Source organism: Panicum hallii, chromosome 6 (assembly GCF_002211085.1).
Source record: "Panicum hallii strain FIL2 chromosome 6, PHallii_v3.1, whole genome shotgun sequence".
Lineage (NCBI taxonomy): Eukaryota > Viridiplantae > Streptophyta > Magnoliopsida > Poales > Poaceae > Panicum > Panicum hallii.
Window position 1 is genome coordinate 4,643,624 of NC_038047.1, and position 60,948 is coordinate 4,704,571.

At 45.6% G+C, this 60,948-nt stretch overlaps 9 protein-coding genes and 4 pseudogenes across 11 annotated transcripts; all 13 read right to left on the reverse strand.

Moving 5' to 3' along the window:
- Positions 1–5,145: 5,145 nt before the first annotated feature.
- Positions 5,146–5,583, reverse strand: LOC112896903 (nuclear transcription factor Y subunit C-4-like). Its single transcript, XM_025965027.1, has one exon. It carries the CDS (start codon positions 5,581–5,583, stop codon positions 5,146–5,148), a length of 438 nt encoding a protein of 145 aa, XP_025820812.1.
- A 3,075-nt stretch (positions 5,584–8,658) lies between these two features.
- On the reverse strand, positions 8,659–10,255 carry LOC112896904 (annotated as a pseudogene).
- Positions 10,256–12,845: 2,590 nt separating this feature from the next.
- On the reverse strand, positions 12,846–14,064 carry LOC112896905 (annotated as a pseudogene).
- Positions 14,065–14,438: 374 nt separating this feature from the next.
- Positions 14,439–16,825, reverse strand: LOC112897501 (putative F-box/LRR-repeat protein 23). The gene is made up of 3 exons (XM_025965808.1): positions 16,720–16,825; positions 15,721–16,073; positions 14,439–15,242 (listed from the first exon to the last, which is right to left on the reverse strand). Exons 2-3 carry the CDS (start codon positions 16,056–16,058, stop codon positions 14,711–14,713), a joined length of 870 nt encoding a protein of 289 aa, XP_025821593.1. The 5' UTR covers positions 16,059–16,073; positions 16,720–16,825; the 3' UTR covers positions 14,439–14,710.
- A 4,517-nt stretch (positions 16,826–21,342) lies between these two features.
- LOC112896907 (putative F-box/LRR-repeat protein 23) lies at positions 21,343–23,168 on the reverse strand. Its single transcript, XM_025965028.1, has 2 exons — positions 22,817–23,168; positions 21,343–21,847 (listed from the first exon to the last, which is right to left on the reverse strand). Exons 1-2 carry the CDS (start codon positions 23,155–23,157, stop codon positions 21,343–21,345), a joined length of 846 nt encoding a protein of 281 aa, XP_025820813.1. The 5' UTR covers positions 23,158–23,168.
- A 4,214-nt stretch (positions 23,169–27,382) lies between these two features.
- LOC112897045 (putative F-box/LRR-repeat protein 23) lies at positions 27,383–29,111 on the reverse strand. Of its 2 annotated transcripts, none has more exons than XM_025965231.1 (2): positions 28,614–29,111; positions 27,383–28,092 (listed from the first exon to the last, which is right to left on the reverse strand). In XM_025965231.1, the coding sequence occupies exons 1-2, from the start codon at positions 28,949–28,951 to the stop codon at positions 27,642–27,644; spliced, it is 789 nt and encodes a 262-aa protein (XP_025821016.1). In that variant the 5' UTR covers positions 28,952–29,111; the 3' UTR covers positions 27,383–27,641. The 2 variants fall into 2 exon arrangements, with proteins under 2 accessions (XP_025821016.1, XP_025821015.1); XM_025965230.1 differs by having other exon boundaries at positions 28,599–29,103.
- Positions 29,112–31,090: 1,979 nt separating this feature from the next.
- Positions 31,091–33,633, reverse strand: LOC112896910 (annotated as a pseudogene).
- A 1,403-nt stretch (positions 33,634–35,036) lies between these two features.
- Positions 35,037–37,444, reverse strand: LOC112897919 (annotated as a pseudogene).
- Positions 37,445–40,144: 2,700 nt separating this feature from the next.
- On the reverse strand, positions 40,145–40,698 carry LOC112896911 (F-box protein SKIP19). The gene is made up of 2 exons (XM_025965033.1): positions 40,660–40,698; positions 40,145–40,543 (listed from the first exon to the last, which is right to left on the reverse strand). Exons 1-2 carry the CDS (start codon positions 40,696–40,698, stop codon positions 40,145–40,147), a joined length of 438 nt encoding a protein of 145 aa, XP_025820818.1.
- Positions 40,699–42,018: 1,320 nt separating this feature from the next.
- On the reverse strand, positions 42,019–43,827 carry LOC112897690 (probable purine permease 11). 2 transcript variants are annotated; one of them, XM_025966051.1, is made up of 2 exons: positions 43,630–43,827; positions 42,019–43,398 (listed from the first exon to the last, which is right to left on the reverse strand). In XM_025966051.1, the coding sequence occupies exons 1-2, from the start codon at positions 43,664–43,666 to the stop codon at positions 42,233–42,235; spliced, it is 1,203 nt and encodes a 400-aa protein (XP_025821836.1). In that variant the 5' UTR covers positions 43,667–43,827; the 3' UTR covers positions 42,019–42,232. The 2 variants fall into 2 exon arrangements, with proteins under 2 accessions (XP_025821836.1, XP_025821837.1); XM_025966052.1 differs by having other exon boundaries at positions 42,019–43,409.
- A 2,545-nt stretch (positions 43,828–46,372) lies between these two features.
- Positions 46,373–47,618, reverse strand: LOC112897716 (putative F-box/LRR-repeat protein 23). Its single transcript, XM_025966106.1, has 2 exons — positions 47,094–47,618; positions 46,373–47,002 (listed from the first exon to the last, which is right to left on the reverse strand). The coding sequence occupies exons 1-2, from the start codon at positions 47,489–47,491 to the stop codon at positions 46,480–46,482; spliced, it is 921 nt and encodes a 306-aa protein (XP_025821891.1). The 5' UTR covers positions 47,492–47,618; the 3' UTR covers positions 46,373–46,479.
- A 6,051-nt stretch (positions 47,619–53,669) lies between these two features.
- On the reverse strand, positions 53,670–54,971 carry LOC112897823 (putative F-box/LRR-repeat protein 23). The gene is made up of 2 exons (XM_025966213.1): positions 54,483–54,971; positions 53,670–54,391 (listed from the first exon to the last, which is right to left on the reverse strand). Exons 1-2 carry the CDS (start codon positions 54,884–54,886, stop codon positions 53,869–53,871), a joined length of 927 nt encoding a protein of 308 aa, XP_025821998.1. The 5' UTR covers positions 54,887–54,971; the 3' UTR covers positions 53,670–53,868.
- A 4,050-nt stretch (positions 54,972–59,021) lies between these two features.
- LOC112896912 (putative F-box/LRR-repeat protein 23) lies at positions 59,022–59,984 on the reverse strand. Its single transcript, XM_025965034.1, has 2 exons — positions 59,611–59,984; positions 59,022–59,196 (listed from the first exon to the last, which is right to left on the reverse strand). Exons 1-2 carry the CDS (start codon positions 59,982–59,984, stop codon positions 59,022–59,024), a joined length of 549 nt encoding a protein of 182 aa, XP_025820819.1.
- Positions 59,985–60,948: the final 964 nt, after the last annotated feature.

The following is a 60,948-nucleotide window of genomic DNA, read 5'->3' on the forward strand; positions in this document are numbered from 1 at the left end:
ACCGTCATATTTTGGAGATTCCTTGATCTGAGCCAAACAACCCGCCCGCTCTTGCGCTGTTGGCCCTGGGAACCATTGCGTCTTTCTCCTGATCTCGCCCCCCTTCTAGATCAAGCCAAATAATTTTTTGTGCCCTCTAATTTGACATCATTCGGCATCAACTCTATCTTTTGGACTGGTTAAGTGTGAATCACAATTTTCTTACTTGAACTTGGAGCCTCATCCTTTTTTGCTTTGAGCAATTCCACCAATTTTCGAAGCACTTGTTCAATTTCTTGATTTTTATCTTTTGAGGTTTCAATTTTTTCCTTCCATTGCCTTGGTTCTTCTATTTTCATTGATGAAGCCTCTGCTCGAGGAAGTTCCTCTTATGTGCCTACAACATTGGCCCTCTAGCCACCTCTACCTCCACGGCCTCTGCCCCTTGGAGCACCTCTACTACCACCTCTTCCTCTTCCACGGTTGGCCTTGAGTGGTTTAGGACATTCACGAATCAAGTGTCTTGTATCACCACAATTGAAACACTCTCTATCGTCTCTGAATTTTGTTGCTGCAAAAATAGGACGACTTGGAGGTGGAGCATTTGCTTTCATCACATTCAGCCTAGACTCCTCTCGTGTTATGGCTGCTATAGCATCCTCGAGGCTAGGAAGATTGGATTGATGGAATATAGTGGAGCGTCTTGCCTCAAACTCTGAATTTAATCCTCTCAAAAATTGAATGACTCTTTTTTCTTCTATCCACTTCTTCACCGAAGCCACACAATCAGAGTGTGGTAACTCAATAGGTTTAAGGTAATCAGCATCAACTCACAAACCTTTTAACTTAGCAACATAGTCTGTCACAGATCGCTCCCCCTGTTTGAGATCATGGAGGCGGTTTTCTATTTCAACCATCAACATCACATTGCCAATCCCAGAGTACATTTTCTCCAAAGATTTCCATATCTCAGCTGCACTTATAATTATATCAACAATACTAGCAATTGTTGGAGTCATAGAACTCAGCAGCCATGCAGCTACCAAGAAGTTAGTAGCATCCCATGTGCTCCATTCGGGACTGGACTTATCTTCTAGCTCAGATGATTCCCCATTTACAAAACTTTCAAGTCTTTTCACTTTCAACAGCCGGAGTGCCCCTACTCAAATAAGATGTTCTTGTGTGTTTAGCATACTCACAAGCATCACAAAATAGTTTGTTCTTATCCACCCCACACATTACATCAGGAAAGACTTTGCTTATTTTATCAAAAGAAAGATGCCCCAGTCTGCAATGTAATAACATCACAGTAGCCTCTTTCTCTCCTATTCTTACTGCCAACATAGTACATAATGCTTCATTTGTCCCTTCACGATCCATATACCACAATCCACTATGCCTGGTTGCAGTCCCAATACTCCTCCCTGTTTGTCTTTCCTGAATTAAACAATTCTCCCGGTCAAGTATAACTCAAAAGTCCAATTGATCAACTAAAGCACTCAATGAAATTAGATTGATCGGAAAAGCCAACACATGCAAAACTGACAACAATTTAATAGATGGAGTGCATTGTACTGTTCTGACACCTTTAATGGATTGTGATGTACCATCAACAGTTTGTATAGTTTCTTTACGTGTGGGGGTTGGGGGGGGGGGGGATATAGCACATAAGAATCAAACTCACATGATGCACCGGTGACATGCTTTGATGCTCCTGAATCTAAAATCCAATTTAACTGTGATACACATGTAGGCATTGATGCATGGGCATAATTACCTTCATCTTTGTAGGCGAAGTCTCCAACAAAATTGCCCGGCAGCTGCAGAGCCAACAGAAGTGGTTCCAATAGCTCCAATACATGAGAATAACCAAGAGATAATTGATGTATCTTCATCATCAGAAGTTGAAATTGAAGATTCATCATCACATGACTTTCCTATTGCATTACGAAAAGGTACGCGAAATAATGCAGGAATGCCTCCATTAAGGTATGGATTTGAACATGACATTAGTAACTATGTTTCATATGCCTTTTTATCACCAGCATATAGAGCATTTGTAGCCTCATTACAGTCGGTGCAAGTTCCCAAAGATTGGAGAGAAGCAAAAAATGATCCCAAGTGGCATGAGGCTATGTTAGAGGAGTTATGTGCCCTTGAAAAGAGCAAAATGTGGGATCTTGTCAGATTGCCTGCAAGTAAAAAGGTGGTTAGTTGCAAATGGGCCTTCATTGTGAAGCAAACTCCTGAGGGCAAGGTGGAAAGATATAAATCTCGATTAGTTGCACGTGGTTATAGCCATACTTATGGTATCGATTATGATGAGACATTTGCGCCAGTAGCAAAGATGAGAACGGGAAGAACAATAATATCTTGTGCAACAAATTTTGGGTGGCCACTACATCAGTGTCAAAAATGCTTTCTTGCATGGGGATTTGCAAGAGGAGGTTTATATGGAGATTCCACCTGGTTGGTCCAAATCTGAACCGATTGGGAAGGTATGTAAATTGGAAAAAATCTTTATATGGCCTTAAACAGTCCCCTAGAGCATGGTTCAATAGATTTAGATGAGCATTATGTGATATGGGGTACAAACAGTGCAATGGAGATCATACCTTGTTGTACAGACAATCAGGGCGTAAAATTGCGGCATTGGTTGTGTATGTGGATGATATTATTACCATAGGTGATGATGAGAAAGAGATTAAAAGTTTGAGGGAGAACCTAAGTAAGTAGTTTGAGGTTAAGAACCTTGGTCAACTCAGGTACTTTCTTGGCATTGAGATTGCTCGATCTCAAAAGGGTATAGTTCTCTCACAAAGAAAATATGTCTTAGACTTGCTCAATGAGACTGGCATGCTTGGGTGTCGACCTATATCAACACCTATGGATCCAAACCACAAGTTATGTGCTGAATCAGGTGATCCAGTGAACAAGAAGAGCTATCAGAGGCTGGTTGGTAGACTCATCTATTTGTGTCATACGAGGCCTGATATTTCATCTGCTGTGAGTGTTGTGAGCAGGTATATGCATGATTCGAGAAGTGGACCCTTGGAGGCTGTTAAACGTATTTTGAGATATTTGAAAGGGCTTATGTTCAAAAGCCATGGTCAACTTAACATCGAGGGTTATTGTGATGCTGATTGGGCAAGCAGTCTTGATGATAGGAGATCAACTTCAGGCTATTGTGTGTTTGTTGGAGGAAACTTAGTGTCATGGCGAAGCAAGAAACAACATATTGTATCTCAGTCTACTGCTGAAGCTGAATTTCAGAGCCATGTCACAAGTGTTGTGTGAGATCTTATGGGTAAGAGACCTTTTGTCTGAATTGAAGGTGTTGAGAAAAGGTCCTTCAATGCTACACCGTGATAACAAATCTGCTATTAACATTGCTAATAACAATCCAGTGCAGCATGATAGGACCAAACATGTTGAGATTGATCGATTCTTTATTAAGGAGAAGATAGATGCTGGTGTTATAATGTTGGGTCATGTAACTTCTAAAGAACAGGTCGCAAATTGCCTAACTAAAGGCTTAGGATTAAAAGAATATGAGTTAGCATGTAACAAGATGGGAATGATAGATATCTATCATTCACCTTGAGGGTTAGCGTTGGGTTCTGTAGTTTTATAGTTAGGCCTATGGGCTTACAGCCCATTTGTCAATGTTGATATGTGTGTGCGCTGTATATATATACAAGCAGTTAGACAGAGAGAGTATCTCTCTCCAGAAATTTCCCCATGCATCGAGTCCCTCAGAAAAACATTTTCTGACTGTTGTGATGAAAGATGCACAAACAGAGAACACTGTCTAGTAAATGTGACAGATGCTTACTTGAAAACAACCTGTTGGTAACTGGCTAACTGCACAGAAGTAATCATGTGAAGGAGAGTACATCAGAACTCGAAACCGCTCGATGGAAAGCAAGAGTTGCATTTTTTTTGGATGGAGAAGGAATGTGACATGTAGTCATACTTGTTTCCTTTTCTTTTATATTTTTTGATACATTCAAATAATTGCCTTTTGCTGTCCCATTTAATTGTTCTAGTTATGTGACATGGATTCATTCTCATTTTATTTCATATATGCACTTACAAATTTTTAAACTTCAGTGCAGCAATATGTGAAGCCTAATTCAACAATCATCTTAATGAATTTATTTTTATCTATATATGCACACCATTGTTTAAAGGCATACACACAATTTCTAAACTTTTTTAAGAAAATGCTAGCATAACTTTTCAGAATCGACACGTATTTGAAACGAACATGAACTAAAATGTTCAATATACATATTATCTTATTCAATTATCTCCAACGCATACTAATTCCTGAAAAACGATTTTCAAATCAGGCATGGATTTATGAGCTTTGCAATTATATAAGCACACTACTTCCTCCATCAAAGTAAATTGTATTATCCATATGTTTTGGAGTATTCTTTCTCAAAGAAAAAAATACTTTCACAGTACCACAGTTTTAATGTTTTATTACTTTTAAAACCATATTAAAATACCAAATTGTACATCAAAACTAAATCATGGAGGCAATGCCAATATCCAAACTAACACTTTTTCGTTACCAGAGTATAGTGCAAGCAGCTACAGACTACAGTTCCATACATGTCTCCACTAGCAGATCTGCAGATGCACTGATGTACAGGCAGTAACCTATTCAATTATAATGAAGTACACCAGTAGGACCAGTGCAAACCACAAGGCCAAAAGACCATACAGAACTATTAGGCCGTTAATAAGCTACACAGGCTTGCCAGTAGTACACCAAAAGTCCTCCTGCAGGGTTTATATGTAAGCCCATATTATAGGTTCAAACTCCAGAACACTATGACTGTGACCTAAACCACGGAGCCACACTCCACAGCAGTTCAAGAAGGACACTGTTCTCTCACAGAGAATAGTATTCATGGATGTAAGTATAGTATCTCGGGTCATCACAGGTCACATTGCGCAAGTCAGGGCCAGGGGACTCATCAGGGGACCAGAGGGGAGAGTAATCATCTCAGCAGTAGTCACGGTAGGGATCGTCATCCTCCTCCTGCACGGCTGTAGTCGTTGGCAAAACCTCCATCACCCTTCAGTTTGTCTGATGGACCGATGTCTACCAAGAAATCAAACACTTCTGTCCCAGCTAAAGCAGCGGTGACATCATTCTTCTGCAGTGTCCTCAGCGTGAAGCCACGCCCGCAGTGTTAGTTCCTGGATGAACATCTCACAAGCCTTGGCAAACAACACCGGTGCCTCACCCGTGATCATTGGGACATCGGAATCGGCTTTCATGATCTTCTTGATCCTTGCCAGGGGGAGGCTGTGGGTCTTGAGACCAGTTGTCTGCTTGATCTCGTGCAGCTGGCCGGACCAGAAAGCCTGGGGCTGTTGCTGCTGGTGACCATTATGGGGTTGCTGGGTTTGCTGGGATGCAACCTGGTTCTTATCTGAGGATTGGAGCTGGATGACTGGATTGTCTGGAGCATCCTGAGATGGTGAAGGGTTACTGGCTGATGGCGCTACGGAGGCCAATGCTGCGGGGGTACCACCCCTTGTCACACCTTCGTTCACTATAGTCTCTGACGGTTGCTCCTCCATGTCCATGATACACTTGAGAATGCAGATACTGCAGGTCCTGTCATTCACAGAAAAATACATGTTTAATAACTCATCAGGACTATGATTCTGTACACGTTACTTGGAATGAGTAGAAGTTAACATTGGAAGCAACTAAACCCGATTTCATTCCCAGTATTCGGCTAAAATAAATTTCCTGAAACTAAAAAGAAATCCAGCAAGAAAACATAGTGACATTATCTATTGTCAAAGAAGAAAGACACCTCAGGTTTTTCACTTTCTCCATACAAAATAACTCAAGAAAAATTGTTAACTTGCAGAAGTATAGAACAACTGCCATCCACATTTCTTCATTAGGCTAAATGGTTTTGCTGCAAAGTTGTTAAATGACACTACCGTAGGACAACAACGACATCCTCAGTGCCACTCTAGGCATACGAGCCTAAATGGTTTACAACAAATTGGACCAAGTTGTAGGCGTAAATCATACTTAAAGGGGGGACATTCTAGAAATGTTGTGTTAGGCTACCTGGCATAAGATGCAAATGCATGATAATATTTTTTTTTACCTATAACATCCTCTCAATTTTGAAGATAAAATAAAGCCAGGAATACATGACCAGACCTTGAGCTCAGTAACACACATAGCCAATAAATTATGCAAACTTAAGTCACAAATGTGATGATTATATGGAAAATGTAGTCTTACATCACATAACTAACATACATATTTTTCTTAACTTTATTACATTACAGATTTTAAATATTATCATACCAGAAATACTGCTCATTTTTATAACATGTATCGGTAAATTGCAGAAGAGCCTGTAAAATTCGGTTATGCTTCCAGCTATTAACTCCCGCCTTTGTAGAAACCTACTTTGACAATTTGACCATCCTTTGAAATGTACATGAAAAGTCATGTCACATCATTTACCACTTGATTCATATCTGTATATTAGATGGTAACAGACATGTTGCTCTACTAATGTATGATGTGCAGGTCTATTTTAAGATGCTCAGTTCCCAGTCACCCAACATGCTGATGTGGCAATCCATATGCTACCACCTGATTGGGATCTCATGTTGGCATCCCATAACTCTGGACAGCTCCATGTCCAAATGAATTAATAAATGGACGCAAGAAGCCATCCATAGCTTGATAACCTACTAATTGGGTGGAAATTGTATTTTCATGGAAAATTGATATATCTCCACCACTCATACATGTTCACTAACTTCACATCTCCAAACAATTCCCTTCAATTTTCCACCTCTTAATGCAAGACATAGACTTGGGACTGAAAATAAGTTTTTTTTTCTATGATGAAGCCCTCCTGGATTCCCCAATCAATATAAAGCAACAGAGGAGGTTTAAGTCGTCAGGTTCGTTCACATTGTGTGCAAAAGTTCATAAAATGTACTAGCCGAAACATTTTTTTTTCACTTTTCTTTGGCCTAAAAAATCAGATATATATTTTTTTACTTTTCTTTGGCCTAAAAAATCAGATATACATTTTTTTCACTTTTCTTTGGCCTAAAAAATCAGATATACGTTTCTTTTTCACTTTTCTTCTGGTCTTACCCCTGCAAACCTCTGCCTTCGTGTGTCCTCATTTTATTTGACTAATTGATTAGAATTCTAAAACACCACGAGATAACAAAGAAAATATACTAGAAACGCCCCTAAAAGGCGTATACCAAGAACACAGCCGCCCACGCGCTTAGTTACTGCTCAATCTGTCGCCGTCAGGAACTGCCAAGAAAAACCCCAATCTCACCTTCAAAAAGAAGAAAAGAAAAGCCCCAATCCTAGAGGGCAAAGAACCCCAGCCGGCAAGCCCAATGTGGCAATCAAACAAAAGGGGCCGCAAAGATCCGCCAAAAAGCAGAAAGGAAACAAACAAAAGGGCCAGCCAAGAAACCACCCAACAGCCGCCGCCAAGAAACGGAGAAGCGCCGCTACCCAGCAATCAAGAACCCGGAGTGAAGAGAAAACTAGTTCATAAAATCTACGAGTACGGACGAAGGACGACGGTTGTCGCCTGTGGTCGTTCGGCGGTTACCTCGGAGGCCGTGACGACACCCGACGAGCACGAGCAGCAACCGCCGAACCAGGGTCTCTGGGAAGGGACCAGGCGGAGAAGACGAACCGGGCGGCACGGACGCCTTGTCCGCTGGGAGGTAGGGCCGTAGGGGTAACTCGAAGGTTATTGTAGTTTGTAGCACAACTGGTCGGTGGGCCCGGAGGTAAATCACGTCACGCCAGGCAATATTTGGATCAGCTAAAGATTATGAAAACAATACAACAACAAATGTAGTTTATCCAATCAAGGTAGATTATTGTGTAGAGTATACAATCCAATCATTGAAGACCCATTTCGATACCTTTTTTAATTGCTAATTGAACCATCTAAATAAGCTTATGATTACAACTACTCCATCCAAACTCAGTACAAAAATAATACAAATAAAAGCAAACTTAATTACGGAATGCCCAGCTTAAAAATATAGCCTTACATCACGATACTACATAAGTATATTTCTTGGCTCGATATTTATTGCATATTTTAAAATTTATCGCACCAGAATTATCATTCAGATATAACATGGTATCAGTGAAATTACACAGGAGGTTCAAAAGGTCAAACGTATTGTTATGAGTTTTAACTTTTTAAACGCTAAAACTCTACAAAGGCCGGCCAGAATTCTGTTTGAGTTTTCAAATGGAGAATCATTGAATACCAGCAACAAGTCATGTCGGAATCCAAAGAAAAAAACCAAGTCATGTCAATAAGCTCTTCCAAAAACTATATGTATTGATTTTTGAAGGCCATGCTGATCAAAGAAAAATGTAGCAACCATTGCTTATATTCCTCCATGAATAGCCAGAAAGGCCAAAATGACCAAAACAGAACGTTAATAGGCCATAAAGTGGCACAAGCTAGTCACCTGTGCGCATACAAAGTACTCCTGCTTAAATAAGTTACAAATGAATCAGTTCAAAGCTACTTAAAGAACTTAAAGAACACACCATGAGTCCATGACACAATTTAAAGCACACAGCATGATGGTCCAAACATGGCACTGAGATGATCACAGAGAATAGTACTCATGGATATCAGTATAGAACCTAGTGTCATCACAGGTCACTTTGCTCAAATCAGGGCGGGGGGACTCATCAGGGGACGATGGGGGTGAGCAGTAGTCCTGCCAGTAGTCGTCTCCGTATGAACCATCGTCCATCTCCCCCTCAGCGCACAGATCCATATCCTCCTCTTCTGAAAGACTGCGCACAATGTTGCTGTAGTCTTCACCCTCGTGCTCTCCGATGACATGAAGATCAGGGCAGCGAACCTTATTCGGCTGTCCGGGTAACCAGACGTGTTTGAGCTCGGCGCATCGAGCTCGGAGTTCATTGCCGACACGGAGATTGGAGCACTCGGAGATGTCGAGGCACTCGAGGTGGGGGACAGCCCTCGAGGATGGCGTAGAGCCCTTTGTTTGTCAGGCTGTTGCCTGCCAACTGAAGAAGCCGGAGCTCGTGCAAGCTCTCTGCAATGGCAAAGGCATCCTCAGGATTCCTCATCTTCATCTTCGTCTTCGTCACTGTAACCTAATTGCTGGCGATGTTCCACCTCAATCTCACGCCTGATCTGATCAGAATCGTACCACTCCTCGACATGGATCCTTAGACGCTTCAGCTCGGGGCGCACATTGCCAACATCTCTGTAAAACTCTGCTGGCCGTTTATGATATGAGCACTCCATCTCCTCCAGAAGCGAACATTTATCTGCCACCTTAACCAATGGCATATCCGAAATAAGTCGAATGCTCTTCAAAGAATTGGCCCTGCATGGATAAGCATAAAAAGGGATAAGGGAATTAAATGGGCAATACCAAGTACCAGCAGAGTTAACCCAACGCCAAAACTTTATATCAGATCATGATTGTGCGAATTTAACGAAATGTGGCCTGCTGTTAATCATGTTATACAAATAATCAAATTGGTCAAGCAAAAGTCCAATGCAATAGGTGGGAATCAACATGCAATTGATGTTAGCAGGTCAGAGACAAATGCTCAACCGATGGATGAATTGGACAAACATAACAGAAGTCATGCAAGAAACCACATTATAATTATGGTGGAAGTGCGGTTGGGTGACTTATGGGAGATTCATATTCATCATCTATACTTAATAGGCATGTCAATGATCGAAACTGGTACAATTACTAAGTGGAGTTAAATACTGGAAGTACCACATCACTAAAAATCTGATAATCTGGCAAACTTTAAATTCTCAAAGCCCCCAAACTAGTTCCAATGCAAGAACTGAAATCTAGCATGGCAAGAACAATACCTGCTGGCAACTTAATCCAAGGGGTCACTAGTAACAAACTGCTCAGCCCAGAATGATTCCATCCGTCCATCAGAGCGATCTATAGCCACTTTTGCCATGGCACACATGGTACCTACGTTCTTTAAGAAGACAAATTTGTGGCGTGTCATGTCCACGAAACGCCAAAGTTCTGGTGTCTTCGCAGCCGCCAACCATGAGCGGCACACAAGACCTGCACCCATCAGGATTTCTATGGCCCCAAGCTTCTTGAAGATTGAGGAGAGAGGGTCGAGTGGGAGCTCAGACCAATCCCTCATAGTTGACTCTGGCAAGGGGCTTGGATCTAGATCCATTGTGAAAAATGGTACCTAAGAATGGGGGCATATATTATCAGTGAAAATCTCATAAAGTTGATAACTAGCATGAATACAATACGCAAAAAAACAAGAGTCTGCCTTTGAAAACCGGGAAATTAAAGCTGTAGTTCTAGAGACAGTTCAGATCAACCCTAGATTGAAATATCAAAGCCACCCTAGATAGCACTATGTTTGTAATAATCTATCATAGTAGATTGTTCCATCCAACATATTTTTTTAGACAAAGGAATGGGTTTCTGCCTTTAAAATCAACTAATGCATACGGCCAATTCCATCCAACATATGCCTCTCTTTTTTCATTTTTCAACACAAGATCGGATAACTTACTAAGAAAAAACTAGGGGGCATCGAATAATTTATACTGGAACAAGCCCAAATTTTCAAGTAAATTATGATGCTTGATCTTTATAGGAAAAAACTGTTCCCCAGCAAAGAACTGTACATGTGGTTGCTGCTGCAGAGAAAATAAGAAAGGGGAACGATTACAACGCAAGAAATTGAACGTAAAGTTGAGAAAATTGCAATTATAGGACTCAAAATGTTGCACTCTGCAACTTTACCATTATTAATATTGATATTGCAAATTTGGAACTCCAAACATCAACAATTTGATTGTACTGCCATTTGAAGTATTTCCTCTCTTTTCTTTTTTCTTTTTCATGTATTTCTCATGTGAAAAGATCCATCTGCCCTTCCTAGGCCACGCACGTCACGTTCCCTTGCAGGCAGGCAGGCTGGCTGCTGGCCACCCTGGGCGCCGCAGGCCGCCACCGCCGCCTGGGCAGCTAGGCCGTCCGCCGCCGCGGGCATCGGAGGGGGCATGGCTGCCTTGTCCACGCCCTCGCTCGGCCAGGGGCTAGGGCCGGGCGCTGCCACGCCGGGCGAAGCCGCCCTCGGCAAGGGCAGGCGTGGCCAGGCCGCTGCCGGTCACGGCCAAGCTGGGCGCAGCTAGGGCGCCGCCGGACTCGAGCAGGTCGGGCGCAGCCAGGGCGCTGCCGGACTCGGCTAGGGTGGGCGTGGCCAGGGCGGGGCGGCAGCCGGCGGGTCACCGATCGAAGAGAAGGCACTGCGTCCAGGGTCCAGCTCCAGAAGAGATGCGTACATCTAATCTATGCAAGACATAGGGGCAAAAGGGTCTTTTCACATGAGAAATACATGAAAAAGAAAAATGAAAAGAGGGAAAATATATCAATATCAAGTTGTTGATGTTTGGAGTTTTAAATTTGTAATGTCAATATTAGTAATGGCAAAATTACGAAGCGCAACATTTTGAGTCATAAAATTGCAATTTTCTCCGTAAAGTTTGTACCGAACTGGGATCCAAATTAAAGAAGAAAAACATCCAGAAGTCTCTCTTAAAAGTCTGAGACAAGAACAAGTGAACAAAGATGAACTGAACCGGTTCTGGAGGAGTAGGATTTACTCGATTGTGATGGAAGGAAGGGAAAACAAATACTAAGCGACATTAAGCGGAAATGGATAAAAACTCGATCCGTTGTTCAATCCGATCATTGATAAGGTATTCAACATTTTCATCCCATCGAATCGGTGCCCTACCGTGAGCTCGAGGGGAGTTAAGATCTTGGCGCTGAATGAAAAGGACCACACAATTAGCTAGCTACGGGGGATCGTTCGGTTCTCCTTACGTTCGCCGGTGGTGGCAATGGCGGTGGCTGAGGTTCGTGGGCAACTTCTCCGGGCAAGGGTTGGCAGCCGCGCTTAAATGGCACTCTGGAAAATGGAAATAGAGGGAGTCGGAGACGGTTTGGCTTTTGGTTTTCGTCGAGTACTCCAAGGGCTTTAAGGCCAAACTACATTGCTACATGTTTGCAGTCTTATAAACTGTCTCATGCAATTTCACGTAGGATTTTTTATGATGTGGAGGAAAGAGAGAGAGGAGAGAGAACGAGATGGTTGCTTCGCAAAACAACCGTCTCGTAAGCTAAAATTAAGAATTATGAGATCGCTTACTCACCATTGTACGAGTTGTTGTCATGCTACTCACAATATTTTCTTTTTTCATCCCGTAAATTAAGGGACATGGTACTATCAGGAGACAACAAAAATAGCAAACTAATGTAGAGGTCAGTCGTCTCAAGATGACATGTCATTGCATGAGACCGACTATTAGACGGCTTCAATATACTTGCCCTAAGGCCCAACATGCGCTTGGCCCATCTGTGTTTCTGTTGCTTTCCTAAGAAAAGAAAATATAAAATGTTTCCTGGAATTTTTACATTGTTGATTGATATATTTTAGAAACAATCCACTTTCTCCTTTCAAAAAAATCCAGTCTTAAAGAATATGAAATTTATTTTGAATATGAATCGTTCAGTCAGTAACTCAGTATCAAACATATGCAACATACACGTCTTCAGTCAGTAACTCAGTATCAAACATATGCAATATACAGGTCGTGCATGGTGAGCCTGCAATCTTCATCTTCGTTCTCTCCAATGACACGAAGATCAGGGCAGCAAACATAATCCCTCTGTCCAGGTAACCAGACATGCTTGAGCCTGGCACAACGAGCTCGGCCGCGGAGTTCATTATTGACGTCAACACGTTAGCATTCAGAGGTGTCAAGGCACTCGAGGTGAGGGCAGCCCTCGAGGATGGCGTAGACCCCTTTGTTCGTCAGGCTATTGCTTCCATCTGAATTGAAGAAGATGGAGCTCGTGCAAGCTTTCGGCAATGGCAAAGGCATCCTTGTTCTGCCTCGCTTCCCAAGCCTCGTCAGATTCCTCAGGCTCCTCATATTCATCCTCATAATTTTGACGATTTTCCATTGCTAGCTCTCGCGAATCATCTGATCAGAATCAAACCACTGCATATGGATCCTTAGATGCTTCAGCTGCGGGCACACACTGCCAACATATCTGAAAAGTTCTGCTGGCATTTTTTGATGTGATAGCACTCTATTTCCTCTAGAAGTGGGCATTTAGCTGCCAACCTAGCCAATGACTCGCACCAAATAATCGTGCACCACTGCACCCAACGAGTCGAATGCTCTTCAACAAACTGGTCCTGCAAAGCCCAAAAATTCTTAGGAGATAAAACAAAATGGGCAATGTCATGTACCCATCGAATTACCCAAAACACAGCCTACGTTTTAGATATTTTAAATCACATAACACATTGTCACCAAGTGGCCAAAAATAAATATATCTCTCAATTTCCTCAATCCACAACATGTAACTCATTTCCATCATTTTAATGTCCCTAAGTGAAAGTACTGTCTAGGAATCTCTTCATGGTACTGCAAACTTTTCTGCTATATTTCCCTAAGTTAAAAACCAACCAATCCGATCGCTAGTCAAGCCTAAATCACATCAATTGAAGTTGCGTACTGAAATTATGCACAGCTGGATACTAACTTAACCTAATGTAGCACGTTCCTTCGATAAACTGCAATAAACTAACCGAAAAGGTGTGGTGTGACTACTAAGATGGTTTATAGACAAGCATATGCACCTATGAAGGGTACAATGGAAAAATAGGTGTATACTCCTTGTCCTGATGAATCCAAGTTCTTAGGATGATTTAGCATGGCAAGAAACAATACCTGCTCGCGATGTAATCCAAGAGTTCACAAGTAATAAAACTCTAAGCCCAGAATGACTCTGTGCAGTCTTCAGATCGATGTATCAACACCCTTTTAGAAAAGGTGGAGCGTCATATGACATATCCACGAAACACCAAAGTTCAGGTGCCTTTGCAGCTGCCAACCATGAGTGGCACACAAGCCCTGCGCCCATTAGGACCTCAATGGGCCCGATCAGTGGCGGAATGTGACCCAAGAGCCGGGGGGGGGGGGGGGGGGGGGAGGGGCGGCCGGGGAGGAGGGGGGGATTGCAGACTAGCTGTGGACTTTGAATGGACAATAATACACCAAAAGGCTATGCGTTGATGGGACATTAGAAAATTTGCTTTGGGCAAGCAGGGCCGAAGCCCAGTTTCGCCTCTATTGAGATCTGCCCCTGGTCCTGATCTTCATGAAAATTGACGAGAGCATTGAATGGAAGCTCTAGACAATACATCGATGCATGTATTCTCACCTGTGGCTGATATTTTTCCATCATAAAGATTACATTTGATGGTAGAGGCACACATGGGTCTCCGCGCCATCTTTTTCTTGAACACGCAGGAGAGCTGCGTATCTTTGTATTAAGAGAGAAAGAGTGGTCCAATTACAAGGTAAACGCTCCCCACCTTGGACCAGAATGAGGAGCGTACAAATATCTCTAGAACATCCTCACATGCGAGGATATTTTCCCATATCTTTGCTATGGCACCTATCTACTTTAGGTATTGTATTAGTTGGATACCACATAAAATACTCAACTGATATTCTATTCGAAGTCAAATTAATTAGAGGCCTGAGTTTAAGACACCCTTGCTCAAATTAATCCTGCATAGAAGGTCTCGCCTCTACGGTGAGATTGTAGTCTTTGCCTTGTCCTCTATTTGACATGAAGATCCAGGAAGTGAAGACCAACCCATTTGTTTGGGTAACAAGACACACTTGATCTTGGCGCAGCGAGCACGGAGTTTATCATCGACATCCACATCACAACATTTGGTGATGTCGAGGCATTCGAGGTGAGGGCAGCCCTTGATGATGGCATACACTCCTTTGTTGGACAGGCATCTGCCAGCCATCTGAAGAAACCGCAGCTCGTGCAAGCTCTCTGCTATGGCAAAGGCCTCTTCATTTTTCATTTCCTCCCATGACTCGTCATATTCCCTATGTACCCCGCCTTCGTAAACGGATGGTAGAGAAATTCTTAGACACTTCAGATTTGGGTGCACACTACCAAGATGCCTGATAAGTTCTGGTAGCATTTTTTGGTGCGAGAACTCTATCTCCTCCAGAAGGGGGCATTGAGATGCAAACCTACCCAATTTGTGGGTCCAAAGATACAAGCAATTCGTAAGTTGTATGCTCTTCAATGAATTGGCCCTGCAGAGTGAAGCACAAAAGGGGGCAGTTGATTAGTGAACTGAACAATATGATTGGGAAAAGCATGAGCCCATGCAATTTGTTGGTTGCATATTGAAACAATGTGCGATTTAGTGGCCAGCTTGGTTTGAGTATGATTCCTTCAGGAAATCACATTGGATGGAAAAACCACGGTGGGGTAGGTTACAGGGTTTATAAGCAGCACATAAACTTAGTTGGGTTGCTGACAAATGTAACTGAATTACAGGGAGTACTGTGAAAGAAAAGGTAACATGTGGAGGCAGCGTAAAGATTGTCCTGATAAGCATAATATTGACCTGAAGAAGGTATCACATCACCGTATAAGTCTAACACAAAGTAACCAAGTAATGAGACTAGTCACTGGGAGTAGTGCTGCAGCAAAAATCTGATATTCCCCACAAGCATAGAAAGTATGTCAAGTTCCAAGAACTGAAATTCAGCATGACAAGAACAATACCTGCTCACAATGTAATCCAAGAGTTCGCTGGTAACAAACATCTGAGCCCTGAATGACTCCATTCGTCCATCAGAGCGATCTATGGCCACTTTGGCCATTGCACACAAAGTCTCTGGCCCAACATTCATTGAGAAAATCATCTGATGGTGTGTCATATCCACGAAGCGCCACAGTTCTGGTGACTTTGCAGCCACCAACCAGGAGCGGCACACAAGGCCTGCGCCCATCAAGATCTCAATGGTCCCAAGCTTCATGAAAATTGTGGAGAGGGCATCGAGTGGAAGCTCAGACCAATCCCTAACTGGGGGGACAATCAAGGGGCTTGGCTCCGTATCCATTGTGCAGAGTAGTACCTAAGAATGAGCACATTGTCAGTGAAAAATTATAATTTTGTGTGAATTTCAGTAAAGTTCTAACTTGCGTGAAGACTATGCACAAATGCGCATTCATTCGTGATAACATCAATGATAAAACCATTGAAGCTTAGGACATGAGACATTTCAGATCGAACTCTGTATTGGTATGTTGAAATCACCACAGATAGTGCTGCATTTACGAGAATCGATCAACACCATACAATTTAACAAGAAAGACCCGGGAACATCGGATAATCTACACTGAAGTAGCTTCAAATCTTTGCAGCGAATTTCGATGCTACGGCTTCTCACTTTGCAAGTTAAAAACAAAAACTCCTATGCAGTGTGCTTTAAGATCTGTTGGAAAGAAAACATCCGCTGGCTGCTGCTGATATGGAAAATATATATTTCGTGTAGAAAAATGTAATTTCAGGCGGAACAATACCAATGTAGTAGATTCAAAAATGCACACGTATCCATCTCAGAAAGAAATGTAGAAGCACAATTAGAAAACAAGCAACCACAAGGAAGCGGCGATTCGCGTACGGAAGCTTGCGATCTACCTAGCGGACGTATTGGGCTAGAACTAGGAACGAGAGCACCTTTCTGCGGCTTGGCCAAGAAGGATTCGAAACGATCTTACCTTCGCCGGTAGCGGCGGCGGAGGCGGCGGCGGAGGTCCCAGGCAGCGGCGTCGGGCGAGTAGGGTTCCGGGGGCTCCGGAGTCGCACGGGTGGTTGCAACGGTTACCGTGGGCTAGACGGGCTTGGGTCGGGCTGTAAGATTCCTCCTCATGGGCCTTATGTACGGTTCCTCCTCACTCATGGCCTTGTGTTGTTTTGTTTGAATATGTTGAGACTGATTGTGGCCCATAATGTTTGAGTGCTACATTCGGCCCAGTTTTCTTCCCTTTCGTTTTTTTTTGTGTTTGTGGAAATATATGACACCGTAAAAGTTGTCTTAAGAAAACTTTTTTAAAAAAAGAAAAGAAAGTAAACACGATGAAATCATTTTCATATTAGTGTTACTACATAATAACCGTTACTAATCTCTACAGGTCAGCTGCACGTGCGTTCAGACGAGTAGGCCTCGATCTTTGCCGGGAGATTAGGAGAGGGATGAGCTTGATTTTTTTTTCTGTGTTCCTAGCATCTTTACGACTTATGAGGCTTGGAAATGAATTAAGACGGTGCCTCTCGTCCAAACTAGGACTGTAGGCACTTTTTCTGTGTTCTGAAGTTATTGGCTGTGAACTGCGGTTCTCTATAAAACTTCTCTCTTAGAGTGTGTTCGTTTCCTCCCCTCTAAAGTTTAGACCCGTCACATCAAAGAGAATCTTACTATCTGGAAGTATTAAATAAAATCTGTTTACAAAACTTTTTACACAGATGGGTGCTAATTCGCGAGACAAATTTAATGAGCCTAATTAATCCATAATTTGCCACAGTGGTGCTACAGTAATCATCCGCTAATTATGGACTAATATACCTCATTAGATTCGTCTCGCGAATTAGCACTGGGGTTCTGCAGTTAGTTTTGTAATTATATTTTATTTAATACTTCTAAATGATAAGATTATCTTTGATGTGGTATCTCTAAACTCTAGACCTTGAGAAACGAACGTACCCTTAATCGAATACGGTCTCTAAAATTTAAAATACTAGAACTGTAGGAGATAGGCAACACGCATGGGCACGTATGTCGAGGGACTCCAGCAGGGTGTCAACAGCACCGAGACTCATGACGACCGGCAGGACCGCGTCCACCGGCAGCTCTGACCAGGGCGCGGCGCCACCGCCGGCGCAGCCACAAGCAAGCTGGGTGCCTGTCGTCCCTGCAGAAACCATAGAGAGGAGCAGGGGCTCGGCTACTACTGCGGTAGTTTGCAAAATCCGTTGCAAAACCTAGGTCGGTTGGTTGAGAGCAATTAGGGATGGCCTTCAGCTCGTCGTTGAGTATGTAATTTGCTGAGGGCGCTGAGGCTTTGCAGCTTGATCATACAACGTTGTGATCTTTGTGGAGACGGAAGCGCTTTTTTTTGGAAGCTACGCGCATGCTTTGCTCATCATCTGCTGCTCGGCACTGTAGGCAGGAAATTCCAAAGGCCAACATTTCTTGACTACCGTCCTACACTTGGGGAAAGCAATGGCCACCATCTTCATCAAATCGCATACACGCACTGGGCAGCAGCAACGGACACCAGCAGAGAAACCCACATCCATCTCCACCAGTACAGATGAGCCTATCACCGCCGGCTCAAAAATGCCATCACCGCCGGTTCGACGACCCGTTGGATTAGTGTCGGCGGTGATAGTTTGAGCCGTGATGCCGTTTTCAAAAAAAAATAAATAAAATAAGCTGCTCACCGGCGCACCACACTTTATGTAGCACTAGTCCGATCTTACGGTAGGTACGGTAAATTCGATTGGTGGAGTCTCGACACTGGCCCGATCTTCCGGTACGTATGATAAATTTGATTGGTGGAATCTCGACGTTGTCGATCTGGGCTTCTAATCAGTCACGATTTAAATCTCTGCAATCGTTACACCGCTGCTCCGTTGGTTATCAATCAAGCACAACTCGATTCATCTCGCTAAGAAGGCTTTTCCCTACAAGCGAATTGAAGAACGCAAGCAAGAAAGGATAAATGCGCAATCTGAAATTGCAAATGAATATGAAGCGAATATGAATATGGGGTTCGAGTTCTGATCACAAAAGGACTAATCGCTATAGTGGTGTAGAACAAGACCGGGGACTCTAATTCACAACAAAAGGACTAGACGTCACGGTTACAATGAAACATGTCTGTTTCTCGATAGAAAACTAGAACTAAACAAAACTCAAAATCTAATATGGCGGCGGCTACTGAGTTTATACCCAACAAGAACGAAGCTAGGGTTGGAGGCAACCTGGGGGTGCCCATAACATGGGCTTAAGGCCCGACACGATACAAAGGCCGTTAAGGCCCAAAACTGGTGACGTAGCACCTTATTATGGTTACACAGAATGATCCACGAACCTTCTAGAGCTAGGATAAGAACCAAAAGAAAGATTTCGTTGTTAGCTTTCCAACGCATCAAAGAACGTCTCGTTTCGATGTCGTATGAGGGAGATGTGGCCGATTCCGTCCAGGGTGGTCTGCTGAATCTGAACCGACGGAGTCCAAGTTTATGATGACGTGGAACTTGGTGAAAGGCATGGCTTGGGCATAAACACCTTGGCGATATCCTTATCAACGCTCGCCGGTGCTGATCCGCCGGCTCGCCAGCGCGACCCCACGCCTCGCCGATGTGCCGCTCGGTCGCCCTGCTCCTCGCCCGTGCACCGCGCTCGCCGAAGCCGCTCCGCGCACTCCCCTACGCGGCCCCTGGCGCCGCCGCAGAGAGGAGGGAGGGCGCGAGGGAGGAGGGAGGCGGCGGACCTGGGGAAGGAGGAAGGTGGCGGCCCAAGGGGAGGAGGGGAGGCACAAGGGAGGAGGGAGGTGGTGGCCCTAGGGGAGGATGGGAGGCGCGAGAGAGGAGGGAGGCGGTGGCAGGGAAGTGGATTTGGGGAAGGGGAGGAGATTTGGGAGAGAAGAAGGGGAGGCGGCTGGGAGGGAGGGGAGGCGGGGAGAGAAATGACTAAGTGTGAGAGTGAGGGAGGTGAAGGGTGAGAGGAATAGTATGGTAATTGTATCACCGCCGGTTTGTACTATGAACCGATAGTGATGCTTATTATCACATGGATGGTATTACGAACCGGCGGTGATGCCATGATTCAGCATCACCGTTGAATCGTATTACGACCTGATGGTGATGTCAACTATCACCGCCGGTTCGATTTAAATCGGTGGTGATGGGGCGTTTGCAATAACGTGTTGTGTAGTAGTGATTCATTTGTCTAGGTAGAGTTTAGATCCGGGACTAATGCCCTCGTTAGTCCTGGCTCTAAATTTTATAGACGTCAAAGAGGACTAAACATTACTTTTTAGTTCCGGTTGGTGAAGTTCTCTGGACATTAGTCCCGGTTGATAACACCAACCCAGACTAAGGAGATTCTTTAGTCCCGGTTGGAGTTCTAAACCGGGACTAGATGGTCCTTCACGGGTTAGTTTAAATAGAAAGCATCACATCTAGAGTAACATGCGCTATGTAATTGGAATGGTGAGAAAGCTATACACGAGGCAAAAGGTCTTGGGTTTAAGTCCTGCGGAACGTAGTGGTGCTCACCAAATATTTTTTTAGGTCAACCGGGATGAAAAGGCGGTTTCTGGGTTCGATTGGTTCGCTTCCAAAATATGGCAAGCCTACAAATTATGGATGTTCTGGTGCGAAAAGCCAACGAGTATGCATGTTCGCTCTGAGTGTGAAACTATTTTGAACGTTCGAATTGACATACAACGGATTAAGAAATGTGCCATACCAAAATGTGGGCAAGCCTATAAATTTTGGCACTCATTTGGTTGAAGGCCAAAAAAAGTAGCCCACTTAACAAAGGTTATTCTACACTTGACAAGGTTTGCCCACGTTTTGGCATACCAGCATCTTAGTATCCAACCAATAAAGCTCTCTGTACTAGTGGGATATCAATTTTTTCCAGCAATCTCCTTTAATTTGTGGACGTTCTGTTGCAAAAGGCCAACGAGTATGCATGTTCGCTCTGAGTACGAAACTATTTTGAACGTTCGAATTGACACACACCGGATCAAGAAAGTCCTATGAAAACATAATTCAGGATATGTATGAAGATTTTTCTTTTTCAAAGAAAAGCGAAAACAAAGGCAATGAGTTTGTAATCAGACGAGTGCACATGGACCATGGTGCACGCGCAACATTATTGCCCATGCGAAAGCTGCAGATTACTAATGATAGAATTAAAATCTGTTGTGAGCAAGAACCCCATATATGTAGTTGCAGACATAAATTCAGCCCATGATCCACATGTTTCGCCGATAATTAAACAGTTTTTCATACTCCTCTGGTCTATTTGTACCAGATACATACATAGCAGTCCACATGGACTCTTTGTTGCTAGATTTACCCAAACACAGTTTACAAATTACCGAAAAGTAAACAGGTTTCAGTCACTCCACCAATGCCATTGGAAGCTAATCTAGCAGTCCAAATTTCCTCACCCATGACCCACCTTCGCCTTCCCCACCACCTCTCCACTTCCCTTGCAGGCACAGGTGGCCGCAACGGCGACTGCCTTCCATGTCAGCCAGCCATTACAACATGCCTTCGACCATAGTAACCCTCCAAGGCTACTGGCATCGAGGGACCACACGTCACTCATACTGCCGTAGAACCATTTGCGAGCGGCCCCTCTTCCGCTTGCGCTCGAGGACCCACTTGTACTTCTCAATCGTGACCGTCTTGATCCTGGCACACTTGGCCTGGAGGGCGCCGTCGGAAACGACATCGTAGCAGTCGCGAAGGAAGAGAGTCTCTAGGTGCGGGCAGCCGTCGACGATGGCCTCCAGCTCCCTGGTGCTGACGCTGCTGCCGGTGAGGCTGAGGCTCCGGAGTTCGCGCATCGCCGCGAACCCGCTGGCTTCCGCGTAGCGTTCAGGGTACATGAAAGAGAACCTGAAGAGCTCCCTGTGCAGGCTGAAACGCTTCAGATGAGGGCATGCTTTTACTGTGGCCTCGAAGACTTTGCGACCGCCCACTCTTGGGCAGAGCCCGAGCGAGAGGTCCTCTAGTAGAGGGGACTTCATGATCAGGTCGGTGAATCCTCTGTTGGTGATATCGTGGCATGACATGAGGCTAAGGCTCTTCATAGATGATGACCTGCGAATTTGGATGCATTAGAAGGGCATGAGTATAAGCAGTACAAATGTCTACACAATCAGAATACATTAAAAGGATTGTTGGTTGGAGATAAACAATTTTCCAATAATTAGATTGGATGTGCTGTAGATCATTTGAAGAGATAATTAAGAATGGATGACTAACAAGCAGTTTTGTTTTTTCAGTTTATCAAGAATGCCCCCCCCCCCCCAGTTGCCCTAAAAATAATATAAAACTCCCCTAAAAAAATAATGGCCACCAGTGCAACTACAATACATCCTAAATTGCCATAGAATTAAGCTTCGGAAAGAGAGGTGGCTTCTGTTTTTCTTCTTGGCAAACTAAGCATAGAGCAGGTAAATTCGAGTTTACAGTAGAAGAAAACGAAAAATTGTTCTGGCATGCGAAGAATACATGACTACACTGGTTTCAGAGAACAATATGGATACCAAGGTATCAAGGTAAGCAGGCAAATTTGCTGTTACATTGGATGCGATAAGCCAGTGAAGCTTATTAGGGGTCTGTGATTTTGTACCATTTGCCAAAAATCCTGCAAAAGGATGGGTTCAAACAATCTAACTATGTGGATTTTGTTCAACAAATAGGTCACTAATAAGTGACATTTCTCTTCCTTGCAGATAGCTTTCATCTACCTAAAAAACCAACCAGCACTGCATTAAAACTACACTGAACCATCATTAAATTGTCATAGAGTGAAACCCTATGTTTTTTTTTTACCCAATGATCTATGCTATCGCTTCTTGATCAACTTACAATCTGAAAAACTAAGCAACAAAATTTGGGTGTATAACAGAACCAAATCAACAATATTATTCTCCAGCAATTATATTAATCTATGTTAGGAATATATGATCACATTTTTTTCATAAAACTATACTGGTACAAAGGTACCAAAACTAAGGGGCATTCTACTTTGCCTAATTTTGCAGTAAGGAAACTAAAGCGTACCTGTCCCCTATATACTTGAGAATCTCGTCAGTGACAAAAAGCTTCCCCAAGAACACCTCCAGCTGGCCCTTGGAGCGGTCCACGGCCACCTTCGCCATTTCACACAGGACATCGTCATCCATCTTCTCCAGCGCCTTGTGGTTCGCCATGTCCACGGATCGCCACAGATGAGGCACCTTGGCTGCTTCGAGCCACGAGTGGCACACGAGGCCTGAGCCCATAAGGATATCGACGGCACCAAGGTTTGCGAAGACCAACGGGAGGACGTCCACGGGCAGCTCCGACCAGTCCCTGCTCTTGGACAGCATCTGCACAGGGCGGGCTCCAGTCCCTGCCTCCATTCTTACGTATGATCCGGTTGCCAAGGATAGGATATCGATCTGCAAAAATTCATGGAGGTATTGGCAACTAGTAGCAAACAGAATATGTAAAAGGAGACATACAAGGAGGCAGGAAGAAACACATTATTAGCAAGCAGCATCGGAGCATTTTTCACATTAAAATTTTGGGAGCGAAATGGTAAACTTTTTTTTGCCAAACTGCAGTCTCAAAGATCTAAAGACTTTCTCCCTCTTCTCGTGGATGGAAGATGGAACCCTAGGGCAAGGACATAGGACACTGTTTCTTTGAGGTTCACTAGATTCACTCGAGAACATGAAAATAAATTCCTGATTCTGAAATAAAAGGTAAATAGCAGTTTGTGCTAACACGCGATTCGCGGACGATGAATGATCTGACAACCACGATCTTGGTGTCGATCAAGTAACCGATCTTGCCGCTAAGAGCCTACGACAATCTACTACAGTCTGCGCCTTCCGGTGGCTTGTCTAGGAGCAAAACGAAGCTATGGCTCGCCTGGTTACCTTTGGCGGCGGCGGCGGCCGCCGCGTGGGCTCGGAGCCGGCGCCTCGGCGGCGGGGGAGACTCCCGGGCAACTTCATCGGGCGAGGGTTCCGAGCCGCACGGCGGCGGAGTGGCTGTGTTTGATTTATCTGGTTTCTTGCGCGGGTAGGGTTTCGGCTTCCATGGGCCTCCATTGCCAAGCATGAAGTTTGGTTTGGCCCAATTACTGGAGTTTTTTTTCTTTACTATTTTTTAATACACTTCGTGGCCATCAGCCACTGAGAGAGCTCCGAAAACAGGAGTCGTAGACGGCGTCAAGATAGCGGAGAGGATCGCAGTAATCATCATACTCATCTGAGTCCAGAATATAGTCAGGCCCACCATAGACACAATCATCAGAGCCGGAGTCAAAGGCAAGCCCGGAACCTGACCAGATAGGGCCCTCAAACTGCAAGTCATGGTCATCCATTGAACCATAACGAAGCTTCAGCGTCTTATTGATCGTAGCACATTTTGCCCGCAGGGCATCATCCATGGCGATGTTGAAGCAGCGACGGATGTCGAGGGGTTCCAGGGGTGGCAATCTTCTAAACACGAATCCTGAGCTCAGACCGGGCCATTTCATTAGGCCACGTCGCCTCCAGATCCCGTCCGTCCGATTCTGAGCGAACGGCTGGAATCATGGAGAGACTTGGGCATTGATGCCGGCCTCCGGCCTCCGCTCGCTGGGCTGCCCATGTCTCCCTCCGCCTACGGCACCATTCGCCGCCCACCATACTGTGGCCGCCGCCTCGTCGCCCACCTCATGCGGCCTCCCTTCCCTCCTTTCCCTGACTTGGAGCCTGGGCGCTAGCATTTGCCCGAGCCTCTGCGAGTTCTCGCCGTTTGTCCTGTTATTTTACTTAGCAGGAGCTATGCTAAGCCTATGCATCATTCTTAGATGATAGAAATGTTTTCATTTCCACGCTCTTATTTGCCTCAACTGTCATTTTTATCACCACCAAATAGTTACTTCTGAAACATTGTAATGCTCCCTTTATATTATATTAGGCAGTTAACATTGCACACGATAACTTGCAGGTAGACACTCTTACCACTTCAAGTATATAAACTGTTGACGCTCAAATATAATGAATGAAACTGCATACTCTTTCCCTCCTTACGTACCCAGATGATGAAATCTAATTCATGTGTCTGAATCACTACATCACCGTTCCAGATTAGGCTCAAACGGAAACAGATCCATTCCTGGCTATTGCCTTTTACTGTCCTGACAAGGTGAGCCATTGTTGCAATGAAATCTCACAGAGAGGAAGAGAGATATACGATTTAATTATTCTGATCTGTTAGACCAACTCCAGCAGTATCCCCCATCCCACACTTTACCCCAAAATATAGAAGTTTTGATCCTATTCACCTCTCCAGCAGATCTCCCAACGTCTCCCCCGTTCCTATGGGTGCCCTCCCTCTCCCCCATTCCTACGGGTGCCCTCCCTCTCCCCCATCCGCGGCTGCCCAATCTCGTAGCGACACGCGGCAGCGGGCCCCGCTTGCCATTGGAGCCAGCCGAGGATGAGGACGACGAAGCGGTACGGCACGCGGAGGAGCTCGGGGAGGAAGTACACGGCGAGGTCGTCGGATCTGGAGCAAGGTTGCCGGATCTGGAGCGAGGTCGGCGAGGATGAGGGGCGCGTCGGGGTGGCCGAGGTCGAACGAGTGCCGGGTCCGGACGCGGCTGCTGTTGCTGCTGCTCGTCAGAGGAGGAAGAGGACGCGGGCCACGGAGCCACGGCCGCTGCTGCTACTGCTCGTCGTCGGAGGAGGACGACGCGGGCCGGGGAAGAGGACCGGTGCCGCGGAGCTGCTGCTGCTACTGCTCGTCGGGGTGGCGGTGCTCGTCGGGGTGGCGGGAGAGCAACGGATGGGGGAGGGATGCGAGCGCCTGCTGGAGACTGTCTAGCGGATGGGGAAGACATGAGGTGGGTCCCACACCCTTTTCCCTCAAAATGGGCAGACGGAAAGGTAACACTGCTAGAGTTGGTCTTAGAGGTTTACCTATGCAAGGAAAAATAAGGGATTTCTGCAAAAAAAAAGATGTATGGTTAAATGATTAAACTTTATAGCCATCCAACATGTTACATAGGTGTTTTTAACTTTCTGATATATTGAATTACTCTACTAGCTCTCGCTACAATTTCTGCCCCTCATATGATCATTTTCAGGTAAGTGAATGAGGTAACAACATTGGGAAGCAACGCACGGTATCAAATTTTAGCGAAAATACATACTTTTACAAGTTGATTTTTAATAATTGCCTTGAGGTTGTTTCCTGGTTGGCTACCTCCAAGATGGCGACACAACGTCGCGCCCAGGATTTTCTAGTTGTCAAGGATGGCTGTCAGTCCTTCATTGGTGAAGAAGACACTGCCAAAGAGCTGCAGAGAGCGCAACCCATGCATAGTTGCAATCCCCAGGGCATCATCATCCTTGTATTTCAACTCGTTATCATCATCCTCTGTGTACTCAAGGTTTCCAAAGCTGTGGAAGCGATACTTATTAAATCTGAAGTGCTTCAGCTCTGGGTATGATCTGCCACCCTCCTCAAACACATGCTTCCCACCTATATTTGTAAAGAGTGAGATCTCAAGCTCCTCAAGCAGAGGAAACTTTTTAATTTCCTCTTCAAATTCAAGGATATCCTGACAACATATGAGGCGGAGACTGTTTAGAGATGGTGCCCTGCAAAGATAGTATTGTACCAACAAAAAATAGACCTTGGAAAACAAATCCATGCATATGCTGTACAAACTATAACAAGCCCCCTTCCTGTCGCAGTAAAGTTGTAGTTATATGCTATCCCAGTCCCGTGAAAGAGCAGGTTAGGGATAACTGTAATAAAGGTAAAGAATTAAACAATAACATTGCCTACAAAAGAGTTGCAAGAAGTATGACGCACAAAACAATTACTAGCGCCCGCTCGAGCTGGCCGTGGCGCCTGCTACCGGGCGGCGACCGGGGCGCTCGATTCCTGCAGTGGGGCCTGCTCCCGGCGGCCGCTGCGCTCGATCCCAGCGGTAGGCCCTTCTCCAGGCGACATCAGTCATCAGCGACGATGAGATCGAGCGGCGATGATGAACCTGACGATCGGCCGGTTATGGGTGGAGTCGAGTCAGGCACAGGTAGAAGATAGGGAAGGGTAGACGGACTAGTCAATTTGAGTAGCCTCACATCAAAATTGAATATTATAATTGGTCTAGTGTCTTACAGCAAATTGACGTAGAATTATAGTGTCTTTCAGCAAAGCCACATTATTTCAATGGTCTGTAGCAAATGGCGACTTTTAACGATGTCCCCCAGCCAAATTTCCTTTGGGGTTGTGGGTTTAGGCTTGGCGAGAAATGTGAGTGGAAAGTCCAACGTAATTTTCTACGGGCTAATTCATGCCTTTGCAATTTCGTCCTGCATGTTTGAAGAATGATATTTCAAAGACCAAAATTAAATTACGTCCTAATTAGAAGGGTCTCTTTGATAGATTTTGAGCCAATAAACTACAGACTTGCAAGAAAAATTAAACCATCAACACAAGGCTATAAACTGGCAAGAAAACTACAGCCCAGTAGCAAAGCTTGTACAGGCAGTTGTGCTTTCTCCTATATATGCAGGCAGCAGGGCTACAACGCTTCAACTGGATGATTTACGCAATCTCAAAACTGAGATAGCATACTGAGGCCTGAATGAGATTCAGCTTCCTTTTCTTTTTTTTGGTAATGGTCAAATGTTATCCGGTTGTCATCAGCACGCAATTTACAAAATGTAATGCAGTCCTCGCAAACTAAAACTTCACCACTAGGGTCTTTTAAAGGAAGAACTTCAGCACTAGCACCGCAAATCTGAAGGCCTTGCAAAGGATCATAACAACTTGTCTGTCAAACCATGCTAACAATCCTCATCATAAACAACGTGATAGTGGAGATTACTAGTAGCTAGCGCTCACACTCAGGAAGCGCCAGCGTCTTGATCCTGGCACACCTGGCTCTCAGGGCAGCATCATCAGCTATGACCTTGTAGCAGTCGCGCAAGCAGAGAGTTTCCAGGCGAGGGCAGCCGTCGAGGACGGCCGCCAGCTCGTCGTTGGTGATGTTGCTGCTGGTGAGGCTGAGGCTCCGCAGCCCGGTCATCGCTGCGATCCCGAGCGCCTCAGCGACGCGGCGAGGGTAGTTCAAGGAGAACCTGAAGCACTCCCGGCGCAGGCTGAAACGCCTCAGCTGGGGGCATGCTTTGCCGGTGGACTCGTACGCGTTGCGACCGCCGATCTTCGGACAGAGCTCGAGCGAGAGGTCCTCTAGCAGAGGTGACTTTGTAACCAGTTCGGTGAATCCCTTGTTGGAGACCTCGTGGCATGATATAAGGCTGAGTGTCTTCAGAGATGGTGACCTGTAAAACTTGGTTAGATTAGAAGGGAGCCAGGATATGCAGTAGAAACGTCTAAAGAAAGGAATGCGGTAAAAAGGTTCCTGACTTTTAAAAAATTCGCTGAGAAAATTAGGACGCGACTACAATACAGTTAAAAAATTGTCATAGAGTTAAGGCCTAAAAGAAATGTGGCAATCAAAGTTATTACAATCTGACAAACAGACAAACCAATGCATATGAGCTTATTGGTAGAAAATCATGAAAATACCCATATATTTTTTTAATCTTGGGAAAAGTGTAGAGTACCCCTTCAAGTATGGACAAATTATGGAGAACCCTCTAAACTATTTTTTGGTCCCTTTCATAAAAGAAAACTATGTTTTGTTCAATTAGCTCTCACAACTATATTATTAGTTCATTTCTACTCAGCCTGAAGAAGAAAAACGAGAAGATCCCCCGAAATAATTCTAGACTGAATATAGATTAAAAATCTACTAATACGGAAAGGCAAAAGAAAATAAAGGCACCTGTCCCCTATATACTTTAGAAGCTCGTCGGTGACGAAGTACTTCCCGGAGAACACCTCCAGCTTCCCCCCGGAGCGGTCGACGGCCACCATCGCCATGGCGCGCAGGACGTCTCCCTTCATCTCCTCCACTACCCTGTGGCTCGCCATGTCCACGGACCGCCACAGCTCGGGCTCCCTGGCCGCCTGCAACCACGAGCGGCAGACGAGGCCCGAGCCCATGAGGATCTCGACGGGGCCGAGCCTGGCGAAGACCAGCACGAGCGCGTCCAGCGACAGCTCCGACCAGTCCCTGCCGCCGGCAGCAGACGGCGGCGTCGGCTCAGGCTGGGAGGAACTCGTCGCAGACTCCATTCTTAACCTGGCAACACCTGATCTAGTCGGGGCCGCGCGGCGGCGCCGGTGGCTGGCTGGAATGTTTGGCGAGGGAGAGGAGGAGGGGGGCGAATTGAGTGCTGACTGATTCTTCTTACCTGTCCGAAGCGAGACAGGAGAAATATCGGCCGGCCTGATGGCCCACGGCATGGAAGATCCAAAACCGGGACTGCACGCTGACTGTTCGCGGACCCAAGGATTTCTTCCAAACGAGTTAGCTCACGTGATTTTTCTGATTATTCAATAGAATTGAGGCACTGACTTATGGTTGACGCGTACAAGGTTATATGTCTATATAAACACGCAAAAAGAAACTACTTGGACTACACTATTAACAATAGGAGTAATTGTGTTGTTTCGGCTATTTAATCACCACTGTTATCTTACATCTGCTTCCTCTGTCCTAAATACAAGGTATTTTGGTTATCGTAAGTCAAACCGTTTTAAGTTTGATCAAATTGATAGAAAAGAGTGATAATATCTTGAATATCAGATGAGAATAATTAAATTTATTATAAAATATACTTTTATACTTTACTTATTTGATGCTAGATGTTAATATACTTCTCTAGAAATTTGATAAAAACTTAGACTATCTTAATTTAGAATAAATTAAAATATCTTATATTTCAAGACGGAGAGGGTGCTTTTCAACTTTGTTATTAAATTTCACCTGTGTATGTTTTTTCATACTCAAGTTTGTGTTTAGCTTCCTTCCGTCAAGAACTCCTAACCATGTCAATTCAGCTGTAAAGGACACTTTTATCCCTATAGATCATTTGCCCCGACTTTTCCATCAAGAGCTCACGGTGCGAAGCTTCCTTGAGATTAAAGGGAGGGAGTGCACCCACCCCACCCACCCTAGAAAAAACTATAAAATGCTAGAAAGGATAGATCTTATCTTCACCACTTCCCTACTGAACAAATCAAAAGCACAAACTTATTAGCCATGCTTCATCTAATTTGGCCCTCCCAGTGCCAAAAATCTAGGAAGACCAGTCTGCGAAAGTGTGCTCCGAGCTTATAAGTTGAGCTTTCCAGGTTCTCACATGCAGGTGGGAGACGCATACTGCAATTCGCCAATTGATGTAGTCCAGCGGTTCAGAAAGGTCATCTTCATGCATTCTCACGATCGAGCAAACAAAACTTGGATTATAAACTGAGCCTTTCACTAAACCCAAAAAGTTGGCAAACATTTTATGTTACAAGAGATGAGGAATGCCATGATATATCCTTCCATCAAATCCAAATACAGAACTTAACTTAAAAGTGCAAAAAAATTAATGTTATGAATTATAAACATCTTTTTTGAAAAAATTGTCGGCAATAGCTATGACACATGTTTCCTCAAAAAAAAAAAAAGCTATCATACACACAAGAAGTTTCCGAGAGAGAGGACTGCTGGACTGGACTGGCGACTCCTTCGTGCACCGAGACCTGGGCCCTGCCAGTGCGGTGCTTACATGGTCCGAACAGGCCGAAACATGAGATGGGGCTGTACCAGTGACAGTGAGTGTGATCCTTTTGCTTTTTTTATATGTTTTTTCTTTATGCTTGTGACACTGAATTCATGTCAGAATAGAAGTTTATAATTTTTTTTGAAAGATCAGAAGTTTATAATCTTCGGATCAACTCTGAATGGAACTCCACTTACACACACTTGCATGTCAGATAAAAGGCGTGCGCTAGCCTAGCTTATGCTGTATGCTTCCATGTACATAGAAGTTCAGGTCAAGGGAAATTCAAACACAAGAGCACAATTAGGGCACCTTTGAAGTGTGGAAGTTCTTTTCCAAGCCCAACATGCATCTATCCCGGCCATATCAATTCATAAGCATTGCCCAGATAAGGAGAGCATAAATTGCCTATTTTCGCTGAGCATACATTGCCACGGCGAGTTAAGGAAATATCTCAAGTACAACAGTCATTACACTGTCCTCAACTCCACAAGTTCAGAGTCAGTGAGCATAAGAAAAGGCAGACAATACATGACGCTGATACATTTGTGCCGCTAAGCAATCTTCCAGCTAAAGGTGATGAGACCCCAGCAACATAAGATCGCCGTTCCTCTTAGACACCATTAAAGATTCAAAGTATAGTGGTAAGGACCAAACTAAATCAGTAATCATCATCATCATCATCATCATCATCTCTCAGTAGCATGCGCATACCCTTGAGGAACATCCGATCTTCTGGACCAAGCTCGGCCTCATAGATGCCATTGAGGTAGCGGAACGGGTCACAGTAATCGTCATAATCATCCGAGTCCAGAATGTAGTCACCATAGTCACAATCATCACTGTCGGAGTAGATGTCAAATGACCCAAGAGTATCACTGTCGGAGTAGATGCCAACTGACCAAAGAGGGCTACAAACCGGAAAGCCATAGTCATCAGTAGAATCATAGGGAAGCTTCAGCGTCTTGATCCTTGCACACTTTGCTTGCAGGGTATCATCCATGGTGATGTTGAAGCAGTGACGGATGTCCAGGGACTCCAGGTGGGGGCAGTTGTCAAGGATGGCTCTCAGTCCTTCATTGGTGAGGCTATTGCCAAAGAGCTGCAGAGTGCACAACCCATGCATAGAGGCAATCCCCAGGGCATCATCATCCTTCTTGTACTTCAAATCATTATCATCATAGTCATAATAGTAGTCCTCATCATCCGAGTGCTCTCTGATCCCTAGGTTGATGAAGCGATAACTATTGAATCTGAAGTGCTTCAGCTCCGGGCATGCTTTGCCAACAGCCTCAAACACATGCTTCCCACCTATATTTGTAAAGAGTGAAATCTCGAGCTCCTCAAGCAAAGGAAAATTCTTTATCTGCTCTTCAAATCTGATGATATCCTGACAAGAAATGAGGCGGAGACTCTTTAGGGATGGTGCCCTGCGAAGATAGTAGTTGTACATTAGTAACCAATAAATACACCATATAAAAGAAATGCAGATGTATGCTGTACAAATTATAACTAGTGCCAATTCTTGCTAAAGTGAGGTGCAGTTATCTACTTAGGGTCCAATGAAAGAGCATTTAGAGATGACAATAACAATCAATGAATACAGCTTCAAAAAGAAATGCCAAAGGATTGTGTACAAAACTATCTATCATGCTTGACAAGATATGAAAGGGCATTCAAAATGGCTGTAAAAGTGGATAAGTCACTTTAGAGAATAATCACATATAATGACCAGTCCATCATTTGGATGAGTTCAGTGGTACTGAACTAACAATTTATATTTGGTATGGTAACAACACATTTGGCTGGAGAATGCAGCTACAGATTAAGATATCAGCACCTTATCTTTTCATATAAGTTCAATCAGTCTGTTTCACTTGTTTAGTTGTTTCATGAGGTAATGCTTTATCCCTGAAATATTAGCACCGAGTTGCATTCCATTTCAAATAGGGACAGTGTTTCTTTGTGTAAAATAGTTATAGAATTTGTACATAAATCTATGTTTTTTGTTTAGACCAAAGATCACCTTAAGGAAACATCAGATATCATAACACCGTAAGCTTCTTCTGTAGATAATGGCAAGGATAGCACACAATCTTTGCAAGTTAACAGTTCACCACTTTGTAAAGACAAAGTACGCAAAGGCAGTAAAGCACCAAAGGTCAACTAAATGCTAGGCTGGGAAAAGTTCACGGTGTATAAAACAGAAACAACATGAAGATATTCCAGATTCATCCATTAGAATTATTTTGTACCTATCAGGAATATATCACTAAAATGTCCATTTGATGATGCAAGAATACACTTTTATGTTGTCAAAGAAGGAAACTGGAACAGATCAATTCTCTAATCTAATCCTATGTAATTATAATCAGTATTTTATACATTTTTACGAAGGAACAGTCCGATAGTCGCAACAAAGTAAAATCAGAACGGAACTTTAAAAATCCTAGATAGAATTGGGGGTGCCGGTGTGGTGTGGGATTGCAATCTCACTGTTCGCCAAGGAGCTGGAGCACGCCGTCATCGGCAGCGTACTCGGCCCAGAACGCCTCGCACCGCCCCTTGGCGCTGCGGACGGCGGCCCGCGCCATCCCGCAGAGGTCGACCCGGCGGTGGAGGTCGGCGTGGCCGCGCATGTCGATGCGGCGCCAGAGCGCGGGGTCGTCGCGCGCGGCGCGGCGCCAGGAGCGGCACACCCGCGCGGGCCCATGAGGATCTCGACGTGGTCGACCCTGCGGAGGACGGCCGCGAGCGCGTCCGGCAGCAGCGCCTGGTAGCCTCGGGTGGGCTAGGGTTCGGGGCAGCGGAGCCGGGCCTGCGCGCGAAGGCGGCGGGCGGTGGCAGCCACGGCGCCGCTACGAGGCCCCTCGCGCGCGCGACGGCCGCCGGCGCACCCGTGGCGGCGGCTGCAGGGTGGTCGAGCTTGCGTGCGAAGGCGGCCGGCGGGGGCAGCCACGGCAACGCTCCCGGGACCGTCACGCGCTCGACCGCCGCCGGACGCGGCACCGTCACGGGGCCCCCCGCGCGCTCGACAGACGGCGCACCCGCGGCGGCGGCGGCAGGGTGGTCGAGCTTGCGAGCGAAGGCGGCGGGCGGAGGCAGCCACGGCACCGCTGCGGGGTCCGTCGCGCGCTCGACCGGCTCCGGACGCGGCGGCGGCTGGTCGCGGCGGCCGCGGCGGGAGGCGGAGTAGGGCGCCATTGCGACTGGGGAGGGGAAGGGTTTGGGGGTTCTTGGCTTCGCGAGTACGGCGGTGGGTTGGGGAAATGGGAAGCGAAAGAGAGTGAGACCCCGCATTCCCATGTCGGACGCGTATTTCTCTGTCATACTCTTTCGCGTGTTTGCCGTCCCCTCGTCATTCTCTCACCTAAAAAAGTCTGATAATCAGGGATGTTGTGAAGCAAAATGTCACATGATGCCAATCTAGCTCAACGTATAGTGTCTATATGTAGTGATATGTAGTGTCTGTATTATTATATCATCGAGACACCATCTTTATAAACTATACTCTACACCTATGATATCTTGGTGTGGATTCCTATTAAACTTACTCTCTTTTCTCCACCTACCATATTTGTTCTCCATTTATTATGAAGATATCACTTTACTCCCAATGCACAACTTGTAGTGCCTAGTATATTAGTTTACATGTTGATACTGGATCTTACGTGAGATCCAATTTCTTCCTCTCTTCATTCAGTACTATATAGGTTAAAAGTTACATGTGGCGGTATAATTAATACTATGGAAACTATCCTACACGGAGGGTTAGGGATGCTCTAATATTATAGTAGGGTGTAATTGTATTGTGCTGTAGGGGTGTTGGCAAATGTGCATAATATAGGGATTCATTTTCAAATTGGTCGAAGAACTTTGCCCATTCCAATTTTAATAGGGTGTGATATAATTGTACATGGCTATCTGTCTTACGACTTTTGAATACTGAGAGCATAGCATAAAACACTGTCCAAGTTTTCTTTGAGCCCTATATTGAAAGGTTTGGTTTGCGATTTCAATGTTTATCTTGATTTCGATATGTTAACACAAACAGTTTTTGAATCTATTGTTTCCCTATTTGAAACCCAAACGTGGAAGTAAAATCTGATTCCAAAGTGCTTGATCATCATTAGCACCTAAATGGCTAAATCCGACTTTGTAGGTCCAAAGTTTCGATCAAAATGCCTTGCAAACAAATAACAGAATAAGAAAGACAGACAGCCTCTCGTTTCTTTCTTGTCTCAAGAAACAAAAAAAGCAGACTATATTCATTTCAAGGACTCGACCAGCAGAGCAACAACATTCACACGTGATTCATTTCAGGAACATGCACAAACTAGTCAAAGCACTGGGGATTAACAACAGATGTTCAGCTTCGTCAAGCCAGATATAAGCAGCTATCAAAACAAAGCATGTACAGAGTAGTTATCCAGGTCCGAGTACGAGTCTGGGCTAATGACATTCGCACCACCACATAGGTATGCATATAATCCGATCAACATTACCTTGTTTTCACTGTTGGCATACAGCGCCATGCAGACTTAGGAAACTGGAAACGAAAGACTCCAAACAATGTTGTGAACATATAAAAATGGTAGCCACAACATATATCACTACAGTACGATAGCTAGCGATCTTAAGTCCAGCACTAGGTGATAGACAAAATCCAGCTCAACGATCTGTTGCACCAGCAGAAGCGATGAAGGATGGACAGCGCCCAGTGAAGACAAAATATGCAGAAACTTGAGCACTTGGGACAGGCATCAGGCAGTTCCATCACAGCATGCAGATATGTTTCATTTCATGAGCGCCCACAAACCCCTTAGGATCATCCTAGCTTCTTCATCATCTTTATCCATACCATCAATGTAGTTGGAAGGATCATAGATATCATCGTCATCATCGAGATCGGTGTCCAGCTCATAGTAAACATCAGACCCATGTAGCCATCATCAGAGTCATCCTCCCTCTGGGAGTGATCGACCCAGACAGGAGCCGAAACTATGAAGTCGTAATCATCAGTTGAGTCATCGGGAAGCCGCAGCGTCTTGATACCAGCACACTTTGCTCGGAGTGTTGTCCATTTCAACATTGAAGCAGTGGCGTATGTCGAGGGACTCCAGCTGGTTGCAGTTGTCCAAGATCACTGTCAGCACTGCATTGGTGAGGTTATTGCCAAAGATCTGCAGGGAGTGTAGTCCAGTCATAGCTGCTATCCCCAGGGCTTCCCCATCCTTGTTGTAGTCAACATCTTCAAAACTGTAGAAACTGCGTTCACATAGTCTGAAGCGCTTGAGTTGTGGACATGATTTTCCAACAGTCTCAAACACTTCCTGCCCAAATACATCGCTAGAAAGTGAAAGCTCAAGCTCCTCGAGCAGAGGAAGCTTCTTTATTGCCTCTGCAAACCCTTCATTGGAGACATCAAAGCAAGATATGAGGCGAAGGCTCTTAAGATGCCCTGCAAAGATAGCACTATGCTCAGTATCCAAATATGCAGCTAAAGATACATATCAGGAAACATTTTATTTATCTGTTCGAAAAAAGGCAACTAATCACCAATCACCAGCCTGTAACATGCGTAACATTTACAGGTTAATATATATAACTTGAATTGTAATCACTAGCCTGAAAAAAATGTTCAATATCAAGGTTTGTCGCTCCTAGCTCTGGTACTGTGATTTCTCACTCCTAAAATTGGATTCACGTTTTGCCACCCCTAATTCTACAACAGTTATGATCAGAATTTTCCCTAGTCCTATAATTTAACATTTTCAGTGATACGCCCACATGCTTATTAGTGTTTTCACTTTTTTTTATTTTAAAAAAACGTGCACAGCCTAAGAACATTGCTTGAAAGTTATTGGTTGTCCAGAGTCAGCAATCAGTTCTAACCTTCCGTATTCTCACCGTGCCAGCAGGTTATACTAGAGACCAATATGCTCAAGAATGTCACTTAAACATAAACTAGCCCATTAAGAAAAAGCAGTTGAAATGACGATGCTTATGATCAGAAGGATATGCTATTGTAGATTTTTACTAGCATGAGGGAATTCTGAATAAATTCAGGACCATTGACTGACTGCCAACCTTTTGTTTACCCAAATGCATATCGACATTGCAACTAAGACATCTACTACTCAGACAGTAGTAACCACACTTCCACAACCATATATAGCACGATGGTCAGATCTCAGAAGCACCCACAACGCAACAAACTATCTGAAATCCTACCGTAGTTCCTCCGTCTAGGATAACCAATTTATCCACAAATGTTCTAACGGATGCAGCGCTGATAGCCGCAAACTCGAGGCAAATGAAACACGAACGGAATTAGAATTGGGGGAGTCGGAGGAATTGGTTCTTACTGCTCGCCGAGGAACAGGAGGAAGTCGTCGTTGCCGGCGTACTCGCCCCAGAAGGCCTCGCACTGGCCGTTGGCGTTGCGGACGGCGGCCTGCGCCATCCCGTGGAGGTTGACCTGGTTGAAGAGGTCGGCGTGGCCGCGCATGTCGATGCGGCGCCACAGGGAGGGGTCGTCCCGCGCGGCGCGGCGCCAGGAGCGGCACGCCTGGCCGGCGCCCGTGAGGATCTCGATGTGGTCCAGCTTGCAGAAGACGGCCACGAGCGCGTCCCGCGGCAGCGACGCCCAGTCCCTCGCCTCATCCGCCTTGCGGCGGCGGCGCCTGGAGGAGGAGGGCGGCGGCGTCGGGGGACGGGCCTGGGGATCAGGAGGGCTAGGGTTTGGGGGAGCGACGCGCGGGGCGGGGCACGGCCCGCGCGCGAAGGCGGCGGGGGGCGGCAGGCGCGGCGCTGCGACGGGGCCCCTCGCGCGCTCGGCCGGCGCCGCGTCCGGGGCCGGGTCGAGCTCTCGTCGTGCGAAGCCCGCGGGCGGAGGCAGCCGCGGCCCCGCTGCGGGTGCGGGGGCCGTCGCGCGCCCGACCGCCTCCGGGTGCGCCGCCGGGGGTGCGGGCTTGTTGCGGCCGCGACGACGAGAGGCGGAGGAGGACAGCATGGCGTCGGGGTGCGAGGGAGGTGGAGGGAAGGAGGGTTTGGGCAGGCTTTTCGCGAGTACGGCGGTGGGGGAGGGAAATGGGGGAGAAGTTCCGCGTTCTGGTGCCGAATACGTAATTTCGAATATACGCTTTCTCCTCTTGGTCCTTCATGTGCATGTACCAACGCCTGCAGATGGTGTAGAACTTGTTCCAGCATTTGAAAGCATTAACACCAGCCTTTTTTCCCTGTAGCTTGTACCATGACCAACAGTATACACTGCTGTGTGCTACTGTCGCTAAGTACAGAATAGACCTTTTATCTATCTCTTTAATCCCTGCTGGAGTTAGACCCGGGACTAATGAAAGAATTAGTCCCGGATCCAACGGCTAGGGGAGCAGAGGATCTTTAGTCTTGGTTGGAGGTACTGATCAGGACTAAAAGTCTCTCTTTAGTTTCGGATGGTGACCCCAACCGAGACTAAAAGTTAGTTCCGGTTGGTAACACCAACCGGACCTAAAGAGTTACCTTTTAATCCCGTTTGGGGTTACCAACAGGGATTAAAGCGTTCTTCACAGGTCAGTTTAAAATGAAAGCATCACATTTAGAGTCACATGTGCTATTTAGGTGGGGCGATAAAGAAACTATACGTCAATTAGTTGTACTTGCCAATTATTTTTTTAGCGTTGCAGATCTTTTAGTCTCGGTTTTTACAACGGAGACTAAAGATCGGGATCCTTAGTCCCGGATTGGCTGTCCCGGTTTGAAAACTGGAACTACAAGGGCAACCGGGACTAGTGTTATGTTCTGTACTAGCATGTATTTGGCGCATGAAACTTGATTCTCTTTTGTTCGCGTGCCCTAGATTTGTTCCCACACCGCCTGCTTAGCCTAGAAGATGTAGACAATCTAGATTTGTTCTTGCTTTTTGGATGAAGTTTCTCAAGTCCCGGATTGTAAGGTAGGAGAAATATAAACAAGGAAGTACGGTGCCAATCACTCAGCTTTGCACTGCAATGCAATGCAAGCAATATTGTCTGACCTCGGCCTGGCATATTCTTGCAAGGCTCCGAAGAGCACAGGACTGAGGGAGACTCTCAATGTAGGAAGAGCTTCTGTGAACTTTGCACGTACTAGGCTCTCCTCCTTTGCAAGCGACCAACATGCTCATCAGATCCATTTAAAAAAAGCATGCATGTAAATACATAGTCCTTGAAAGTAACACTTAATCATAAAACTCAGCTACGTAGGATTCAGATTGATAAGCACCACCACGACCAAAAAAAAAGAGAGAGAAAGAAAAAATCATCACTGCCAGGGTTATCCTGACCTGATGATGCAGCTAGGGTTCACAGCCGGTACGGATAGTAGTCATCAGATGATTAAGCGGCCATTAGGGAAGATGTCGCCATAGCTGTGATCCAACGCACTGACGCGCAACTTGATGCCGCTTGGCCCGCACTGCACCATCCATGACAACTTTGAAGCAACAAAGTAGGTCAACGGACTCCAGGTGAGGGCAGTTGTCAAGGATGGCAGCCATTGCCTTGTTGTTCAGTTCACCGCAAGAAATCTTCAGGGATCGGAGCACAGCCCGCGCATTGTTGCGATACCATAGGCTTCGTCATGGCCGAACTTGACCTATGCCGAGAAGTCTTTGTCAGCTACGAATTGCTTTAGGTTTCGGCATGCTTCGCCAACAGCCTCATAGGTTGCATGGCGACCTATACTTTTGCAGCTAGAAAGGTTGAGCTCCTCAAGCAGAGGCAACTTGCCGATTGCCTCGACAAATCCTTCATTGCGGATATGGAAGCAAGATATTAGGCGAAGAACCTTGAGAGATGGTGCCCTGTAAAATAGCACTTGTATATAAATTAAGGTTCAAACATATAGATGAAAGCAAGGTGCGGTAGTTTAAATATATTCAACTAGCTAGAATCTCTTCTGCATGGAGGAACAATCTAGAATATAAAATTCTTTTGTATTTCTGATTAGGAACATCAGGAGATCTAAACTTTTCCAGTACCCACCACCCATATTGGTAAAAGCATTTCCCCCCGTGCAATGGACTACTTGCAAGTTGCAACTAAGCTTACTATACACCAACTAACCCAAGGAAGCATTTGATCCAATTAAAGTTGCAACAAAAAACTATGTTCCCTAACCATTGACAAACATAGTACTCCTAACCTAGCAACAAATCTACTGCTCTGGCAGTAATTCCACGTTGTTGGTAACACAAAAATAGTCAGATTTCCTATATTCAGTAACTCTTTGCAATGTGATCCAAAACAAGGCTAGGTCTCATTAGAACTGAAATGTGAAGAAAATCTTTTCCCTCCACAAATTACGACCATATTTGTATGAAAGGTGGAACTAAACACATACCAAATTAGCAAACTCTCACAGCTATTCCTGAAGACTGTAGTGTTTCAGTATGTTTAGGGTTTAGATCTCAATAAATAATGATGTGAGTCAGAAGAATGCAGGAAACAAGCAATGACTAGTGTTTAGATCTCAATAAATGTTGCCCTCTTATTCGTTTTCTTCAAGAGTTTCCATTGCTAAGAAAATCCCCACGTTTGCGAAATGGTATAGGGTTTAGATCTCAATAAACAAATGATGCTGAGAAGTGCTGATAGAAACAAGCAAAAACTAGGACTTTTTTTGTGCTAGTAAGACAATTTTGGTTGAGGAATAGAAAATACTACAGCTTAAGATCCTATCTGCCCCCAATGTACTTGAGCAGGTCATCATCAACAAACGCCTCGCCGATGAACACCTCCAGCTGGCCGGCGGAGCGGTCCACGGCCTTCTTCGCCATGGCACGCAGGACATCCGCATAGCTGTACCTGGACTTCTCCTTGACGGCGGCATTGTGGCTGCTCGCCATGTCGAGGTGCCTCCACAGGGAAGGCTCCTCGGCCGCGGCCGCGTGGAGCCACGAGCGGCACACGAGTCCCGCGCCCATGAGGATCTCGACGGGGTCGAGCCTGGCGAAGACCGACGCGATGGCGTCGAGGGGCAGCTCCGACCAGTCCCTGGCCGGCGCCGCTTGCGCAGGCTCGGCGTCTCCCCCGGCCGCCATTGTCCTTGGCAAACGGAACGGCAGCTTCTGAATCTGAAAAGAAGGGGAGAGGAAAGGAGCAGTGCTAGATCAGATCCAGTGATCCAGTGGTTACTGAAGAGCACAGCGCGTGCGAGAGGTTCATGGCACAGAGGCACTCCGATCCTCACCTTCGTCGTTGCCGGCGCCGGCACGGTTTCCACCGGCATCCGTCGAGGACAAGATCACGTGCTCTTAGATCTCTGCTCTGTGAATGAATCCGTCTTTCCGGGTTGAAATTTAGGGGCCGCATGCAAGGGCTATGCTAAAGCTGAAACCAGTAAAGAAAAAAAGAATTAATTTCATCCGGCTTACAAAACGACTTCACGTTTTAGTGCCTCAATTTTGCGCGTAACAGGTAAAACCGATAAGGGCATCAGTAGTGGTTAGGGGCGGCTAGACCTTGTACGTGGATCCCACTCGAGATAATGCCGCCTCCTCTTTAGGGTGGGCTCCATATGGGGGAAAATCAACGCACATCCGCACGGGAGAAGCAGCGCGCGTCGCAGGGAACTTTTCCCATCTCTTCCGAGGCCCTTGCGCAAGCTGCTCGCCGGCTGATTCCGCGTCAATACGGAAGTTTGCCCTCCAAAATTTACCCCACCAAAGTACCTTGAGCACGGGTGGTGAAATGCTTCCTGCACCTCCAAAGTTTCCCCACCAAAGTTTGAAGGTGAGTGAAAAGATCTCCTTTGATGTTGAAACTCTCGAAACTTGGCGAACCATGTTGCTGAAAGTTGTACGAGGAGCTAAAAGGATTTAGATTTTGCATGAACCGAGGAGGCCAACAGCTGGAGGATATGGAGGCAAGCCCATACAGGACGCACGCGTGCAGCCGCCGTTGTTGACTCGAGAAGGCCAAAAAATTAAGCGTCAAATGTGCTGATGCACTCGTCTCTCGAGCTGTGGCTGCAAGTGATTTTACATGTGCAACAATTTCTAGTGTGTGATACTCTGTAATTCATTAAATTGTACAGGAGATCCGGCAACCGCATACTATCGGAGTAGTAGAATGGATAGAGTGAATCCTTTTGTACAGTATCTGGTTTGGAAACATGTGGTAAAAGTATCTTTACAGGGAATGTTTCCTCTTAATAAAGGATGAACTCGTTCTCTCAAATATGGAGGGATGAATTCTTCACACGGGGCGTGCATGTGCAAGTGGGTCACATGTTATTAGAGACATGTTATCTCGAGACCAAACGCGCGCGGGAGAAAAAAAAAAGTCATACTCGTCTCAACATAGCTCTAATCCACTTATATTGGGTCTATATTTTTCTTTGAGTAAATTTCACCGGCGGTACTTAAACTTATCCCGCGTTCTTACTCAGATCTGGTACTCTCAAAATGTATGGTTCTGATCCTTATTAGAGCTGTCTGGTCGTCCGTGCTATTTTTCTCAAACTAGTTTTTGTGATTTTCTCTAGAAATTTTGGAGCAAAGGTTAAATGGTTTTCAAATCCTTTTTTAACCTCTAAAATAAAATCAGTTACTAATGAATGTGTTAAAATTACAACTCCCAAAATGGGCGCAGTGGAGAATTGTGGAAATCACATCACATACGGCCGTCTCTATATACAGGTATTAGCGATACTATTGAATTCCCAACGGGTATATAAAAGAGAAGTTCACTATTCTTCGAGAAGAGTTGATGCTGCAGCGAATTTTGCAAAAACCATAGAAATTCATCAAAAACATGGATTCTCAAGGAGCGTGTGAAACCGCGTCGCTTGCCGCCCGCGCGGCGCAGACGGCGCACTCGCCCCCGTCCTTCCCCGCCGCCGCCGCCGCACGCCGGCCGTCGAGGTAGTGCTGGTACACGTAGGAGAGGAACCCCCAGACGGCCATGAGCATGGCCACGGCCTTGACGCCCGTCATCCTGTCCCCGAACAGCACCACCGCGAACACCGGCACCAGCGGGAGCTGCACGGCGCCCGTCGCGTTCGCGAACAGCGACGACACCCTGGCGACCAGCCGCACCTGCCCCGCCAGCGCCGCCTGCCACGACACCGCTGCCCCGGCCAGCGTCAGCACGTACCTCGCCGGCCCGTCCCGGAACGCCGCCATCTCCCCCTGGACCGTCCGCCACTCCCCCGACGCGAGCAGCCCCGCCACCGCCACCGCCGACGCCACGAGGTTGGTGTGCATCTGCGTCCTCAGCACCCACCGCGGCGTCCGCGCCCGGACCACCCTCTCGAAGGCGAGCTCGTAGAGGGACAGGATCAGCGCGAAGACGGCGGAGGCCGCCAGCGTGAGGACGAACCCGGCCGCGTACCTGCCCCGCGGTGGCGCCGGCGCGCCGCCGCCTGAGGAGGTCCCGTCGGAGGACGCGCCGACGCCGAGCAGCGCGGCGGCGAAGGTGAGCACCACCACGGAGTTGGCGATGAGCGGCGTGAAGCGCTGCGCGTTGATGAGCCGCGACGTGACGGCGTTGAAGGCCAGCTGCGTCGCCGCCACCAGCGAGAAGGTGGACACCGGCAGGTACTGCAGCGCGTACGCGTACATCAGGTTGTCGATGCCGATCAGGACGCCGATGCCGAGGTAGACGGCCGCCAGCTTGGACGGTGCCGGCCGGCGACGCTCCTCCTCCGATGGCGTCGGCGGCGTCAGGAGCAGCGGGATGGCCAGGAGCGGCGCGCCACCGGACTGCGTGAGCGTGGCCATCCACTTGCTGTTGCCGCCGGAGTTGTAGTACAGGCGGCTGAGGAGGGTGGCTACGGTCCCTCCGGCGAGCAACATCAGCATGTCCACGGCCACCAGCGCCCACCACCGGACGCCGCGGCCTCTCGCCAGCCGGCGTGTGGGAGGTTCAGGTCCCGGTCCATCACGGCTGCCGCCGCCCTTGTCGCCGGATTCCAGCTCCGGAACACCTTATTATTAGCTCGAAGAGAAAATTTTGCCACAGTTTAGCAGCACAGTTAGTTAAGTTCAGTCTTTTTCTAACACAAAAGGAGCTTAAGCAAGTAGTCAAATAGTAAGGAATTCAGCGAAGGCAAACTGATCTTCAAAATTGGTTGTAGAAAAAGAAGCCATTCTCGAAAAGGAACACGTTCAGTTGGCCAAAAAGCAGATACAAAGAGAGTCTTATCGTTTTGACGTACCTGTGATTTGGAGCTGAATTTCTTGAGCATGTGCCATCTTGCTGGCTGGAACTCAATACCTGCAGGAACAGAGGGTAACTTCTTCAGTATCCTCCAGTTCCTTTACTTTCACAGTTCTTTCGGTGGACAATGAGCTCCAGGCTCCTTGGCATCCTATATACCCATCCCAACATTTTCTAATTGTAAAGAGACATCTATTTCCAGTACGGTTATGAGATTTATATAAAAAATTGGTTGGCAGAGAATCTGATGTGCACTAGCCGTCATAGCTGTTTCTATCAAGTCAGTCATGCCATGCAGTAGGTGTGCCTTTTCCATGTTCTACTTCTATGATTGGGGTGCCGGCAAGAAACTTTCAGCGCCGAGGGCCCTGGTCCAGCAATACTTTGCAACAGTTACTGCAACCATTTTTTTAGGGTTATGCAGCCGGGATTTTGTTGCACCAAGCATCACTGAATGGTATTTTCACGTTGACGGACATGCGAGGTTCCTTGATGGTTAATCCGGGCTAGTTCTTAAAATTAAAATTTAGTACGGGAGGGGCAATTGTAAAAAATAGTTTTTTTAAAAATAAATTTAAAAAATTTGAGTTCTCGATTCAGAATGAGTGCTCGAATTTATCTTAATTTATTATAGAAATTACCAATACTATTCTTTTAGAGGTAGATAATATGCGTTAGGACAACAAGGTATTCTATTCTCGGAGGTGCTGAGTCTGTAAGGTATGTAAAAAAAGGACACTCCAGCTAATTGGTGAGAGATATATGTGCTCATTTATTTTGTCAAGTAGTCATCTACCTGAAGTGGACATAAACAGCTTAACTTCATGATGCGGTGACGAGCGCTTGTTCTAGTCTTCCAAAGAAGATTTGACCAAATACTCCATGAAGGAAACATGTTGCATCGTCTCATGCATATCGTCTAGCAAGTGGTGTATATTCTTTTAATCTCGAAGTTCTTGCCAGTCACGCACGTCACCTCTTGTAGAATTTCATGTAAGATCCAAACAGGAGCAATCATTATCCTGATACGGTTTCTGCATGTTAGTGTCTTGATTCGTATAATTTTCTTTCGGAATGAGTCTACTTTACCCACCAACCTATTGAGGTTGGTCTAGTTATTCCCCTCAACTATGAAACCGGATATTCTACACCCCAAACTATCCAAAACCGTCTAAATAAACCCCTAGATGGTTTTAGAGGTGGTTTTTCGCCTACGTGGCATTACACGTGGACAATGATGTGGCAATAGCAAGTTTAAAATCTACTTCACCCTAAACTATTAAATTTCGTCTACATATCCCCTCAACTATATACTTCACCCCTTATGATTGTTTTATGCATTTCGTTAATGTAGATCACGCTTGTGTGGAGGTACTACGACTACGTGAACGATGATGTGGTGTTGACCTCATCCCTATCTCTCTCACACAAGCATATCCTGCTATTCACCTTTGCTCCCATTATACCTCATTAATTCCTCTACAATAGAACCATAATTGTGCAAATCTGACTTGTGTTTGAAAAAAAGCAAGGGCCAGTACCATGTCAACTTTCGTGTTGTGATCTACATTAGCGAAATGCATAAAAAAAATAACAGTGGATAAAATATATAGTTGAGGGGGTTATGTAGATGAAAATTAATAGTTTGGGGGTGAAGTAGATTTTGAACTTGCCATTGTCCACATGTAATGCTACGTAGGCGAAAAACCATCTCTAAAAGCATCAAGAGGGTTATTTGAGTTATTTAAATGGTTTTGGATAGTTTAGAATGTAGAATTTTTGGTTTTACAGTTGAGGGGTTTAGCTAGACCAACCTCAATATATGGGGTAAAGTAGACTCTTTCTGTCGTCGCATTATGCTGACTTTATCCCGGTTATGGTATCTTGGACTTATCTTTTGGGTGTTTTGACTGATGGAAGCAGCTAGAGCGGAGGCCTTGAGATCTTTTCCTCTTTGGTTGATTAGACACACAGGTTTCGTAAACAATGCAACTTCCTAAGGGGCTCATCAGTATTGAATCCAGGCTATACCAGGTTAGGGCCGCCCGACTCGACAAATCTAACCCGATCTAAAAGAATTGACCTGACCCGATCAATATGTGGTCTAGGCTCGTGTCGAAATTTTTGACCCACAGCAATAATTGGGATTGGCATGAGCTCATTTTTTTTTACTTGAAAGTTGAAACCTAAAAATCCTCTGACCAAACTCAAGAATTGTATATAAAGAATTAGATTTAGCCCAGTCCGACCCGACCACGTATTGGGTCAGGTTTTGGACAAAAAATCCAGCCCGGTGGTCGGATTAGGTCAAAGAAGAAAAATACCGGATTTATTTTTGACCTGATCCGGCCCGGCCCATAATCAGGTGTAATCCATTCACTCTTCTTAACATGACAACCATCAGCCGCATATAGAGCCTGATTGGTTCGCTTCTAAAATATTAGCATGCCAAAATATGGGCAAACTCATAAATTTTGGCACTCAAAAATCAACCCACCTAACCAAGTGCTATTCTAAACTTGCCAAGGTTTTGATAAAAAAAATATTGGTATGCCCATGTTTGGTCATGCCCATATTTTGGCATGCTAATATTTTAGCATCCAACCAAGCATGCTCTTTATTTTGCTTTGTTGTGACTAATTTACTCCGTCCAGTTCCAAGCATGCTCTTTGGTTGGGTTTTGTAACCTTCTGCTGCTGGTTTGATAAGGCCGACGGATCGGATGAGGCATGCGACGCAAATTCAATCAAACCATGCACACCAAAATAAAACCATTGTAAACTCTCCACAAATCCAATCACACGCGGGAGGATTCGTTCTCACTTCTCAGGAATGAGCTCGATCCGCTCTAAAAATCGGGATACATCACGCCGCTGTAGTAGACGCAGTCCCTGACAGGGCTGGCGTACGGGAGGTCGTAGCCCTCCATGGAGTCCTTCGGCATCTGCAGTGCCTTCACCCCGGCACACCTGGCCCGCATCTCGCCGTTCATACTGACGTTGAAACAGTGCCGGATGTCGAGGGACTCGAGCCGCCGGCAGCCGTCGAGGATGGCCGCCAGGTCGGCGTTGCGGAGGCTGTTGGCGAAGAGCTGCAGGGAGCGCAGCCCGGGCATCGCCGCGATCTCGGCGGCCTCGCAGCCGCCCGTGTCGCCCGGCCTCCAGTAGTAGAAGCGGTCGTGGTTCAGCCGGAGGCGCGTCAGGAGCGGGCACGCCGCGCCGACGCCGGCGAGGCAGGTGGTGATGGAGTCCAGGTCGTAGTGCGAGATCTCGAGCTCCTCCAGCAGAGGAAACCTCCTGATCACCTCGTTCATCCTGTGTGGCGGAATTCCATTGCAGGAGATGAGCCGGAGACTCTTCAGCATCGGCGCCCTGCGAGACAGATAGATCTCAGTGAATTTGTTGGAAAAGATTTTATTTTTTGTACGCTACTTAATTAAAGATGAGGAAGAGTGTTGCTCACGCGTCCGCCAGGAAGAGGAAGAAGTCGTTGTCCCCGAAGATCTCAGTCCAGAAGGCCTCGCACCGGCCCGCGCTGCGCCTCACGGCAGCCCGCGCCGCCGCCTGGAGGTCGACGTGGTAGGCCAGGCGGCGGCGCATGTCGACGCGGCGCCACAGCTCGGGCTCCTCCCGCGTCGCGCGGCGCCACGGCCGGCACACGTGGCCGGCCCCCGTGAGGATGTCGACGGCGTCCAGCCTGCGGAGCACGGCCAGCAGCGCGTCCACCGGCAGCTCCGCCCAGTCCCTCGCCTCCTCCTCCCCCTCGCCCTTGCCTTCCCTACGAGGCACCGGCGCCGGAGGCTGCTCGGCCTGCCCAACAAGGCGAGTCCGACGGTGGTGGATCGAGGAACACGTGCCCATCGAACGGTCGCCGCGCCGTCCGGCCGCCGGTCACCTAGCTAGCTTGTCTTTGTGGCTACCTAGCACGCGGCGCGGCGGCGAGCTGAGCATGAGCTCATATTATAGGCAACGGGGACACGCCGGCCGGACGGGTGCCATTAATTATTTCACCGCCGGCGTTACGGCGTTGGTGTCGGCTCACCGGCCGGAAAGCGACGTCTTTGTAGCGAAGCTGATCCTTTCGTGAGCAAGCTGTGGATAAACAATTGGCGAGTTCTCGACAAGGACAACAAGCACGTCAGCGTACGTCTCCGGTAGGATGCGGAAATACAATTTCACCACAGGAAAGCAAGTTTTTTTTAGGTTACACAATTTGTTGGTGCTTTTTTTAAACAAAATTTCATTATATAATAATAGCAAATTAGCTCTCAGTCTCGGTTAAGTCTGCCTTCGTGCGCTCTTGATAGATGCTTGGCTGATTACAGGGAGCTAGGTAGGTCTTCTTCAATCGATGCTTGGCTGAACTATAACTTATCTGCCAATGCTTGTGTCTGGCGGCTACTCATCTTTTTTCTAGGTTAAGGAATAACGAAGAAATAATCTAGCTGCTGCATCAACAATGGATGCACATAAAAATATAGCCGTTGATGGCTGGCCATATATACTCCTAGTCAATTTATCTCAACTTTGACCAAATATATATAAAACTAGAATTATTTATGATATCAAATAGTTATAGTTAGATTTACTAAGAAATATATTTTTTGTAATATATCTATTTAGAGTCATAAAAGTTAATAATATTCTCTATAAAGTTAGTCAAACTTAAATTTTTTTGACTCAATCCAAATCTAAAATTGCATTTATTTTGGGACAGAGGGAGTGTGTTTGTATTTTCAATCCCGATCAACCTACGAGGTTCCTGGCTTGTATATGCCTGGGCACCGGCGGGCAAATCTATTTATTCACATATTTACAATTTCCTGGCGGAGGTACCGAGATGCATTACCGAAATGCGTAAAAAAATCGCAGTGGATGAAATATATAGTTGAGGGGGTTATGTAGATGAAAATTAATAGTTTGGGGGTGAAGTAGATTTTGAACTTGCCATTGTCCACATGTAATGCTACATAGGCGAAAAACCACCTCTAAAACCATCAAGAGGGTTATTTGAGTTATTTAAATGGTTTTTGTCACACCCTAAAATATTTAATTTTAGGATGTGAATGTCTTTTAAGATGTGTTCATCTATCAATAGGATTTTCCGAGAATTTTAAAGATTTTTTGGTAATTATTCTATTTATCCAAGAGCTAGATCCATTTTTTTTTACTTGGAAAGCTCTAAAATTCTTTTTCATGAGTCCCAAATACTTTATTTGGAATCCTCGTGTCCCAAATTACCTCCGAGTTTTCTCGGAAATTTTTAGGATTCTTCCGGATATAGTTTTCGTGGGTTAAAATATTTATCTGGACTTCTCTAGATTTATTTTAAGCTTAAAAATATATTCTAAAAAATATTTCTATTTTGATAATAAATTCTCATCGTAGTCGGACCAAGCCGTATTTTTGTTGTACATGCTTTTAACCTTGTCTGCTCCGAATCCTTAAGATGTCCCATCGAGCTCCCGATCCTCTAACATTTCTTCCCGATCAAGTCACGCTTGAAAACGACGCCTCATGGCTCGTCTTCGGTGTTTTTCCGACGATGTTCGATCACCGTCAGCCCCAACGACTCGGCCTGATTTCTCCCTTTTATATTTCACATTCTCGAATAGCCCGTTCGTGTTCAACTAGCACAGTCAGCTCGTTTTCATGTCCAGCCCTCACCCGATCCTGTTTCGGCCCATAACCGAACTCGCTCGGCCATTCTCGTTTCCTCTTTCCGTTACCTCTTCTATCCTCTCTTTGCTTGCTAACTGGTGGGGCCCGCTGATCAGCCCAATCTCGTCTCTCGTGGGCAATCTGGGCTCAAAAACGAGTCCCAGTCTGATGCGCCGCAGCGTCCCTATACTCGTTCGAGTTTGAGCCCAGCACGATATCTCTAGGTCTATTTAAACGCGTGCTGCACCTTTCGTGGCCTGCTGTCGCATCTCCTCCTCGTATGGCCGGCCCTAGCCTTCCCCGCGAGCCCCTGCTGCAGCGCACCATCTTCGCGTGCGCCCCTGCACAGCCGCCTCCCCGCGCGCCCCTTGTCGGCCTCCTCGTCGCCCCTGCCCAGCCCCCTGCTGCGCGCGCTGCTCCTGTGATGTACGCCGCCACCACCAGAGCGTCACCGACCCGCCGCCGTGCGCCACCAGCACCACCGTCGCGCCCTTTCCCCTGTGCTGGTGCACCTTGCCTCCCTCCGTGCAAGCCAGCCGCCAGAACAGATGAACAAACCCGCCCTTGCATCTTCCTCGAAATTCGATCTCTACAATGCATCTCCGCTGCGGGTAAGGTATGGAATCGAACCCCCTCTCTCTCCTCTTTCTTTTCCCCCACTTCCCGCGCTCTCCCGTGGCCAAAATTGTCGGAATTTCGGCCTAGAGTTGCTGCCGGCGCCATGGGAGCTATGCTGCGAAGCTTTTTCAATTTAGTCTCTGGAAGATTCTGTAATTATCGTGTAAATTCCAGTGTCTTGCAAATTTTGAAGAAAACCCCCTAGATCTATTACATCTTCTCAATCCAGCCCCACCATAGAATTTTTCAGATCTAACCCTGAACTTTTCTGTATTTGCAAGCACTATTTTCTGAGTCTAGTATTTCTTTCCTGCTAACCTCTGAAGTCTATAGTTAATTACGTATAGGTCCTTGCAGCATTGTTTCAGGCATAGTTTCCGCGTTTTACATCCGTTTCGATCCATTCTTTTTGTGTTAGTCTTCTAAAACCCTGTACCGTAATTTCTATTTTTAAAATTAGATATCAATTTAATTTGAATAATATCCTCTCATCTAGTTTTCCGAAATAAAATCCAATTAAGTCTTTTCTCCGGTTTTCATAATTGATGTTAATTTGATTAATATCAATTTAAATATGTTTGTAATTTAATTTGTTAGTTCAGCATGAATCATGTGAAGTTATGCATTTATATGCTCTCACTAGTTTCCTTTATAATTAATTGTTTAAATAGGATAATTTGTATATAAATAATTATATATAAAATTTGACTATGCCGTACTTTATTTTTATAAATACAAATATAATATGAGTTAATTATAATGAGAGATCTTTCTCTTTTATATCTTTTACATTAATTTTGTAAATTCAAACAAATGAAAGCTATAGTTCTCTTATTTCTTTTATAATATAAATCTTCCGATAGCTGTATCTTTCCAACCCAAGCTCTGTTTTCCGCATTTCTTTCTTTCTCGTAACCGTAGCAACGAGCCCTATCCTTTAGTACACTCTTTTAAAGTTTTTCTTTTGTTTGGTGTACGCGTTCTTAGTTGTTCTTGTTTGTTTGCTTGCTTGTATGAATTCGGTCCGATGCTTGTGTGACGTTAGAAGGAGCGTGATCCAAGAGCTTTGAAGATTTAAAATTTCAAGAACAAGAATTGAAAACTCTGAGTAGCTATTCCCTAAAAGAAAGGCAAGTGTTTCCTTGATCATGCTTTTGTCCTAATAATCACAATAAATATAACTTTTCTTTATATTCATGCATGTGTCCTAATTTTGATGGATCCTAATTAAGGATACGGCTACTCTTTATGATCATTCCTTGCCAACCTGGGTTTTCCCTTTATGTTAGGTAGCTATTGCTTAGTTGCTATAACTGGTTATGGTTCTGGAATAATATATAATCCTAATGATAACGATGATGATGCTACACCTGTTTTATCCATGTTCATGCTCTTTGTGTTGTTAATCACAAGATTATATATTTTAATCAGAACATGGAGAACCATCTAGGAAAATAGTGCAACCACAATACTATATGGTTCTAGTCTTGACTAATTAATTAGAAACTCTAACTTGTTATGATCTTACCGAAAGGGCAAGAGGGGAGTGCGTTGATGGGTATAGCCCGGTCCTCTTGAGGCGTAGATATGGTCCTGGTTAAGGTGTCTTCCTTATTAGGGAGGGTTATGACCACTGCGGCCTGAAACCTTAGCGGATTGTCATAAGTTTGGGAATCTTTGTAAAGGCCTCGTAGTGAATCCCTTGCCACTCACCTCGGAAGTGTTTAAAAGGCTAGCTACCTCGGGCAAATCGGGAGACATGAGTTGTGGGTAAAGTGTACAACCTCTGCAGAGTGAAAACTGATATATCAGCTGTGCTCACGGTTAAGAGCGGCTTGGACCCTCTCACATGATAATTGAACTTGAAGATGAATTAAATCGTGGACCATATTTATGGTTATAGTTATGGTTATGCTGTATCTTTCTTATCTCTTTTAATGTGGGTTTTGGTATGAACTTATACCTTAGTAATCAGATGCTAATAAAACTTGACCAACTAAAAATTTGCTTATCGCAGTAAGCCAATAAAACTTGACCAACTAAAAATTTGCTTATCGCAGTAAGCCAGTCAGCCTTTCCTTGATTTTGGCCATCATGTCATATAATTTCCAACCCAACCATAAGTGTACTCACGCTTGTTATAATTGTTGCTGAAAGGAGAAAGTGATGTGAAGCCTTTTGAAGATGATGCTGATTATTCACTGATGAAGTTACTATATATATGGAACTTAATCTTGACATATATATAGTTATGCATTCGGTTTTATCTTTAAAAATCGGGTGTGACAGTTTTGGATAGTTTGGAATGTAGAATTTTTGGTTTTATAGTTGAGGGGTTTAACTAGACCAACCTCGATAGATGGGGTAAAGTAGACTCTTTCTGTCATGCCGATTTTATCCCGATTATGGTATCTTGGACTGATCTTCTGGGTGCTTTGACTGATGGAAGCAGCTAGAGCGGAGGCCTTGAGATCTTTGCTTCTTTGGTTGATTAGACACACAGGTTTCATAAACAATGCAACTTCCTAAGGGGCTCATCAGTATTGAATCCAGGCTATACCAGGTTAGGGCCGCCCGACTTGACAAATCCGACCCGATCTAAAAGAATTGACCCGACCCAATCAATATGTGGTCTAGGCTCGTGTCGAAATTTTTAACCCACAACAATAATTGGGATGGGCATGAGCTAAATTTTTTTACTTGAAAGTTGAAACCTAAAAATCCTCTAACCAAACTCAAGAATTGTATATAAAGAATTAGATTTAGCCCGGTCCGACCCGACCATGTATTGGGTCAGGTTATGGACAAAAAATCCAGCCCGGTGGTCGGGTCAGGTCAAAGAAGAAAAATACCAGATTTATTTTTGACCTGATCCGGCCCGGCCCATAATCAGGTGTAATCCATTCACTCTTCTTAACATGACAACCATCAGCGGTCTGATTGGTTCGCTTCTAAAATATTGGCATGCCAAAATGTGGGCAAACTCATAAATTTTGGCACTCATTTGGTTGAAGGTCAAAAATCAGCCCACCTAACCAAGTGCTATTCTAAACTTGCCAAGGTTTTGATAAAAAAATATTGGCATGCCCATATTTTAGCATGCCAATATTTTAGCATCCAACCAAGCATGCTCTTTATTTTGCTTTGTTGTGACTAATTTACTCCGTCCAGTTCCAAGTTTTAGAAGTTTGACCCTAGTCTTGTCTAAAACGACATGAACTATGGAACTGGAGTTTTGGCAGCCCCCCAAGTACTTCTCTAGAGCTGTGACATTGTCTCGGCAGCCATTTTCCTCACCACCACCCGGGACTGAGAAACTCTGGCTGACCAAACTTGCAAAATAACGAATTAATTTTGCAAGCACAAATAGAAATAGAAGTAAGGACAGTCCCAACCCTTCACATCAGCCCCAACTCTTGAATAGCATGCCAATGCCATGCTGATCTTTTCCCATGTTCCATATTGACATTTTGTTGCATGGCTTGCTTGAGTGTGTTCAGCTAATTATCATGTTACATGGCTTGCCACTTCTAATTCTATACTCTATTTGGTGAACATGTATGGACTAATTAATATTTTGGCTCCATAAAAATTGTTATAGACACTATGCATAGGAGGTAGTGTCTGTATGTATGTTTATGACGCTCTCTCTTCTGTAGACACCACTCGTAAACATCACGGACTACGTACTTAAGATAGAGCTTGATTCAGCAATTGTAATGGTAACATTAATGTAATCAGCTGCCGGTGCCATCTGTCATATTGGAATGGAAAACATCTTTGGTTGGGTTTTGTAACCTTCTGCTGCTGGTTTGGTAAGGCCGACGGATCGGATGAGGCAAGCGACGCAAATTCAATCAAACCACGCACACCAAAATCAAACCATTGTAAACTCTCCACAAATCCAATCACACGCGGGAGGATTCGTTCTCACTTCTCAGGAATGAGCTCGATCCGCTCTAAAAATCGGGATACATCACGCCGCTGTAGTAGACGCAGTCCCTGACAGGGCTGGCGTACGGGAGGTCGTAGCCCTCCATGGAGTCCTCCGGCATCCGCAGCGCCTTCAACCCGGCACACCTGGCCCGCATCTCGCTGTTCATCGCGACGTTGAAACAGTGCCGGATGTCGAGGGACTCGAGCCGCCGGCAGCCGTCGAGGATGGCCGCCAGGTCGGCGTTGCTGAGGCTGTTGGCGAAGAGCTGCAGGGAGCGCAGCCCGGGCATCGCCGCGATCTCCGCGGCCTCGCAGCCGCCCGTGTCGTCCGGCCTCCAGTAGTAGAAGCGGTCGTGGTTCAGCCGGAGGCGCGTCAGGAGCGGGCACGCCGCGCCGACGCCGGCGAGGCAGGTGGCGATGGAGCCCCAGCGGTAGTGCGAGAGCTCGAGCTCCTCCAGCAGAGGAAACCTCCTGATCACCTCGTTCATCCTGGGTGACAGAATTCTGCTGCAGGAGATGAGCCGGAGACTCTTCAGCATCGGCGCCCTGCAAGACAGATACATCTCAGTGAATTTGTTGGAAAAGATTTTATTTTTTGTACGCTACTTAATTAAAGATGAGGAAGAGTGTTGCTCACGCGTCCGCCAGGAAGAGGAAGAAGTCGTTGTCCACGAAGATCTCAGCCCAGAAGGCCTCGCACCGGCCCGCGCTGCGCCTCACGGCAGCCCGCGCCGCCGCCTCGAGGTCGACGTCGTAGGCCAGATCGGCGCGGCGGCGCATGTCGACGCGGCGCCACAGCTCGGGCTCCTCCCGCGTCGCGCGGCGCCACGGCCGGCACACGTGGCCGGCCCCCGTGAGGATGTCGACGAAGTCCAGCCTGCGGAGCACGGCCAGCAGCGCGTCCACCGGCAGCTCCGCCCAGTCCCTCGCCTCCTCCTCCCCCTCGCCCTTGCCTTCACTAAGAGGCACCGGCGCCGGAGGCTGCTCGGCCTGGCCAACAAGGCGAGTCCGACGGTGGTGGATCGAGGAAGACGTGGCCATCGAACGGTCGCCGTCCGGCCGCCGGTCACCTAGCTAGCTTGTCTTTGTGGCTACCTAGCAAGCGGCGCGGCGGCGAGCTGAGCATGAGCTCATATTATAGGCAATGGGAACACGCCGGCCGGACGGGTGCCATTAATTATTTCACCGCCGGCGTTACGGCGTAGGTGTCGGCTCACCGGCCGGAAAGCGACGTCTTTGTAGCGAAGCTGATCCTTCGTGAGCAAGCTGTGGATAAACAATTGGCGAGTTCTCGACAAGGACAACAAGCACGTCAGCGTACGTCTCCGGTAGGATGCGGAAATACAATTTCACCACAGGAAAGCAAGTTTTTTTTTAGGTCACACAAATTGTTGGTGCTTTTTTTAACAAAATTTCATTATATAATAATAGCAAATTAGCTCTCAGTCTCGGTTAAGTCTGCCTTCGTGCGCTCTTGATAGATGCTTGGCTGATTACAGGGAGCTAGGTAGGTCTTCTTCAATCGATGCTTGGCTGAACTATAACTTATCTGCCAATGCTTGTGTCTGGCGGCTACTCATCTTTTTTCTAGGTTAAGGAATAACGAAGAAATAATCTAGCTGCTGCATCAACAATGGATGCACATAAAAATATAGCCGTTGATGGCTGGCCATATATACTTCTAGTCAATTTATCTCAACTTTAACCAAATATATATAAAAACTAGTATTATTTATGATATCAAATAGTTATAGTTATATTTACTATGAAATATATTTTTTGTAATATATCTATTTAGCGTCATAAAAGTTAATAATATTCTCTATAAAGTAAGACAAACTTAAGAAAATTTGACTCAATCCAAATCTAGAATTGCATTTATTTTGGGACGGAGGGAGTGTGTTTGTATTTTCAATCCCGATCAACCTACAAGGTTCCTGGCTTGAATATGCTAGGCACCGGCGGGCAAATCTATTTAGGCAACATATCAGGTGCAAACAAGGGTGTCCGTGCAAACGCGTGCAAACCAACTAACAAAAGTCGCAAAAAATTCTCAAAAAAATTATGTATATACTTCATAGACTACTCTACTACTATATAAAATTTCAAGTTCAAATTCATCATATGTTAAGAGAAAATTTTAAGAGTTTTCTCTTTTTATTTAAGAGAAAATTTTATTTATCTCTTAGAATTTTCTCTTTTTAGTATCTCTTAACATATGATGAATTTGAACTTAAAATTTTATAGAGTGGTAGAGTAGTCTACGAAGTATATACATAATTTTTTTAAGAATTTTTTGCGACTTTTGTTAGTTGGATTGCACGGAGTTTGCACGGACACTCTTGTTTGCACCTGATATGTTGCCATCTATTATTCACATATTTACAATTTCCTGGCGGAGGTACCGAGTCAGGGCCAACAGCTATCATATTAGGAAAATAAAACAAAATAACTCGATCGGTGCAAACGATGAAATATGTTCTAGAAGCCATGCATTATCGTTCCAGTAAGGATCGAATGCACTTTTATATACACTAGTCATCCGTTTATCACTGTCTAGTCATCAGTTTATCACTGTACGTACTCATCGCAGTAAAGGCAAGTAAATACAGTCATTCCTAGTGCATTGTGTGGTGCATGGACCTGAAAGGCTGATGAAACTCGTAGCAAACTCCCAACTGTAGAGATTATTAGTCATGGGTATGCTTCAACTCGTCTTCATCGTGGCACGCTTACTTGGTGCCAATTGTACTGAACTGTGGAGGTCTGCGCCGTCGTCCATGTTGACGTCGTCACAGCAACGTACGGATGTCAAGGGACTCCCGGATGGACCACAATATTGCTGTCAGCAAAGATGGTAAGTAAACTCGAGCATTATTCCACACTTGGTACAATGCATAAATTAAGTTGTGGTTTCGCCACACCAATGTACCAGGGGGAAAGAACGCCACGCAGTGTCTCTGAAGGCAGCCATGTCTGTGTAGTGCATACTAATAAATTAAAATGGTATCTGCGTCTTTCGGTTTCTCGTCGACAAAGGGTCACGCGTCTCGGCGACTACATGAGTATTGATGTTTTGGTGGGTGCCGCGGGCTCTGGTTCTGCTGTGTTTGTCGTGTGGAGTAATTTCCGACCGGGCAGAGTTGTCTTTGGAGACAAGTTATGCGGCTTGTGTCGATGTCCCAATCCGACTGGCCTGAGTTGGTGAGTAGTGTTGAGTTCGGCGCGTGTTGATGTCCCAATCTAACCTGCCAATGTTGTTTCTGTGGTTTTCTTTTTTCTTCTTGTTGCCTGGTTACAGCCCCAGGAATATAACCTTATATTTTTCTGCTATAGAAACGCACTCATCGATTGTTGTTCGTTAAAAAGAAATTAAAATGGTGCAAATTAAGAACATCGATCGGCGCGGCACGCTAAAATTGACAGAACATTCATATGTACATATATAAAATAAACGAGAAGAAGGTGCCATGAAATTTCAAGGGGCCACAACGCGCGGGTGAAATTTCAAGGTTTTCGAGGAGATAATGGAGCTGCTTGAGGGCTTCACAGGTCCAGCAGCGAGTGGTTGCAGATACATTGGTCGTTTAAAGCACCAACGTATCGTATCCTAGCTTTTTGCTTGTTTTCGACAAGTTTTTTCTTCATTTAATTTTCTTTTTGACTGCAAAATTTATTTATTTACATGTTGAGATGACATCCAAGTGCTAGCTCAAACGCGCAATCTCATAAGGGCTTTGGCCACAGCTGACGGAAATAATTCGAGTTTCAGTTTTAAATTAATCTGAAAATAAATCATGACCATGACGAAAATTACGTACAAAAAACGAACATATCTAAACATACTCATCAAGTGATTTAAGATAAAATATTGCAGCAGCAAGATCAACCCTAATCAGATCATACTAGGTATGAAACATATAGTTAGGGATAGAAAACCGCACGTTTCTTGCCTGACCGGAATAACCGGGTAAAGAAAACGACAGCGACGATCAGCACCTCCGCGCGCTTGACGATGCCGAGTCGCGCCCCACTAACGAGGAGGAAGACGAGCCGTGGCGACGAGGACGTAGAGGACGGTGATGTGGAAGCGTTCGAGCAGTCGCGCAGAGCGCTTCCCAAAAACTTATTCGCTGCAGGATCGCTGAGAACGAGATTCCGGAGATCTGCTCTCCCGATCGCCGGTGCACGCCGACGAACGGGACGAAGTAGCGTACGCGGCGGTGCAGCATGCAGGTTGAGACGTGTTGTGCGTCTTCTGTGTTTTTTTTATTTTTTCGGCACCTGCGCGTATTTATAAGAAGGAACCACTAGGGTTTTTGTTGTCTTAAAAGCCAAGTCGGTTATGAGTTCCCAAAATTCCTCAAGTGAAATCCGTAACAAATTCGAAGTGGCAAAATAAATCTGCAAAACAAATCTGTAATGTCGCGCGGCCTTCACCCGAACCCCGAGCCCGGCAAGGCAAGGCGAGGCGAGGCGAGTTTTTCCTTCTTCCTCTCACCCACACTTGTAAGAGCATGGAAAGTATCCAACTATTTAAGTTAGGTTTTCTCCACCTCCACTGGTAAGGTGGGACTATCTTGTTGCCACGTACCTTTGCACTTATAGGACTTTGAGATTTTATTAAAATTATTTGGATTTATATGGGCTGGGCCCAAATATTCCAACAACAGCTTACACTGACCTAACCACATTGCTGCTGAGGCACACTATGAATTTGTGATGTTAATATGCTATCCACCAAATTGGGTCACTATGGCATCAAATAAAAAGAGTCGGCCGTGGCTGTTCCTGGAGGAGTAACTAAAATGGCGACAGACCAAATGATTATCCATAGATGGCTACACGACGCGAACTAATTCTATTTTTGCATAGAAGATAGTAATAATTAGTAAGATTTATCCGAGAGAGTAAATAGACAGAACATACATAGTATAGCTGCAGCAAAATTCGGCAAAATAAATGTGATGAACTGGCAGCAAAGAAGCCAAGAAGTTCCATTGCTACACAATTCAGAAAAGCATGCATGTCACTACAGAAACCCATTGTAACACTACATCTCAAGTCCATAGATCTAGTTGCCATCACTGCAACCAAAATAATTAGGAGTAATTCTTCTCATGCCATTGCAGATGTCCTGAATCCAAAATTCAAATTCTTAAGGACACTTTAGACTTTACATACCATACCAGTACCAGTCAGAGTAGTCATCGTGATCATAAGCTTCACCTGGGGGGTCATAATCAGGAAGAGTCAGGTTCCTCACTCTAGCGCATTTTCCCCTGACCTCCTCATCCATCTCACTGCCGATGAGAGAACCAGTGATGTGCAGAGATTCCAGCAAAGGGCAACTGTCAAGGATGCTCTTCAGTCCATCAGTAGTGAGTTCACAGTCAAGTAATTGTAAGGTGCGCAACTCCCACATCATTGGCACTGCGGCAAGCTTGTCCGAACCGTAGCCAAAAGGCATATGGAGCCTAAGTGTGAGTGTTTTGAGACGGGGACAAGCTTGGCAGACAGATTCGAACTTCAGTGTGCTAAAATATGATAGTGAGATCTCAAGATCTTCAAGGAATGGGAGCTCCTTGATCGCCTTATTCAGTACTTCACTGGATGCCGAGACATCTAACAGATGGAGGCTTTTCAAACAGGGTGCTCTGCATGGCAACAAAAAGTTGGATACAATTAAATTTTAGAAGTTGCAGCGCCACAAACTGGAGATCATAGCGCAATGCCCAAATGTTGACAGCGATACTAATGGATACCTGTCGACTAGATAGAGCAGCGAGACGTCGTCGGCCGGTCCGGCGAAGGCGACGCACTGGCCGGCGCCACGGTCCACGGCGGCGCGCACCATCGCACGCCAGCCGGGCGACCACAGCCTGACGGTGGCCATGTCCACCCGGTGCCACAGCGCGGGCTCGCCGACCGCGACGTCACGCCACGGCGTGCAAGCGAGCTCCGCGCCGCGCATGACCCCGCGGGACCCCAGCCTGAGGAAGACGTCGAGCAGGACGTCGAGGGGCAGCGCCGCCCAGTCCCTCGTCGTCTGGGCCGACGGGGAGGATGTCGGCGGCGACGGCGAGGGTGGTGCTGGTGGCCTCGCGCCGCGGCGGTGCAGGCCGGTTGTCGAGGGCATGGCGCGTTGCGCGCGGCAGGGGAATGAATCCTGAGCGGCAGCGTGAAAGCTGAAGAGCCGCAGCGAAGCGGGGGGCGTGTGGTTTCATCCTGTTCGCCGGACCCTTGGTATGGTATCCTTCACTGAATTGATACGCACAGTTCCCGATGCGCCATGGGACAAAGCAAGCGTCACCTGGATAAGGGCACGTACAACGCTTAGACAGCAGCCGTGATAAAGTACACGCAAGCAAAATAAGCTGAAGTAACCATTATTAAATGAGAAAAGAGTGTGTTGCTATCTACTATCTCATCTACTGTTCTGATCCGTACTCTCATGCAAAATAATATCAACTAGAATACGTATTAAATATCATACGAACAGCTAAACAAACAACATATTGTAAAGCTATATATTTAGCTATCTGTGTGTGCCAAATAGACAACAGTTATCTAAACTGTTGTATATGCCCTAGCTCTATTGGGCTGGCAAATTCGGCCTGACCCCGACCACCTATGATTTTTTTAACCTATGAAACCGGTGCCATACCCCGCTCAAAAGTCAATCCCAATCCATAATATTTATGGATAGTGTCTATATTGCCATATCATCAAGACATCACCTTTAGAAATTACACTCTAAAACCCATAATGTCTTGGTATGGATTTATATTAAACTCACTCTTTTTTCTCCACCTATCATATTTGTTATCCATTTATTATGAAGATATCACCTCACTTCTAATACACAACTTGTAGTGTATAGCGTATTGGTTTATATATTGACACTGGATCTCACACGAGACTCGGTTTTTTTGCTCTCTCCGGTTACTCTCTCATTTATTATGGTCTCTTATTTATTATGGTGCTACATAAGCTAAACATTGCACGTGGCGGTATAATTAATATTATGAAACCATCCTATGGAAGAAGGATTTGATATAATTAATACTATGAAAACCACCCTAACGTTTGGGATGCCTAAA

Bases quoted from the DNA above. Each gene is read 5' to 3' on its own strand.
- LOC112896903 (XM_025965027.1), bottom strand. From the start codon at position 5,583: ATGGAGGAGCAACCGTCAGAGACTATAGTGAACGAAGGTGTGACAAGG.
- LOC112897501 (XM_025965808.1), bottom strand. From the start codon at position 16,058: ATGGATACGGAGCCAAGCCCCTTGATTGTCCCCCCAGTTAGGGATTGG. The intron at 15,243-15,720 runs GTATTGTTCTTG...TTCACTCTGCAG, and splicing joins TTGGATTACATTGTGAGCAG to GGCCAATTCATTGAAGAGCA.
- LOC112896907 (XM_025965028.1), bottom strand. From the start codon at position 23,157: ATGGAGGCAGGGACTGGAGCCCGCCCTGTGCAGATGCTGTCCAAGAGC. The intron at 21,848-22,816 runs GTACGCTTTAGT...CCAAATTCGCAG, and splicing joins CTCAAGTATATAGGGGACAG to GTCATCATCTATGAAGAGCC.
- LOC112897045 (XM_025965230.1), bottom strand. From the start codon at position 28,951: ATGGAGTCTGCGACGAGTTCCTCCCAGCCTGAGCCGACGCCGCCGTCT. The intron at 28,093-28,598 runs GTGCCTTTATTT...CAAGTTTTACAG, and splicing joins CTAAAGTATATAGGGGACAG to GTCACCATCTCTGAAGACAC.
- LOC112896911 (XM_025965033.1), bottom strand. From the start codon at position 40,698: ATGCCGGTGGAAACCGTGCCGGCGCCGGCAACGACGAAG. The intron at 40,544-40,659 runs GTGAGGATCGGA...CCTTCTTTTCAG, and splicing joins CGGCGCCGGCAACGACGAAG to ATTCAGAAGCTGCCGTTCCG.
- LOC112897690 (XM_025966051.1), bottom strand. From the start codon at position 43,666: ATGGCACATGCTCAAGAAATTCAGCTCCAAATCACAG. The intron at 43,399-43,629 runs GTACGTCAAAAC...GCTAATAATAAG, and splicing joins AATTCAGCTCCAAATCACAG to GTGTTCCGGAGCTGGAATCC.
- LOC112897716 (XM_025966106.1), bottom strand. From the start codon at position 47,491: ATGGGCACGTGTTCCTCGATCCACCACCGTCGGACTCGCCTTGTTGGG. The intron at 47,003-47,093 runs GTGAGCAACACT...TCTGTCTCGCAG, and splicing joins TTCCTCTTCCTGGCGGACGC to GGCGCCGATGCTGAAGAGTC.
- LOC112897823 (XM_025966213.1), bottom strand. From the start codon at position 54,886: ATGGCCACGTCTTCCTCGATCCACCACCGTCGGACTCGCCTTGTTGGC. The intron at 54,392-54,482 runs GTGAGCAACACT...TCTGTCTTGCAG, and splicing joins TTCCTCTTCCTGGCGGACGC to GGCGCCGATGCTGAAGAGTC.
- LOC112896912 (XM_025965034.1), bottom strand. From the start codon at position 59,984: ATGCCCTCGACAACCGGCCTGCACCGCCGCGGCGCGAGGCCACCAGCA. The intron at 59,197-59,610 runs GTATCCATTAGT...CATCCTTGACAG, and splicing joins CTGCTCTATCTAGTCGACAG to TTGCCCTTTGCTGGAATCTC.